Source organism: Rutidosis leptorrhynchoides, chromosome 4 (genome assembly GCF_046630445.1).
Source record: "Rutidosis leptorrhynchoides isolate AG116_Rl617_1_P2 chromosome 4, CSIRO_AGI_Rlap_v1, whole genome shotgun sequence".
Lineage (NCBI taxonomy): Eukaryota > Viridiplantae > Streptophyta > Magnoliopsida > Asterales > Asteraceae > Rutidosis > Rutidosis leptorrhynchoides.
In genome coordinates, this window is record NC_092336.1 from 589,714,157 (window position 1) to 589,786,245 (window position 72,089).

The window sequence follows — 72,089 nt, forward strand, 5'->3', positions numbered from 1 at the left end:
CTTCAATAAATCTTCGGTAGTAACCGGCGAGACCTAAAAATTGGCGGATATGAGTCGGGGTAGTGGGGGTTTCCCACTTGCTGATAGCTTCGATCTTTGTGGGATCAACTTTGATACCTTGATCACTCACAACGTGACCCAGAAATTGGACTTCCTTCAACAAAAATTCACACTTGGAGAATTTTGCATAAAGTTGCTCTTGTCTCAAGAGTTCCAACACTAGACGAAGATGTTGCTCATGTTCTTCTTCGCTTTTAGAGTAGATAAGGATATCATCTATGAAGACGATAACGAACTTATCCAGGTATAGCTTGCAGACACGATTCATGAGGTCCATAAATACAGCAGGTGCGTTGGTTAAACCGAATGGCATCACGAGAAACTCATAATGACCATAACGAGTTCTGAATGCAGTCTTCATCACGTCGCTCTCTTTCACCCTCAACTGGTGATAACCGGATCGCAAATCGATCTTAGAGTAAACGCTCGATCCTTGTAGTTGATCGAAAAGATCGTCAATTTAGGGAAGAGGATACCAATTCTTAATCGTCAATTTGTTGAGTTCACGGTAGTCGATACACATGCGGAATGATCTGTCCTTCTTCTTCACAAATAAAACAGGTGCACCCCAAGGCGAGAAACTTGGTTGAATAAATCCACGGTCTAGCAGTTCTTGTAATTGGCTCTGCAACTCTTGCATTTCAGAAGGTGCGAGTTGATAAGGTGCGCGAGCTACAGGTGCAGCTCCTGGCACTAAATCGATCTGAAACTCTACTGCTCGCGGTGGCGGTAATCCAGACAATTCTTTCGGAAAGACATCGAAAAATTCGTTCACAATTCGTACGTCATCCACACTCTTCACCTCGATTTCTAATGTTTTCACATGTACTATAACAGCAAGACGTCCTTTCTTCATGATCTTTTGCGCTTTCATGCAACTAATGAGATTCAGTTTCGAGCTACATCTCTCTCCGTAAATAATCAGTGGCTCACCATCTCCATGTGGTATACGAAGAGCTTTATCTCCACAGATAATGTCGGCCCTTATCTTGGTCAACCAGTCCATACCGACAATAACATCAAAGCTTTCCAACTTAATGGGTATCAAGTCAATCTCGAAATCCACACCAGCTATGTTGATAATAGCTCCTCTGCTAACTTCGTCAACTTTCTCAAGTTTTCCATTGGCTACCTCTACAAGCATACTCTCCTTTAAAGGAACTAACGACCAATTTATCTTAGAGCAAAAAGGTCTACATACATAACTTCTATCATCACCAGTATCAAACAGAACAGAAGCTAATAGATTGTTAATAGTGAATATACCTGTCACCAAGTCGGGTTTCTCACGGGCATCCCTTGTGTTTACGTTGAAAGCTCTGCCACGCGGTGGTCCGCCGTCCTTTCGCTTCCCATCTGTCCGCATTCATAACACTTTCTCGGTCCATTGGGGTTCGACTTCCCAGTCATGGTGGTGATCTTGCAGTCCTTTCCAATATGCCCGGTCATTTTGCACTTTTCACAAACAACGTTACAGTACCCGGTATGGTGCTTGTAGCACCTCTTGCACTGTGGCAGACTGCCCTTGTAGTTGGGGTTCGAGTTGGTGTTCGGATTGGGATTCCCACCGTTGTTGTGCCTCTTAGCAGGGGTTTGATCATAGGCTCTCCCCTTGTTGTTGTCCCACTTACGCTTATCACTACTACCCGCTTCGGATTTTGCCTTCTCCGGTTCATCGTTGATTATAGGCCTTGAGATCGTTTGCAACTGCTTTCAAAGTTCTTAGCTCTTGTTCGAGCCTTCGGGTTTCTTCACGAGGGAAATATTTGACGATCATCTTTTCCTTTAAGTCGGCCCAAGAGAGGGCGTGAGCTTCATCGGTACCCACCGATTGTACATAGGTGTTCCACCATGTGAGGGCTACACCGCGAAAGTGTGAGTGGAGTATTTGACCTTATCTTGGTCCCGACAATCGCTTATGCTAAAAACGGCTTCCGTTTATTCGAACCATCGAGTGAGAGTAACCGGTCCCCCGGTCCCATCAAAAGTATGAGGTTTGCACCCCATGAAGTTCTTGTAGGAGCACCCATCGCTTGAGTTACCGGCTCCTTGATTGTTGTTGTTGTGGTTGTTGTTATTGTTGTTGTTGGAGGAGTGACCAGCCATGGCCGCATCTACGGCGGTGGCTATCATTCGTTGTAGAGCTTGTTCGGGTGTTTCGTGACGTGGTACACGGCGATGAGGCATTGTTCCTTCAAAACACAAGAATACTGTTGATTAGTATTTTCGATAATACTAATCATGATATGAAATAAGGATAGAGAGAAAATTTTTCTTGACTCGCCTTAAATTCTTTATGTCATAATGTCGTAACGTTCATATGAGTCACCGTAATATAATCCCGGAAATTATATTACCCTAATTCATATGTGCATTCGACATTATTTCACTAAGTCAAGGTGGCGTGTCAATCAAATTAAACAGCGTGAGATTAAGATGAAATAAGAGTAGATATGAGTAGAAACGTTCGAGTATAAATGCACAAGTAGTCAAGTAATTCCTACTTCAAGTCTATATGCCAGTTATAGTCTAGACCCACTAATGTACCTGATAATGCTAAAAACGAACATATATTTCATAACATTATTCCTCAAGAAAGACAAGCTTTTAGTTGCAATTGTTCTATTTACAAGTGATATTCGTTTAAATAATAAAAGGTGAAGACAAAAGACAGATTCGACGATTTGAAGACGCAAACGACCAAAAAGCTCAAAAGAACAAAAGACAATCAAAGAGGTTCCAATTATTGATAAGAAACGTCTCGAAATTACAAAAGTACAAGATTCAAAACGCAAAGTACAAGATATTAAATTGTACGCGAGGACGTTCGAAAATCCGGAACCGGGACCAGAGTCAACTCTTAACGCTCGACGCAACGGACTAAAAATTACAAGTTAACTATGTATATAAATATAATATAATATATAATTAATTATATTAATTATATATATATTATATTTATATATAAAAAAACCGTCGGCAGAGAAACTCCAAGGGTGTGAGCTGTAAATACATTCTCCGCGACTCGCGGAGTTTGAAGGGGATTTTGCCGCGAGTCGCGGAGCCCCAAATTTCAACTCTGGCTATAAAGCAAACCGAATTCTGATCAAAATTTCATATTCTATTTTCTCTCTTCTCTATCTATACGATATATATATATATATAATTTATATTTTAATTTTAATTTTAATTATAATTCTAATAATAAGGGTATGTTAGCGAATGTTGTAAGGGTGTAAGTCGAAATTCTGTCCGTGTAACGCTACGCTATTTTTAATCATTGTAAGTTATGTTCAACCTTTTTATATTAATGTCTCGTAGCTAAGTTATTATTATGCTTATTTAAAACGAAGTAATCATGATGTTGGGCTAATTACTAAAATTGGGTAATTGGACTTTGTACCATAATTGGGGTTTGGACAAAAGAACGACACTTGTGGAAATTAGACTATGGGCTATTAATGGGCTTTATATTTGTTTAACTAAATGAAAATTTGTTAATGTTAATATAAAGATTTACAATTGGGCGTCCCTATAAATTACCATATACACTCGATCGGACACGATGGGCGGGGTATTTATATGTACGAATAATCGTTCATTTAACCGGACACGGGAATGGATTAATAGCCACTAGAATAATTAAAACAGGGGTGAAATTACATTCAAGGGTAATTGGTGTAATTGTTAACAAAGTAGTAAAACCTTGGTTTACACGCAGTCGATAACCTGGTGTATTCATTAAACAAAGTATTAAAACCTTGTTACAATTCGAATCCCCAATTAGTTGGAATATTTAACTTCGGGTATAAGAATAATTTGATGAGGACACTCGCACTTTATATTTATGACTGATGGACTGTTATGGACAAAAACCAGACGGACATATTGAATAATCCAGGACAAAGGACAATTAACCCATGGGCATAAAACTAAAATCAACACATCAAACATCATGATTACGGAAGTTTAAATAAGCATAATTCTTTTATTTCATATTTAATTTCCTTTATTTTATATTTAATTGCACTTCTAATTATCGCACTTTTATTTATTGTTATTTAATCGCACTTTTAATTATCGTACTTTTTAATTATCGCAAGTTTATTTTATCGCACTTTTATTATTTGCAATTTCATTACCGTTATTTACTTTACGCTTTAATTTAAGTCTTGTATTTATTTTATATTTTACATTAGGTTTTAACTGCGACTAAAGTCTTAAAATCGACAAACCGGTCATTAAACGGTAAAAACCCCCTTTATAATAATAATATTACTTATATATATATGTTTGTATTTTTATAAAAGTAAACTAATATAGCGTTGAGCTTTGTTTAAAGATTTCCCTGTGGAACGAACCGGACTTACTAAAAACTACACTACTTTACGATTAGGTACACTGCCTATAAGTGTTGTAGCAAGGTTTAAGTATATCCATTCTATAAATAAATAAATATCTTGTGTAAAATTGTATCGTATTTAATAGTTTTTTCTAGTAAAATATAAACTATTTTATATACACCTCGCATAACATCAAGTATTTTTGGCGCCGCTGCCGGGGACAACTCTTAAACGCCGGAAGCGCAACGCTAATATAAAAAAAAAAAAAGATTTTTTTTAAAATTCGTTTTTGTAGAAATACGTTTTAATTATTCAAAAATATAAAAAGAAAAAAACAAAAATATAAGATTTTGTTAAATATTTAAGTTTTATAAGTTTCTTTATTTTTATTTTAGTTTATAAAAATATAAGTTTTATTTTAAAATCTTTTATTTATTTAAAAACAGAAAACAGAAAAAAATAAAGAAAAACGCGTAAAAATTCAAACCTGTCAACTGAATTTCTGAACCCCGCGACTCGCGGGGTTTGATGCTTTAATTGCCGCGACTCGCGGAGGGTATCTGACAGGCGACAGGAAGCCCTAATTCAGCATTAATTACGAATTATTATTAATTATAATTATTATTTAAACCTAATTTTTATTATTATTATTATTAGTTGTATTTTTATTTTTACTTTTTATTTAATTTATGTATTTAGTATTAATTAGTTTTAATTAAATTGTAAAATTAGTAGTTTTATTAAATAAATAATATAAAAATAATATTTTTATAAAAATTGTACTTTTTACAACTTTTTGTATATTTTTATATTTTGTCCCTTTTTAATCATTGTAGCGTAATATTTGTATTTTTAGCTCATATTTTAAACTTAGTTTTTGCTATAGTTATTTTTACTCCTAGATTTTTAGGCTTTGCCGTAGAATTCCTTAAGTGCTTTTTCTTTAGACTAAGATTTAGGTGCTTTAGAATTTTGCGACGCCTTTTTAAGTTTTAGTTTCTTTTTAAGTTATTTCCATTTGGGATTTAGTTTTTCCTGTAAGCTTTAATATTTTTAGACCTTTTACTATGTATCAATTGTCATTCCAATTAGTAATTTCAATTTGCGATTATAATTTTAAGTTAGTTGTAGTAATAAGGTTAGGTTAGTTAAGTATTTTTAAGTTTTTATAAGTTTCTTTTATTTTTCCGTCACCTTTTATTTTTCAACCATTTTTTCTTTTTCGACCTTTTGCGACGAACTCTTTTTCTCTCTTATTTCTCGCTATTCTAGTTTTTAGGACTTAGAATTTTTTCTACTTCTTATCTAAATTTCTTAAAATTACGAAAATTTATTTTGAGTGGTTAAATTGATAGACATCAAAATTTTCTGGTTCGTAGTAATAGTTGGATTTGTACGTGGACCGGGTTATTGGAACCAAACAGTCCTCAATTATATTGAGACCAAACGAATCCTGCCCCTCTGCTGCATCTTTTGGCTATTCGAAACGTGGGCAAAATCAGAAAAGTCTATTGATTGGATAACTTATTATAATTTTTCTTTCCTTTTAAAAACTAATAGGATATTCAGTGAATGCACCGAGCAAGACGTTCATCACCTTTTGTACGTTCACCACCTGTAACTAGATCAAGACATTTAGCAAATATAACCGCCGTTGATTTTTCTTTAGAATCGTCATCCAGTCAACCAAGTACTTCAGTTCAAATTTCCGATAATCCATTTTTTGAACCCAACCTCACAATTGAGAATCCAGAGAATATTCAGGAACGGTTCATAGATCCTGAACCATTAAACTTTCCTCCGGAGCCACCAATCATTCAAACAGAGATTGTTGAGGAACGAACTATTAAATCAGAATCATCTAGTGATACCGATTCAACAAATTCAATTATGGAGAATCTGGAACCTTTAAGTATGGAAGACCGAATGAGAGCTAAACGCACTGGCCAAGGTCACGCAATTACTCATCCAGACATTAATGCGCCAGATTATGAAATCAAAGGACAAATTCTACACATGGTGACTAATCAATGCCAATTTAGTGGTGCGCCGAAGGAAGATCCAAATGAACATCTACGTACCTTTAATAGAATCTGCACACTATTTAAAATACGAGAAGTGGAGGATGAACAGATATATCTCATGTTATTTCCCTGGACTTTAAAGGGAGAAGCCAAAGATTGGTTGGAATCGTTACCTGAAGGGGCGATCGATACATGGGACGTTTTAATTGACAAATTTCTTAAACAATTCTTTCCTGCATCTAAAGCCGTAAGACTTCAAGCAGAAATTGTTACATTCACACAGAAGCCAAATGAAACTCTATATGAGGCGTGGACAAGATATGGAAAGTTGTTAAGAGGATGTCAGCAACATGGTTTAGACACCTGTCAAATAGTACAAATATTCTACCAAGGATGCGACATCACTACAAGGAAAGACATAGATATAGCAGCTGGTGGTTCTATTATGAAGAAAACCGAAACTGATGCTTACAAAATTATTGATAATACTGCTTCCCACTCACATGAGTGGCACCAAGAAAAAGATATCATTAGATCATCTAAAGCAGCTAGAGCCGATTCTAGTCATGACTTAGATTCCATTTCCGCAAAGATAGATGCTGTGGAGAGACGAATGGAAAAGATGACTAAGGATATTCACTCAATACGAATTAGTTGTGAGCAGTGTGGAGGACCACATTTGACAAAAGATTGTCTCAGTATTGAATTAACAATGGAACAAAGAGAGAATATTTCATACATAAACCAAAGGCCTGGAAATAATTATCAGAATAATTATCAACCGCCAAGACCGATTTACAATCAAAACCAGAATTATAACCGAAATATTCCATACAACAACCAACAAGGTCCTAGCAATCAACAAGTATCCAATAATACTTACAATCAGCAAAGACCGAATTTCCAAAACAAACCACCACAACAAACCGATGATAAAAAGCCAAATTTAGAAGATATGATGACGAAGCTAGTTGAAACTCAAACGCAGTTTTTCACATCTCAGAAACAAACCAATGAACAAAATGCTCAAGCATTTAGAAATCAACAAGCTTCTATTCAAAATCTGGAACAAGAAGTAAGTAACCTAGCAAGGTTAATAGGTGAAAGAAAACCGGGAAGTCTACCTAGTAATACAAATGCTAACCCCCGGAATGAAACAGCTAAAGCCATTACCACAAGAAGTGGTACAACACTTAAACCACCTGAAATACCTGTAACTTCTGATGAAACTATTCCTACTCCACAAGAACCACAACCTGATCAAGATAAGGAAAAAGAACCGATAGTTGAAAAGGTTAATGAAAATAACACAGTTAAGGATAAACCTTATGTTAAACCATACCAACCACCACTTCCTTACCCGAGTAAAATGAAGAAAGAGAAACTTGAAGCCGAGCAATCCAAATTCTTGGATATGTTTAAACAGATAAATGTAAATCTTCCTTTCATTGATGTGATTTCAGGAATGCCAAGATATGCTAAATTCTTGAAAGATCTAATCTCAAATAGAAAGAAAATGGAAGAACTCTCGGCTGTTACTATGAATGCTAATTGTTCAGCAGTGCTGTTGAATAAGATACCAGAAAAATTATCTGATCCAGGAAGTTTCACAATTCCATGTTTTCTGGGTAGTCTTAGTTCAATAGAAGCATTGGCAGACTTAGGTGCTAGTATAAATCTAATGCCGTATTCACTATACGCTAAACTAGACCTTGGAGAATTAAAACCAACCAGAATAAGCATACAACTAGCCGATAGATCAATAAAATATCCTAGAGGGATAATGGAGAATATGCTAGTTAAAGTTGGTACTTTAGTATTTCCAGTAGATTTTGTTGTTTTGGACATGGAAGAAGATTCTCAAGTTCCTATTAGGAAGACCATTCTTAAACACGGCTAAAGCAATGATAGACGTGTTCGGTAAGAAATTGACCCTAAGTATAGAGGATGAGAGTGTTACCTTTTCAGTTGATAGAGCAATGCAACAACCACAATCTGCAGATGATACATGTTATTATATTCAAACTATAGATGCACATGCAGAATTATTAGAAGAATTTCCAGAATTACAAGGAACAGGAGAATGTTCTTTAGGAGAAGGTAATGAACCAATTGATGAAGCTGAAATGTTAGCTACACTTATAGCTAATGGATATGAACCAACAACAGAAGAAATTCAAATGCTAAAAGAAGAAGACGGATATCGATATAAATCATCGATAGAAGAACCTCCGAAATTAGAGTTAAAGCCACTTCCAAACCATTTGGAATACGCTTATTTACATGGTGAATCTGAATTACCTGTAATAATATCGTCTTCTCTTACTGAAAATGAGAAATCACAACTCATTTCTGTGTTGAAAGCTCATAAACCAGCCATTGCATGGAAGATTCATGATATTAAAGGAATAAGTCCTTCGTATTGCACACATAAAATCCTTATGGAAGAAGGTCATAAAACGTATGTGCAACGCCAACGAAGACTAAATCCTAATATGCAAGATGTAGTTAAGAAAGAGATTATTAAACTGCTAGATGCAGGTTTAATTTATCCAATCTCTGATAGTCCATGGGTAAGCCCAGTTCAATGCGTACCTAAGAAGGGTGGCATGACTGTCATTACAAATGAGAAAAATGAGCTTATTCCTACTAGGACTGTAACAAGATGGCGTGTATGTATTGATTATAGAAAATTAAATGACGCCACCAGAAAAGATCACTTTCCCTTACCTTTCATAGATCAAATGTTGGAAAGATTAGCCGGAAATAGTTACTATTGTTTTCTAGATGGATTTTCCGGATATTTTCAAATTCCAATAGCACCCGAGGACCAAGAAAAAACCACATTCACGTGCCCTTATGGTACTTTTGCTTACAAACGCATGCCATTTGGACTTTGTAACGCCCCTGCAACCTTTCAAAGGTGTATGATGGCGATTTTTCACGACATGATAGAAGAATGCATGGAAGTTTTCATGGATGACTTTTCAGTCTTCGGTGATACATTTGAATCATGTCTAGTTAATCTGGAACGAATGCTAATTAGATGCGAAAAATCAAATCTAGTTCTTAATTGGGAGAAATGCCATTTCATGGTTAAAGAAGGCATCGTTCTTGGACATAAAATTTCAAAAGAAGGAATTGAAGTGGATAGAGCTAAAGTAGATGTAATTGCTAAACTTCCACATCCCACCAATGTTAGAGGAGTTAGGAGTTTTCTAGGGCATGCCGGTTTTTACCGACGTTTCATAAAAGATTTTTCTAAAATTGCCACTCCTATGAATAAACTCCTAGAAAAGGATGCGCCATTCATCTTTTCAGATGAGTGTATCAAATCTTTTAATATTCTTAAAGAAAAACTCACTAATGCGCCGATCATGATAACGCCAAATTGGAATCTACCATTTGAACTCATGTGCGATGCAAGTGATTTTGCAATGGGAGCCGTTTTAGGACAAAGGATTGAAAAACGATTTCAACCTATATATTATGCTAGTAAGACGTTACAAGGAGCACAAACGAACTATACAACTACTGAAAAAGAACTCCTTGCTATTGTCTTTGCTTTTGACAAATTTCGATCATATCTCGTTCTAGCAAAAACGGTGGTCTATACCGACCATTCTGCTCTTAGATACCTAATTTCAAAACAAGATGCTAAACCAAGATTAATCCGTTGGATCTTACTCTTACAAGAGTTTGATATTGAAATCCGAGATAAAAGAGGAGCAGAAAATCTCGCCGCTGATCATCTTTCTCGTCTTGAAAATCCCGAATTAGAAGTTCTAAATGAATCAGCCATACAAGACAACTTTCCTGATGAATATCTATTGAAGATAGATTATAAAGAAATCCCATGGTTTGCAGACTATGCAAACTACTTAGTTTGTGGATTCCTTGAAAAAGGATTATCGTACCAAAGACGAAAGAAATTCTTCAGTGATATAAAACACTATTTCTGGGAAGATCCACATCTGTTTAAAAGTTGTCCCGATGGAATAATACGCCGATGTGTATTTGGAGATGAAGCTAGTAAAATTTTAAACCATTGTCACACAGGACCAACAGGAGGGCATTATGGGCCTCAACTAACAGCAAGAAAAGTTTATGAAGTTGGATTCTATTGGCCTACAATTTACAAAGACGCACACCTTCTTTGCAAATCTTGTGATGCATGTCAAAGGGCCGGAAAAATAAGTCAACGTGATGAAATGCCACAAAATGTCATCCAAGTATGTGAAGTATTTGACATTTGGGGTATTGACTTTATGGGTCCATTTCCAAAATCTCATAATAATTTATATATACTCGTAGCCATTGATTATGTATCTAAATGGGCGGAAGCACAAGCTCTCCCAACTAACGATGCACGAGTTGTAGTCAACTTTTTAAAACGTCTTTTTGCAAGGTTTGGAACACCGAAAGCTTTAATAAGTGATCGGGGTACTCATTTCTGTAATAATCAACTTGAGAAAGTTCTTAAAAGATATGGAGTAACTCATAAAATCTCCACCGCATATCATCCACAAACAAGTGGACAAGTTGAAAATACCAACCGAGCTTTAAAACGTATTCTAGAGAAAACCGTAGGATCAAATCCGAAGGAATGGTCCATTAAATTGGAGGATGCACTCTGGGCTTTTAGAACAGCCTACAAAACTCCAATTGGAAGCCCACCTTTTAGACTTGTTTATGGAAAAGCATGTCATCTTCCAGTAGAAATTGAACACAAAGCATTTTGGGCTTTGAAAACATGTAATCTTGATTTACATGAAGCCGGACGTCTACGATTAAGTCAACTAAACGAATTAGAAGAATTAAGACATGAAGCATACGAAAATTCGTTAATCTATAAAGAAAGAACGAAGAAATGGCATGATAATAGAATCAGAAGTTCAAAAGAATTTAAAGAAGGAGACAGAGTTCTTCTTTTCAATTCACGATTCAAGCTATTTCCTGGAAAATTGAAATCAAGATGGTCTGGACCATTCATAGTCAAAAGAGTTTTCCCATACGGAACGATAGAATTAATAAATTCAAATGGGATGGAATTTAAAGTTAATGGTTACAGAGTTAAACATTACATACATGGTCCGATGGAAGTCGACAACGAAGTTAATCACAATTTCGACACCACAGCTAACTAAGTGTGGGGAGAATTAAGTCTTTAAAGGATAATATGTATTTCTGTTAGAGTTAGATTGTCTGTTTTCGTGTAGTTCTCGAAAATGGAACACGTATGGTCTTTCCCTAGCAGACCCTAAAGAACTAGTCTTCTCCCCCCATTCTGAATTTTTATTTTTTTTAGGTTTTTACGAAATGAAGACTGCATGTGAACTAAACCATGGTCTAATGCTACACGCTTTGATCACTAAACGTAATAATGACATACTACCGAGTGAAATAGTATCAGTAATCAGAGAAAGAATGGACGGAGTTAGAAAAGAATCCAGATGCGAAGATAATAAGTTACAATTTGGTAAAGGAAAATCAAAATCCGCAGCAAAAAGAAGAGCACGACACCTAGAACGATGTCACAAATGCAGAAAATGGTCACATGGAGGTAAATGTTCAAATAATCAAACCTATTCAAATACCGAATTTGTTACTTTATGCAGAGACGGACCGTTCATATGTTTAGAAGAAAAGACACTGAATGCTCGAGGTTACGCCTATGTAGCCATGGAAAACCAATTAAACCGACTATCTTATGAATGGGATAGATCATATAACTAAGAAATCTATTTCACAGGTATGTCTGTACAGTTTTTATTTTTTTTTTATTTTTAACCTTTTGATAATAAACGCTAATTTGTTCGCTAAAAAGTATTAAATTGGTATTGAATAAAATTAGGTTTGGCGACCGAAATTATTGATATCATTCAAAAATTTATTACATCACTGCGAAATTTAACGTTTATTCTTAAGGTATAAATATCTTTAATCAATCAACCCAAAATATTTCAAAAATTCGTCATGAGTTAAATTAGGTCTTGGAACCGAAATTACTTTACCGAAAAGAGGGGCGCATATTTTTGATAATATTTGATTGATTAAAGTGGGATAAAAAGACAAAAAGATTTTTAATTTTATTTTTACCATTTTTTTTAAAATTAATATTTAAATCTTAAATTAATATTGTAAACTTTGTAAAAACAATATATTTAAAATTGTAAATATTTGAAAAATTAATATAAGTTTGATATGAATTTATGAATTTTTAAATTAAGTTTGGTGTGAATTTTTAATTTTTAAAATATAAAATTTTAATTTTATGCATTTTAAATTTTGAGTTTGGTGTGAATTTTTAATATTAATTTTGAATTTTATATTTAAGTTGTGTGAATTTAAAAACAAAAATTTACTTTATCTCATTAAGTTAAGAATATGATTTTTAAAATTCGTCGTAAGTTGAAGACTAGGTCTTTGAACCGAAATTGCTTTACCCGAGGGAGGGACGAGAACTTTTATTATCATTATTTTTAATCTTATTGAATTAAAGTATGCCAAAAACATTGAAAAAACCCAAAAATCTTAGCTTTTAAAACAATCGCTACAAAAAGACAAATTTTAAAATTTTGTCGAGGGACGGACTAGGACATCGATCCGAAACGACCTCGTCCTAAATAACAAGGGAAACAAAATTTTAAAATTAAGTACTTAATTGTTTCAAAAGTTAATGATTATAAAAAAAAAGAAAAAAAAAATATACCAAACTCCGCGAGTCGCGGAGTTTGGAGGGTAAATCCCCGCGACTCGCGGAGGGACCGAAAATCAGAAAAAAAATAAAAAGAGCTGAACGATCAGTACACTCCACCACACAAAAACACAGCGAATTAAACTGCGAAAAAACCCCGAAAATACACCCAAAAACACCCCAAAAATCCCAATTTTTAACCGTTAATCACCAAATTTTTTGCTAAAATCATGTTGAGAAGGATGCTATCTAAGAATTACTCAAGAAAAACGGTAAATTTCTACACCTAAACACCATTTAATTCGAAATTTGGTGTTCTTGAGCTATTTTTTCCCCAATTTGATTTTGATGCTTTTTAGTGTAATTAAGCTTAAATTGTTTATGTATTATGCTTGTATAACCTAGATTGATGCTGTTTAACATGATTAGAAGCCTTAAACTTCAAATTTTGAGTAATCTAGGGTTTGTGTTCTTGAGCAATTTGGGGCTTTTTGATATAAACAGGTTATGGCCGATTTTTGTCATGAATTGTTGCTAAATTGAGTAGTGTAACATGTCTAGGTAGTTAAATGATCCAAACTTTGAGCCTAAACATGATTTTGAGAATTAAAGTGGACTTTTTCAAGTCTAAAATTCATGAACTTGATTTTTGAAAAATAATGCCATTTGAGACTTGTTTAATTGCTAGTAATGATTATTTTGACATGTTATTTGAGTTGAATGCTTATGAACTTGGCGAAAATTTTTGTATATGCTTATTGAAAAAGTGTAGATTTGATAAAAATGTGAAAATAAGCTTAAGTTTGATATAAATTGATAATGTCATTGTAATTATTTTGATTGATGATTTTGCTGACACTAATGCATATTTGGATGCACAAAATTTGTGTTTGATGTGTTTTGCAGAATGAAAGGGGTGAATCTTCATCCCAAGCCCGCAATGCTCCTGCTGAGAATTTGGAACAACAGGAGGTAGATAACTACTACAAGCAGGATGTACCTCATCCAGTCATGACTTTTTCCGATATGCACTTGAAAGAGTTGCACCCGAACCTGAGATTTGACAGACTTTGGATAGATTATCCAAAATATCAACGGGGTTTGCATACTCTTCACTCTAAGGTTGTTGAGGTACCGAGGGTCATAGAATGGGGACCCTTAGAAGCTGTAGAATTGGCCGGGCCAATTAGGGAATTACTTGTACAGAGGTATGGTAATTCTTCTTTTAATGACTGGATATGTTTATTCACCATACGTAGACCTGTATATAAAGTATGGTGTGAAGAATTGTTATGTAGTATAGAGTTGAATGATCGGGTAGCTAGTTTAACCGATCGTTCTTTTATTAGATTTTTGTTAGGCGGTTCGATGCGCCACATGTCTTTACTGGACATGGCTCAGGCTTTACGTATATATACGCCTGAGGAGTTAGCGTCTGCCGATTGTAGAGGATTGATACTAAACGGTAGAAAGATAGATGAAAATTTTGATACACACGGTGTGTGGAGTCAAATGACAAGCCATCACCGTTTCAAGGGGGAAATTACTCTTATTTGGATATAGATAGAGCCGAATTAAGAGTGATACATAGGTTTTTAGCTAATTCGATTACACAAAGGGGTAAGAACAAAGAAAAAGTAAATGAACAGGATTTGTTTTACCATATGTGTATTCGAGACCCACAAAGCGCTGTAAGTATACCATATTGTGTGGGTTATTATTTATCAGCTATGGTTCGGGGGATGCGACCACATAGCATAATAGGAGGTGGTATTTTTATTACTTTGATTGGTGAATATCTCGGTGTGGATATAAGTCGGGGGGGATTATTACTAGAAGAGCCGGAACCCCGCGATACTATAGGTTTAAATGTATACCATGGTGCGAAAGTTTTGAAGAGGCGGAATAACGCCGCAGTACGATACCATGGTAGACATCCACAGGTGGAGAGAAACCAACAACAAGGTAATGTAGGAGGGGGGAATGAGATGCAAGAAATGCATAGGTTTATAGCTTCTCAGGAATACGAAAATGCTAGACAGAGAGCATTTGAAGATTGGCAAGTTCATCAGAACCAGATCATAGCTCATTGCCAACATATAGGTAGAAACTATATTCCTACACCGAAACCCGTCTTCCCTCCTTGGTCGATAGAGATGCAGCCACCATATCCTACGTATGACCCTGCCGAAGCATTCTATAGCACTTATGGTTATGCCTGGAACCCCTATTGGTACCAATATCATCCTTAGTTTACTTATTTTTTTTATTATTTTGTAATTTGTAATTATTGATACGTTTAATACTTTTGTTAATATTGTAATCATTTTTATAATTATCTAACTTTTATTCTTAGATTTTAATAATTTTTGAATGTGGGGTAATATACCAAACTTCAAAAATATGTATATATGTTTGCAGTTTATCTTATGTACACAACAGGGTAAAACAACGCATTTTCAAAGACTGGCATTAAGTTCAGCAAAAGCAACTAATTTTGACGACAAGATGCAAAATATATGTGAAATAACAACAAGACGGAATGAACAAATGATGTGCACCATTTATCATTCAGCAAACAAACGCCAATATATTTGGAAACTTTGGTAAAAATTTAATCATTTTCACACAAATCACCCTCAATAATTTAAATTGTTACTGATTTCTTGCAAATGAGGGCATTGCAAGATCTTAAGTGTGGGAAGGGGTTAAATTCTTTCGGATTTTAAAATTTTTTACTTTATACACTTGGTTACCATTAAAAATACTAGTAAAGCAGTAGTTGTATTAGAATCTAGTGCTCTCTGATAAAAAAGAACAGCCCTAGTCTTATATACTGACTACCCAATTCTAGTAAAAATTTTCAATTAAATGAATTCAAATCATGTTTATACATATTTATGAACGATAAAACTAGGTTTTAACACCGAAATTATTGTTATCTCAGAAAGAACATAAATTAAGAAACAAACTAAAATGTTAAAATTCATTTAAAATGGAATAGAGGACGATAAAAAGGAAAATAAAAGCCAAGTGTGGGAAAATTTACCAAGTTATCTTAAACATATGTCACATATATCTGTAACAAATAACTGAAAATACTTTTGCTTTGGACTAAACTAAACTGTTTTACCCAATGAAAGAAAAGAAAAGATGGATCTACACGATGAATCAATTCCATCATTAAAAGGAAGTAAAGTCTTCCGAAAAAGAAACGCACTTCTTGATTTAGGTCATGAAGTTGTCGTTCAGACCAGCTGTAGGTTGACGAAAAATCTAGAAAAGTCATCACTAAAATCAGCAGGAAATCCACGGACCTCAGCATTAAACAGGGTCGCCATGTGGTCAGATTTATCCTAACCATGAGAAGGATTTATCTCGTATAATGGGGGGCACCATGCAAATTAGCTGGATAAGACTAATGAATCAGATCCCCAGAAAGGATAATCTCCTTAAAGATTAAAAATCAGCTTTTAAGACTGATATTACTCAATCCTAGAGATTGACCTTAAAGATTGAGAATTACAAACTCATGGAATTCGATGATATCTAAACTCGAGCTTAAACGAGAAAATATTTTGATCAAAATTATAAACCGATTTGTTTTCTGAAAACCCTATTTTCAATGCGTTCATTACCATTGAACGTAAAATCCTAGGAATTCACCTGGAATTCATTAGGTCACCTGAACTAAATCGGGTGTCAATCGTAAGAACGGTGGTTGCATAGCATGGTCACAGACAGGACCTTGTGCCAGACCGAAAAATTATAAGGATGAGCTTTACTATTGCTCCTACCAAGGATAGTAATTGCGTCCGACACGTTATAGACCATAATTAAAAGCATGTCACGGGACATTGCCTTAACAGTTGCTTGTTCAACGCTTTCCTTTACAACCGGACGGTAGTTTACCGAAAGGTAATATATGGGACAAGTAAACTGGATGTGTTGCTTTCCAAATACAAGGTTAGCAAGTGGGTGACACAAAACCGCAAGTTTTGAGCTAAAATTTTCAAATCTGAAACCCACCAAACCCACAAAAATATTTTGCAAACACCGGTAAAGGGTTATTCCGGAAAACTTATCTAGGGTAAAAACTAGATTTCAAAAGATCAAATGTTTTAATAAAGATCCAATTTCCTTAATGGATCTAAATTTTTATAGTCATGTGGGACTGTAAACCATATCGTTACTACCATTGTTTATACCGCCGTATAGAAATCACTAATGTACAAAGTGTGAAGAATAAAGAAGTGATTCTAGTATTTCAAGACAATATTGCTTGAGGACAAGCAACGCTCAAGTGTGGGAATATTTGATAATGCTAAAAACGAACATATATTTCATAACATTATTCCTCAAGAAAGACAAGCTTTTAGTTGCAATTGTTCTATTTACAAGTGATATTCGTTTAAATAATAAAAGGTGAAGACAAAAGACAGATTCGACGATTTGAAGACGCAAACGACCAAAAAGCTCAAAAGAACAAAAGACAATCAAAGAGGTTCCAATTATTGATAAGAAACGTCTCGAAATTACAAAAGTACAAGATTCAAAACGCAAAGTACAAGATATTAAATTGTACGCGAGGACGTTCGAAAATCCGGAACCGGGACCAGAGTCAACTCTTAACGCTCGACGCAACGGACTAAAAATTACAAGTTAACTATGTATATAAATATAATATAATATATAATTAATTATATTAATTATATATATATTATATTTATATATAAAAAAACCGTCGGCAGAGAAACTCCAAGGGTGTGAGCTGTAAATACATTCTCCGCGACTCGCGGAGTTTGAAGGGGATTTTGCCGCGAGTCGCGGAGCCCCAAATTTCAACTCTGGCTATAAAGCAAACCGAATTCTGATCAAAATTTCATATTCTATTTTCTCTCTTCTCTATCTATACGATATATATATATATATATATAATTTATATTTTAATTTTAATTTTAATTTTAATTATAATTCTAATAATAAGGGTATATTAGCGAATGTTGTAAGGGTGTAAGTCGAAATTCTGTCCGTGTAACGCTACGCTATTTTTAATCATTGTAAGTTATGTTCAACCTTTTTATATTAATGTCTCGTAGCTAAGTTATTATTATGCTTATTTAAAACGAAGTAATCATGATGTTGGACTAATTACTAAAATTGGGTAATTGGACTTTGTACCATAATTGGGGTTTGGACAAAAGAACGACACTTGTGGAAATTAGACTATGGGCTATTAATGGGCTTTATATTTGTTTAACTAAATGAAAATTTGTTAATGTTAATATAAAGATTTACAATTGGGCGTCCCTATAAATTACCATATACACTCGATCGGACACGATGGGCGGGGTATTTATATGTACGAATAATCGTTCATTTAACCGGACACGGGAATGGATTAATAGCCACTAGAATAATTAAAACAGGGGTGAAATTACATTCAAGGGTAATTGGTGTAATTGTTAACAAAGTAGTAAAACCTTGGTTTACACGCAGTCGATAACCTGGTGTATTCATTAAACAAAGTATTAAAACCTTGTTACAATTCGAATCCCCAATTAGTTGGAATATTTAACTTCGGGTATAAGAATAATTTGATGAGGACACTCGCACTTTATATTTATGACTGATGGACTGTTATGGACAAAAACCAGACGGACATATTGAATAATCCAGGACAAAGGACAATTAACCCATGGGCATAAAACTAAAATCAACACGTCAAACATCATGATTACGGAAGTTTAAATAAGCATAATTCTTTTATTTCATATTTAATTTCCTTTATTTTATATTTAATTGCACTTCTAATTATCGCACTTTTATTTATTGTTATTTAATCGCACTTTTAATTATCGTACTTTTTAATTATCGCAAGTTTATTTTATCGCACTTTTATTATTTGCAATTTCATTACCGTTATTTACTTTACGCTTTAATTTAAGTCTTGTATTTATTTTATATTTTACATTAGGTTTTAACTGCGACTAAAGTCTTAAAATCGACAAACCGGTCATTAGACGGTAAAAACCCCCTTTATAATAATAATATTACTTATATATATATGTTTGTATTTTTATAAAAGTAAACTAATATAGCGTTGAGCTTTGTTTAAAGATTTCCCTGTGGAACGAACCGGACTTACTAAAAACTACACTACTTTACGATTAGGTACACTGCCTATAAGTGTTGTAGCAAGGTTTAAGTATATCCATTCTATAAATAAATAAATATCTTGTGTAAAATTGTATCGTATTTAATAGTTTTTCCTAGTAAAATATAAACTATTTTATATACACCTCGCATAACATCAGTACCCTATGACTCAGGGTTGACACCAATGAACTCTAAATCCCTACAACCAACGCTCTGATACCATCTGTAGCAACCCGAAAAAAATCGTTATTGACGGCGCCGTCTACTTAGGTCCCGTTACATGGTCATAAGTCTTTAAAACAATGTTTGACCAAAATATGTCGCATCATTTCAATTATAAAGATGTTTTAAGGTTTACAAAGTAGGTTCGACGACCAAACATGTTACAATGTTTTAAATGCAATTGAAACCTATGCGACACAAATCAAGTTAGGTCAAAGACGCTCCACGTATGCATGTATACTCGACATCCAAGCAAGTATCAAAAGTAATGAGCGGAAGCATGTATCACAAAACGTTCAAGGACCTGAGAAAAACATAGAAATCTGTTAACGAAAATGTTGGTGAAATCATAGGTTTAAGTAAGTAAGTACAAATGAACCACAAGATTTATATCATTGAAATAATAGTAAACCGTTCTAAAATTTTTTATCACGAGCACCCAATTATCAAGGCTTAACTTTCCATCCATAGAACCCCATCACAATAGTGTTAGAACATACACTGTTTCTCGAAAATATATTTCATCCGAATAACGGTAGCGAACCGTCCAAATGAGGGTTTGTCAAACCCATATGGCCATACAACATAAGTTCTCGCTTACACCCGGCAAGTGTAACTAATGATAATCGAATTGAGGATTTTTGTTCTAACTCGTATGTAGAATGTTTGTTTTCGTACTTATGTTCACTTTGTAAAATGAAACGTTTATGTTTTCTCATCCCAAATATAAGTTTAAAAGAGTAAAAGTGGGACTATGATCTCACCTTGAGTGCACATATGAATAAGTACTTCACAAAGTAATGTGTGCAAGAAAGAATGCTAGTCTCGACCTAAACAAGTAGGTTGTATCAATAATGGGAACCACGATTGGTCAAAGATGTTCAATTAGTCCTATGGCTCGTTACGACTCGATTGTATAGCATGTGAATTACGTTGTTAAGTTTTATGCACCATATAAGTATGAAAGCATGTTAGAACGTTTGCACAAACATTTGGTTAATTTTGATTAAAAGTCAACTTTGGTCGGGTCAAAGTCAACGAAAAAGTCAACACGTTCGGGTCGGGTCCCGAGCTATTTTTCTGAGGTTTTTAATCATATATAAACATGTTATAACAGGTTACATGGTGATTGGAGGTGCGTAGCATAGTTAGAATTTTCATGAAATTGTAAAATTTGAACAGCCATATGTCCACGCTATAAGCCTCGCCGCGACAATATCACCCGCGCCGCGGGTTAAAGCAGGTTTTGAGGGTCGAGACTTTTGATGGTCCTGGACCATCTGGGTCTTTGTTAAGCCGCGCCGCGGCCTGAAGGCCCGCGCCGCGGTTGGTATCTAATCAAAATTCCTGGGCAGTTTTGAGTGTCAAAACGAGCAAATCTTCAAACAAACGCAACTTATGAACCATAAACACTTAAATTACGTGCCATACATCGTTGGAAAGGATATTTAACGAGGAAAACAATTAAACACATATCATCAATCAAAAACACCATTTAAAATAATCAAAACCAAGTTGAAAGCTCATTAAATGTCCACCATTAATACCTTCAAGTTCATAAATGCATTTTTATGATTCGCGAATTAAATGCATACGTATCATACGCCATTTCGTAGGTAATCAAGCATACAATCCAACTAACCACTTACCAACAACAATTCATGGCATTAAATACATCAAATTTTCACATTTAGGTCTATCAAACCCTAACCAACATCACCAAAATCAATAATCAAGTTTATGAAATTTTCTAAAGCAACCTACACATCAAATTGAAGATAGTGATACTAGTAACACAATTAAAACATGAACTTATAACATTTAACAACATTCAAGCAACCAAATCACCAAATCAAACACACCAAAATTCAAGTTCATGCTAGTTGCTTAAAATAACAAGATCGAGCATACAAATCACATAATCATGCTAAACCTGAGCCATTGACACTAATTAACACTTTTTATAAGTCAAAAACATCAAGAACACAAAATCTAGTGTTTTTAGAAAGTTACCCAAATGAGATGTAATCGGTATGGATTTGAAGAGGAAGATGCAAGGATTCCGAATATGTAATTTGTTTGGATTGATGCTTGCTCGATTTAAATAGATGATGATTCTTTGTTTTGGGTTTTGAGAGAAAAATGTGAAAGTATTAAAGAAAATGGAAATGAAATGGATAATGAAAGGAGGTGGGTGTTGACTAGTCCATCTAGTCACATCTTTGATCAACTGGCGAAACTAGTCCCTCGAGTTCGGTTGCGGGTGCGTGAATTACCTAAACGAGATAATTTAGAAACGCGTATTAACGGAAGGTGTTATGATTATATAACGGACTTTAGAATAATTAAACGGAAAAATGCGGGATGTTACACTACTGCAGGCATACTCAATGTGATTCCAACTATGAAGGTAGAAAAGACACCATATGAGTTATGGCATGGGAAGAATCCCAAGTTGTCTTATCTGAAAGTCTGGGGTTTTAAAGCGTACGTGAAGCATGACACTTCAAACAAATTAGAACCCAGAACTATCTAATGTTACTTTGTACGATACATAAAGGAAACAATGGGTTACTACTTTTACTACCAAGCTGAAGACAACGTGTTTTCTGCTCGGTCTGCTGAATTTCTGGAAAGAGATCTTCTCTACAAGAAGTCAGTGGGAGTAAAGTAAATCTTGAAAAAATTCAAGTACTTTAAAGTAACATACCTTCAGTAAGCACTAGCAATCCACATGTTGAAACTGAGTGCACTGTTGGTGAGCCAGAATGTGTTACACCTGTACTTTATAGATCTAGTAGAACTTATCGGCTTATGAGGTTTAATTATCTGATTAATTCAGATAAACCTCAACTAAGGGATTATGATGAACCCTCTAGCTGGTAAGGCCATATCAGATCCTGAATCTGAAAATGACTAGATTCTATGAATACATATATGTAGTCCATGAAGGATAATCAAGTATGAGACTTGATTAATCTTCTACCCAATTGTAAGACAATGAGGTAAAAATGGGTCTTCAAAGGAAGACTGATATGGACGGTAATGTAAACACTTTTAAAGCTCGATTGGTGACAAAAGGTTATGATGAAAGTTTTTCACCAGTCGCGAGCCTTAAAACAATTAGGATACTTATTGCCATGTTTACTTTTCATGATAATAAAATATGGCTAATGGATGTCAAAACCGCTTTTCTAAATGGCGACCTAAGCGAGGACGTATATATAGTTCAGCCGAAAGGGTTTATGAATCCTACGCATCCTAATAAAGTATGCAAGCTTCTAAAATCCATTTATGGATTAAATCAAGCATCCAGGAGCTAGAATCTTAAGTTTAATGAGAAAATCAAAGTGTTTAATTTTTCTCAAAATCAAGATAAGCCCTGAGTTTACATTAGAGCTAGTGGGAGCAAAGTAGTCTTCTTGATCTTATATGTTGATGACATATTACTTATTAGAAATAACATTCCAACTTGCAAGATGTCAAGTCTTGGCTTGAAAAATGTATTTCCATAAAGGATCTTGATGAAGCTACTTATATTATTGGAATGAGGATCTATACAATAGATCCAATTGGCTTATTGGTTTGAATCAAAGTACATACATTATCTTGCAGAGATTTAGCATGCAAAACTCCAAGCATGGAGCTTTGCCAATGCAAAAGGGCATAACCGTAAGAAAGTCTCAAAAGTCCTATCACAGCAGATGAGATGAGACAAGTGAAATGTATCACATATGCTTCGGCTATATGATCCATTATGTATGCCATGATATGTACTATACTCGATGTTTCATTAGTTTTAAGTTTGACGAATCATTGTCAACATAATCCAGGTGAAGTACATTGGATTGTTGTTAAGAATATTCTTTAGTATTTGCAGAGTACTAATGATATGTTCTTGGTTTACGGTGGTTTGGAAGAAGAGTTAAGTATTAAGTTTTATACTGATTCTAGTTTTCAAACTGATCAAGATGATTCTCGATCCAGTCACGTTGTTTCTTTGTCATGATGGGCAAGACAGTTGATTGGAAGAGCTCTAGGCAGAGCACTATTGAACAATCTACAACAAAAACAGAATACATTGTTGACTGAGAAGCTGCTCAGAAAGCTGTCAGGATAAGGAAGTTTGTTGTTATACTCATAGTAGTACACAACATTTAATCTTCTATAATATGTACTGTGATAGTTCGAGTGTTAATATACTTTTGAAAGAATCACATGTACATTAAAGTATCTGGCACATTCTTCAAAAGTTTTGACTATATTCATTAAGTCATTAAGAGGAATGATATTAGTATTCTTAAAGGTTCATACAAATGATAATGTGGCTGACCCGTTCATGAAGCCCATGATGCACAACAAGCATGATGATCATGCTAGTAGTATTGGATTTCGTTATGCTGCTGATCTTTTTCATTTGTAATTTAATATTTGGATATTTTTGGAACATTAAGCAGTTTTATATTAATGAATTGACATACTTGATATGGTTGTTTTCATTTATATCACTGTGTTCTATATTAGCATGTTTAATCCATGAATAATTGTTGATTATTCAAAATCTCCATAATCGGTCATGTTATGGGAATAACATGAATTAAGATTAATGTGAAATTTTGGTTATATTTATTGATGATGAATAGTTAACTTGTTGAGACCAAAATTCATATGTATTCATTGATGATGAATATTGGAATGACCCAACCATGAGATGTCACTACATGGATCGTAGTCAGTACTAAATCTTTTAGTGATTATGTTTTTGTGTCCTTAGACTTGAGATGCACGCCCGTCTTGATGAGTGTAGCATTGTATTTTCATATGGTTAAACGCTGTCCTGAATAAGGCTGTTATAAAGGCCATTATTGGGTATAATGTAAAGCTCGTGATAGACACGTGTATGCAATATAGGATTTGTTCCTCTAAAATGTTTGGAGTTAGATACTTTTTGAGCTCCTCGATGAATGAATAAGATATTTGTGTGGCCGCACCCAGATGTAATTAAGATGATACTTAATTAATTTGGTGATCTAATTCAGTTCTAAGATCGAGAAACAAAATTGTTAAACAAATGAGAATGACCGATAATCCATATCTCAAGTTTAACTAAAGTATCTGAAACAAAAAGACGAATGACATTTAACACTTACCATAAACAGTTTCGAGAAACTACCCTCACGTGAATTTGGGGACAATGACGTGTTGCTAGACGCTTACCATTGTTTGTATAGTTACTTAGTGTGGTGCCATGCACAAGTGGGAGTCTGTAGGATTAATGTGCAAGGTACAACATATAACTTTATGGTCAACTTCATTTGAGCCTTCGGGGTCACACACATATACACCGAGACATCAAATAAAATATATATATATATATATATATATATATATATATATATATATATATATATATATATATATATATATATATATATATATATATATATATATATATATATATTACTCAAGTAACAAAATAGTAAATCGAAATTAATTCATTTACTATTCATATGAATAGTAAATGAAATGAAATTAATTAATTTACTATTCACATGAAAGCGACATGATAGAAATTATTAATTATAAGTTACATAACATACCCCTAAAGTATTTGAGAAATACGACTTTTTAAAACCAAATCAAACGAGATATTACAGACAAAGAAATCGAAAACAATATATTCTTTTGATTTGCTTTTTTCTACCAAACAAACAGAGTATATCATATATTCATATATATATATATATATATATATATATATGATCGTTGGGTTATGAGATCAGTAAGAGAGAAGAGATGAAAAATAACATATTTGTTTTGTTTTCCTTTGATAAATCTCAACATACATGTGCAAGAGTATTATCGATTAATGTATTAATATAATTGGATTATATTAATACGATATTTGAGTTTGGACTAGCATACATTGACGGTCGTTTGAACTGTAGTGTGGACTATCCTAAGAGATTGTCATATTTTTGATCGTAGGTTTCTCTCCTTCAATCAGTTTCTTTAAGAAAGGTATATCGTTTACTCACTTTGTGAATTACATATTTTGACAATTATTAGTGGTGTAACTGGATATTTGGGATCGTTAATCATGTGCATGTTTTATTAAATTTAAATATATGAATATTTAATTTTGTAAATGGTTTATAAAATAATAACTGATTATTTTTAACTATTCGCTGTGTTAATCTGATTTAAAAGTACATACAGTATCTTCGTTTCTGTTATTTATTTATTTTATTGTTTCACTTATATACTTTACTAGTCAAATTATTACTCACATCCGAGTTTCCATTAACTAGCGCATGTAAACACCTGATGAAACCTTGTTTGTTTTGATGCTTGTAATTCTCACCTCACATTCATTCAAGAAGTTAGAATCCCTTAACTAGAACACGTAAGCACCTGTTTCTATCTTCTTGTGCTTTGAGGCTTGTACATGAATGTTTCTATCTTGACTCGATGTATATTCTCACTTGAAAAAACTGTTGATCATGTTACATCTTGACTTGTCAAACAGATAGTCGAGATGCTCTTTTGCTATCATCTTGACTGGAGAATTTTAAAAGCTTGGAGTTCTTGTTCTGAGGTAAAGATCATAAGAATCATCGATTTACATTTGTGTGCATTAAAGATGAATTTTAGGTAACTTTCAACTCTTAACCTGCTCCCATTTCAAGCAAATAGCGAGTATTTGACGTCCCCCTTTTGAAGTGAATACAACCCAAATCAACCCATCTGAAGGTAAGTGGATCAAAATTTCCACTTCTTGCTTTCAATATGTCCAAACAACTTATTTTTTTTTTTTTTTCCGAACTGCATGAAATTTGTCCAAACAACTTGACCCGTTGTTGTGATGGGGAAATTATACGGAAAATATATAGGTTTGATTGAGTGCTTCGGATTTTGATATATCGGATGTTTTTCTCTTGCATTCTTGATCCATGAATCAGCAAACCACATATTGGTAAGCTTATAAAATATATAAATATTATCATGAAACTTTTCTTTGGAACGCCAAATTTTTTTTATAACATAAATTTTCCGCCGTGTATAGAAAAAACCAACAATACCCAGAGATTTGGACATATACAATGGCATTCTAATTGTTCGAACTGTAATTTCACCGATTTATTTTGCCAACACAACCTATATAATCTCATACTTACAACTTTGGGGCGTTGCCTTTAAAAGATATTTGTCATCACATACACATTTGGATAGATCTTTTCTGATTTGGTGCCTCAATATCTATATTTTCGTGTCAAATTTACAGACTTTCTTTGAAGTTTCATGTCATGCTAAAATAAAGATTCATCTAATCTAATGTATTTTTAGCTGTTACTTATATTGACACCAGTGCAATTTAAGCTCTAAAAGAGTTGCATCAGGAATACAATTCAAGAGACATTCATGTATGCACATTGGCTCTCGACCCAACCCTACCCATTTGACACGTATAAAAAATTTGACCGGTTTGACCCATGACCCGTTTTAACCCAAACCCATAAGATCCCCGACTCAACCTGCCCCGTTGGTCAGGTCTACCCATGTATGTTTGACCTGGCTATAAATGTCACAGTTCTAAGACAATATCGAGTTCGGGCGATCGGTGGTGTATATTCTCATAATATGTATTTTGTAATTAAACAATAATTGTGATTATATATGTATTCATACATTTCTTTTGTTGTTTGTTTATTGGTTTCTTTGTTAGTGTCTAAGGTTGTAGATTGTGGTTTCTAGTTATATATATATATAAACAAAATTAAAGTTTACATTCAAAAATCATTTAAAATTACATCAATTGAAATTTAAAATGCATCAAATAAAAATTACATGAGTAACATAAATATTTAAAGTGCATTCAAAGTTCGAAAAATAGGAGGAAGTGCCCACATGTGCTCGACTAAACCATTTGTGAGTTGATCGTGAACCCGCTTATCTCGTACCCCTACTAACTGTTACTTGATCCCGACCTCTATCTCTAGCTCGTCGAGGTCGGTTATCTTGGTCACGAATAAGAGATCTTCCTCGGATGGAGTAAGTGTGAATCCATTGTCTTCTTTAATCATGTGTTATGAAGAATTAAACAACAATCATCACTATACTCATCTTGTTCACTTTCATAGTACGTGAAGGTATCTTCAAGATATGAAACCCACTTTGAAGAACACCAAACTCCCTCTCCACATCAGTACGTGCCACCACTTGAAATCTAGTAAATTTAGCCCTTTGTTCATCAGCAGGACACGACCACCTTTTGATAAGAGCCGCCCAATCAGGATATATACCGTCAGGTAGGTAATACCATTTGGTATATTGGTATATTAATGTATGATCCCTATATTATTTTTCTTCTAAGCACTCAACCAGATGCAATTAGGGTTCTCACAATCCCTCTGCTGAGATGTTCAACTGAGATGTAATTAAGGTTCACACAATTCCAGCATCCTCTAAATTAGGTTATATGATTTCGAGCTATACAATAGAAGTTATCTTTTAATCCATCATCAACCACAATCGACATGAGAGGTATAATTTTATCGTTTTTTTGAAAGACAAGTTGTTGACATCAAATACTCGCATTAACGAGAGTTAGTCAAATTTCAGTCAGTGCTCACATGTGTTTGGCAAGTTGAGACAACTCTTGACCTAGATTTATTGCACAATCAATTACATTGATTGATGCACTACCAACCAAATATTTCACAAATCGTGACAAACTTAATACAATAAACTTACAAACGAAACACGTATATTGAACAACATGCGCATAAAACTCACCAATCAACGCCCCCAATTTACCTACTATCACCAAAACCAACCACCACTGAAGATCAAAAAACAACGGCAAACTTACCGCAAACCAACTTCAAGAAACCGAATCGAGAGTCATCTAATTACACCAAATACACCGCCATGATAACATGAAACTTTTGAATGCCAAAACATCCTTGAAAACCCCTTAACCACCCCTTATAAAGAATTTCTAAAAGCCCATTTCTCGTTCGGCTTACTTCTAGTTTTGGGCTTTTTAACAGCATCACGTTTTTTGACCCAATTGCAGCATACATATATATATACCTTTCGTTCATTTGCTCGGTGGTAATGAAGAACACGCAATCGCGAGAAACCAGAAAACGAAAAACACAAAAAACATTCAATTGTCCATAAATCCCACTTTGTACTGGTAACACTTTCCTTCATCTTTATATTCTAAAGTCATTATCATTTTCTTCTTTCTATTGGAAATGATTCGATAATTAATTAGTTAATACTATTATTTTTTCTATCTGGTTTGATACAGAATCGTCAATCTTCGGAATAAGATGGCAACTAAGGCGTTATCAAATATGCTATTCAACAAATTTAGGTCAATTCAATCTGTTAGTGCATCCGCATCGGTATGTCTTATAAATATAAGGAGTATTTATTTAGATTTAGATATAAATAATATTGCAGCCTTATAATAATAATATATTGTTCCAATTCCAATTTAGGGCTAGAATTTGTAATTATATGTATAGGTATGAAATATACTTTGGTTTAGCATTTATAATAGGTATTTTGGCTTTGCAAATTACTCCGTAATTGATTGATTACTCATAGGATAAGTATCTTCGTTAGGGTTAATCCAATTTTAGAAGTTTCTAAAAGTGGAAATAGTACAATAGTATGATACTTTTGATGTGTAAGACACCTATTTATAATAATATAAAATATTGAAGCTTGACGCATGTCTGTTTTAATTTGCTAGGTCTCTGGAGCATTTTTGCAGCAGGGGATGCGGTTTTCGACAAGTGTGCCAAATGATCCTGATACTCATGATGATTTTAAGCCTACTAATAAGCTGGAGAATACTGATCTTACTCTGAAGGACATCGTTGAGCAGGTTAGTGGTTGTTGTTGAGTTTGTTATAAACGTCTTATTAGTATTAATAAGTTCTATGTCAATGTTATATTTACATTTGTCGAACTGCCTTCGTGGCCCAATGGGCATCCCCAATACCTTGAGTACTGGGCACGGTTGAGGTCAAAGGTTTCAATCCTGGCTCTGTAAAAAGTCCGTGAGGGAGGTTTTATCGATCCGTACGAAGGAATTCGGCTCGATCCACATGCCCGTATGGATTTGATGGAATGGGTCCCTATTATGCGGTTCGGGTTTCCGCCCGCGTCTGTGTGGAAAATGATTGGGTGGGTGTTTTTCGATCCCCGTCATTATTCCAAACCTAGCTTTCCAAAAAAATAAAAAAATTTACATTTGTTAGGTTGCATTGTGCAGGATGTGAAGGATAACAGTGTGATGATTTACATGAAAGGGGATCCAGAACAACCACGTTGTGGGTTCAGCTCGTTAGCAGTGAGAGTACTGAGTCAATATCGTAAGTGCTTTATTGATCATATATATTTACTTCCTCTTTGAATAATTAATTATATTATATCACTGAATAATTATATACGGAGTAATTAATTTAATTATGTCTTACATAAAGGTGTTATATTTCTCTAAAAATAGTTTCATTCTTTGAAGTCTACACTACCTTGTTTTAGTTTCCAATTTTGTAGATGGAAAGAAAAAAAATATTTCTTAAGATTAGGAAAGTAAGTGTTTTATGATCTGGTTCTAGGGATCAGTAGTTGACAATTTTCGTTTATTTTGTGAAAATTTTCGTTTTCTCCATCTTGATGATTTATGGATTCTTGGAGATGATGAGATATTTCTGGTCATGTAAATAAGTATTTTGAAAGACGGCATTATTTTTGTAATGTGAAGAATAAGTATGATGATGAACAATAAGAACACATCTGAATCAATATAACAATTGTATTATTGATTCTGTAATCGTACAATGAAATCCTAATGTCAATTGAATCCATACCGAAGTTGATCCACGGCTTTCCTTAACTAAAAAAATCAATATTGATTGATTTGATAGCCTCTACTAAATGCAAGTCTCTAACAATATGTTGTAGGAATTTCGTTCTTAACAATTTCCAAATATTAATACATTTTAAAATCAGCAATGCAATTCTATGTTTCTTGCCAATTGGACTTATTTTATCTTATTCATTACAAATTACAAATATTTCCTTTTGGGTGCCTTTTTGCAGGAGTTCCTATACATTCTAGAAACATATTGGAAGACCCTGAGCTTAAGAATGCCGTAAAAGCTTTCAGGTACAAGCACTTCACTTGCAATTAATTCACATAGCATACGGCAATTGCACTTTTTCTTGTCCTTTTCTTTATTGTAATCATTAATACATTGAATACGGGATCCAAAAATTAGCTAACGTCTGTACAAAATGCTCCCAACAGCTCCTTTACCCCCTAATGGGAACCCCACCCCCTCTCCATTTTCAAATTTTCGAACTTCATCTTCAACCAACATCCTGTGGCTGGCAATTTTGGTTTAGTGGTTGAATTCAAATCGTAGCCCTAAGCCACGAACGTAAATACACTTTCGTGACGTTTGAATCTAGTTCAGTCGCTGCTGCTGACGTGCTTTCTTTTGAATGGGTCTGCTCCTTTCGGTTACACGAATTTTGTGGGTTTGATCTCGATCTCCTTATGGTCCCAAATCTGAAACCTATTTTTGTGATTGTGAGGGCCAACTTAAACACCAACTTTGATCTTCTTGATAAGTTGAATCTCAGCGTCTTATTGGTCTGTTATTTGCTTTTCTCGAACGAGAAATTGGCGGCTTGTTTATCCCGAGTGGTGTCTCCGCTAACCATACACGCAAAGGGGTTCTTTCGGCTTTTTGGTTTTTGCAATGAAAGCGAGAGCTTGAAAAAGCTTACTTCTGAACTTCCCTTAACTGATGGGCTGCTATTGATTGAACCATTCGTCGTTCCGAAAATTTATTTCGACATGCTTGGATCTCCGTTTCCGGTATTCCGGCGAAATACTTTTCGTCTGAAAATATCTTGGAGATGATGAGACATCTTGGTAAAGTTGCTTTCTTTGCAAAAGCATTTTGCGAATTTATGAAACTCGGAGTTGCTTTCGTGTTCTTTTAATTGTCTAGTCCTTAGGTGTACGATGTAATTAAGGAGTTTAGAAACAATGGCAATTAGGATTTTTTTTTTTACACCGTTTCAATGAATTTTCCAATGGTGGTTCCGTTTTTTGGGCGCTTAACGACGCATTTCCTTCGGAGCTGCTCGCCATGTCCAACCGGTCGGTCTGGAATGGTGAAAAGCTTCCGCTAGAGGGGTCATCTTTTCCGTGTGATGGATCATCTGGGTGTGTTGTATGTGCCTTGTTTCCGGGGCATCGATCGGTCGGATGTGGTGTTTATGCCAACCATTACAAGGTAGTTGACCAAGCAATGAGATCAAATGTGTTAAAAGTGCCTTTTAGCATCGAGAATGTTACAATCGATGCTTCGATTGAGCAGGAATGCGTGGCTAAGGATTTGGTGACTAACCCTTTTGATTCGACCCGTTCTGCGACTTTGAAACCAACTGGTGGTGTTAAAATTTGCGGTGATAAAAATAGTGGTGATACTGATATGGATTGTTGTTATTTAAATTGTGAGTCTAGGTTGGATCCCCATTGTACCATAGCCTTGCAATCTCCTCGTGTATCGAATCAATCGGCTTCGTTTGTTTTGAATCAATCGGATTCACGGTCTACTTATTAAGATATGCTTATTGGGAGGTCCCTAGTTAGGTCTCGGATGATTTGAACCAATTGGTTGATGTTAATGTGGTTGTTTCGAATTCGGTTCCTTCCGTTGTTTGTGGTTCATCCGTGGATGTAGAAATTGGTACCTCGTTTTTCCTTTGGTTCCGATTGAGAATGAGTTTGTAGATTTTTTGTGGGGGATCAAATGGTTCGAAGGACTTTGCTTTCGTCGCTTCTAAATTTAACAAAGCTAACGGCAAAAAGCTTGTGATTGAAGACTCGAGTTCGACAATTCCTCCCCCCATATCGGAGTCTCCTTTTGAAAAATTTGACGAGATGATGGCACAAATGCGAGCCGTAAAAGTGGATGCGATCCTCATCAATTCAAGTGACCCGATTAAGAATCCGGTAAAACAAAAAAAAGACCCATAGACGTAGACCGGTCCATGGCAAGGAGTTGAAAAACTTCTCGGAAATTGGTGAAGGACATATAGATTTGGTCTTGTTTTTGTGTAGTTGTGCTGTTATGTGTTGCTTAGATGGTTCTTAATCTTTCGGTGTCTTCGTTTGATTGGGTTAGTTGTTTTCTTCGGTCCATGGTTTGATGTATCTCTTCTGAGTTGGTTTTTTGTCTTTTTGTTTGAGTTTTGTAAGCTCTAGTTGCTGTTATTGGGTTTTTAGGTTTGAGCTTATATGTTTTTCGCTTGTATGTTGCCCGGAGCTTCATCTTTTGGTTGAAGTATTTCCGTTTGTTATTAATTTAATGTTTTTTTGGCCAAAAAAAGCTATACATATTCACGATAAAAAGTGAACATTTCTATTAGGTATGAGGTCATACAGATTCATATACACTTTGGATGCTTTGGGCTTGTTTGACCATTTCTTCTTCACAATCTAAAAGGCCACCTCTAATCTGTTTACTCTTTTGTGCAGCACGTGGCCAACGTTTCCTCAGATATTCATCAATGGAGAATTTATAGGAGGATCGGACATTATCCTCAATATGCATCAGGTGAGTTTCTGCATCTTTTGTCAATCATGTTATATTGTATCTAACCTGTTTTACGGTGTGACAAACATGCTGCTTATAATTCTATTGGCTTTGTACAGAACGGGGAACTGAAGGAGAAGCTAAAGACAATATCCTCAGAGTAGAGTGGTCATTCTCGTTTTTGCTCATGTTCTGAACAATGTTGCCGTTATCATGTATTCATGTTTTTGAAGACGGTATCAATATTAATTTTGTGATTTCTAGAGTGTCATTCGTAGCATTTTTTAACCATGAGTGTAAAATAAGGTAATTTTACTGTTGACATTTTATTCTTTTGTGTTTCAGATATGTTACTTAGAAATGAATTTTACGTGAAAGCAAAACAACCCCTCATGGTTGCTGAAAACCCTTATTGTGCATGCCTTTGGAGACCAAAATTACTAGTTCAACTTGATATACGTAGTAGCATAATCATGTCCGACAGTCCGAGTGCCCCAATATTGATCTACTTGGCCAGATGCTAGGCAACAATTCAACACACACAAAAAGTTTTGTTGGCTACACTAAATTAACTATCTTTAAATCGAAATGGTTTCTTAGGACTTAGATTTGGAGATTTGACTTTTTATTAAAAATACAACTCAACGAGTGATAAAGACGCGTTGAATCTTAACACGTTCATTTAATAAAGACATGTTGAAGCTTTCAACGAGTGATTTTAGAATTCATCGAGTAACATTGCACTTTCATTGTATCGGCGTTTTAACTAATTTCAAATAGACCAAGACATCCTCATTTTAACCGTCCACCAAAACATCATACCCAGTTATGCACTCACTTTGCTACACACACACACATTGCAGCCTTTTTTTTTTTTTTTTCTTTCTGAAAGGCAGTATTAAGATCAGCGATGGAGGCAATAAGTCACCAATCCAGTCAGGAAATCGCAGATCATGCTCGCTTTTACACCCGCTAGAAAGAAACCTCGAGGGAACTTTACTAAATATGGGCAGAACCCACCATTTGCAAGAAACTCAAAAAGAACATAACCAATTGCAAAACAATTACATTATGAAATCTCTCTGTTGAGTCTAACCACTCAGCTAAATCAGCTAAACGGAGATGGTTACATCACAACCCTTTTGATTGAGTTGTCTAAGAGAAGAGACAATTCGATAGTCAATTTATTCCTGTTTTATTTGTCAAAAAGCTGAAAAAGTACCGAGTTAATTTGACTTCAGAACATTGTACAAGTAACACAACATCGTAGTACCTAAGACAGTTTTAACAGCAAGACTGCATAGGGATTCAAACACACGAACATTATGATGATGTAACATTAAAGAATCTCTAAAAAGCCTAAAACTTGCCAATAATTATTTTGAATGCATTTAAGCAATGGCGTCCACAATTGGAATATATGGCATGCCCAAATCCAAGAATTCACGGAGTAAAAAATTGTATGCATGATCAGATTCACAGCCAAAAAGCAACAGTAAACATATGAAACAAACAAAACGCAAGACCCTTAAGATCCTGATGCTGCATAACTTCATAGTCTTGTTATCTCACCAGATATTTATTCCGGTATACTAAAGGTGGAAATGCAATCAGTGATGATGTCCATGTTCGTCTTCATCAAGATGGTCTGGAAGTCCTCCGGGGCCCACTACTTCCAACTGTAGAACACAGAAGCATCGCTAATCAATAATTTGCAAATGTTGCAAATCTTGAGGCCCAAAAAAGTGTAAAATTTGAATTATACAAAGAACCCCCAAAATTTCTTTTAAGGTATATTATTGAAAACAAGACATCTTTGATACATGAATGGTGGTTATAAAGTTGACCAATTACAAGAATGTTGGGTTTGATTACTACTTTTCCTGGAAAAAAAAAAACACTCGTTTAACCCAAATGAAGAATTTTTTGATGTAGAAAGATATCAGGTTTAAAAGGTAGATTATCAGGAGTACTATATATGTTAGGAATGATATGAATTCAATATTGAAGCCGTAAGTTATGATTGCCTAAAGGGTTAAGCAGCACCAACCTTGAAATATTGTGAGCATACTGGGCATTCATGTGGCTCGCCTTTCTTTAGCCAAAACCAGACAACATCATGCTCATCCTCTTTATGTTGAAAAACAAAGAACTATCAGTAAAATATAACACACGCATAACGCTACTGAGCCTTAAGAAGTCAAATCATACAATCCACAGAGTTACAGAAAAAGAACTCACCACCTTCTGCCCCAGGGCAACCAACAATTCTTTGATCATAGTAAGATTTGACCACAGCAGGAGCTTCCTAGAGGCAACAAAACAGCAGACGAGACATAAGCTTCAGCAAGAGTTCATAGGTTAAAAATAGGTTAGATAAGTTCATATTTCGTTATTTTCTTAAATTTGGTAGATGTATTATCCAAGTGTTCTTAATTATTTAACCCACCAAGCTGGTGTATATAATGGATTGAAGACACTGTTAAATGTTATAATTCTGAAAAAACTTGTAATAACGAGATGATTTGGAACCTAAAGCCATGTATGGTGCATTAAATAGTCGATATTTGATTTCTTGATACAGTTAAAGACTTCAAGATCAACAAGAATACTTCTTGCTTTTTTCTCTACAAGTTTACAGCCTGAACAGATACAGAGTGACCCTATTGTAGGTGGCTAGAACCGAAAATATACTGCTTTAAATTAATCAAGAAACCCATATTTAAGTTTACTTCAGATTGCTTTATCATGTCTAACTTGTTGTTTCTGTTGATACGAATCAATAAGTTATTGTAAAGTTGACTAAAATTCTGAAGGCCTAATGAGGATAAAACTAGACGCTAAGGTCATAGATTTGCGGTGTCTGAAATAGGAGAAATAACATGAGAAAATATGGTAGAAATGCCAGATTTATTGTGGCAAAAGAATAAGTTAAGAGTGTTCACACACTCGTTTTTGAGAAACTGAAGTCGAGTCAGTTTGTTAACAAAGACTTATGAAAGTTTATCTACAACTAATATGTTTACCCTGAAACTTTTTATGGGGCCTGTGAAAATAAAGCAAAGCTACTTCATTGTTAGATAGTTTCTAATTCATAATTTCATATAGCTATACTGCAACCCTTGTTTTGCATATGAAAAACTGAATTGTAATGATCATGTGCCCTCTCTGAAGTCCACTGACCAGTAATGTACAACGTAATTCTTAGCGAGGGTACAATACTAGAGCAAAGATACACTTTCAACAAACATACAACATAACACTTTCAACAAACATACAACATAAATAACCATACAATTCATGGTTAACATATGACTACAGAAAAAGGACAGTTATATGGAAACATATCGTAATACTAACAATGTGATATGAGTTATAGTAATATTATAAAGTAATGTATCCCCAAGCAAGCAGTTAAATCACACATTTATATCCAAGTATCTGTCACAAAGTCTAACGTTTACTTCATGAATGCTTGAAATTTATATTTTTACTCACAAAATAAATGTAACTATACTGACTAGTAGAACATTAATAATATTTGTATTTACAATTTCACCTACTAGTTAATCCTCGTCTGCTATACAAAAATATTCTTCGCATACTAATTCTAGTTAACGTCGATTTGATGCTTCAGCAATTGCAAAGTACAATCATTCAAATCATCGACACATTTCATTAGATGTAACAAACATCCAAATAATAATCATCTTGACTAAATTACAATTACAATTGTACTTGCCTTGGTACCAAAAGGACCTTCAGGATGATTGATATCCAGAATATCTCGTCCCTAATTACCACATAACAATTAACAATCATTATTAACCTCAATTTATTAATATCAAAACAACAACAATTATATGCATACACCTAAATTCATTAATTAAACCATTAGATAAAAAATAATAATAACCTGAAGCTCAGCTTCAAGCTCTTCACGCTCATGACCAGTGGCAATAGGCATCACATCTTCAACTTTCTTAGAAACATTTCCTATCGTATACATACGATGCAAATATATATATTAAAAACGTAAAAACATAAATAAATACGAATTTATATCAGAAAATTAAGACGAATTTAAATCAGATCTGAGGTGAAATGAATAGATACCTGAAAAATGACGATATACGATAGTCGCGGACGGACGGAGAGTCGCCTGAGAAAGCGACGGAGTAAAGATACGATTTGGTCCGGCGGCAGATCGTAGAGCTAATAGTTTAGATGAGACTCGTCTCCACATGGTTTCACGTTCACCGGAACCCTAGGTTTTCGGATGCTTTTGATCTGAATGGGCGACCGGAACTTTAGTCTCTTTTTTTTTAACACGACGTGAAAGAATTTTTTTAAAGTGGAAAAAATGAAATATATAGAAATTAAAGCGAAATTAGGGGTTTGTGCGAGCAGTGTGGGTAATATGATCCTGTGTTCGAGGGTGCACGGAAACGGTAATTTAAGTCGTCTTCTTATATTCAGACCCAACCATGTAGAACTTGTAGTATATTGGGCTTTTGGGCTTTTTACAATATTTTTAAGTTGACCCAATATAGTTAGAGATGACCATGTAAAAAAGCCCAGGGTAGCCCATTAGATGCAACTAGCCTTTTTATTTTTCAGACCTTTTTACAATCACACACATTTTGACGGGTAATTGTTCAAAATACACTTTTTTTTAAGGCTTCAAACAAAATACATTTTTTTTTAAAAAATTGTCTTTTTACACCATTCGGTAGACGGATTTCCGTCTACCACCTTTATCTGTCGTCTACTACCATTTTTACAAAGTAGTCGACGGTGAGATAAAGGTGGTAGACGAATTCCCGTCTACTGGCAGGGTTGGTAGACAGCGAGAACAAAGCAGTAGACAGACATTTACAAAGTAGTCGACCGTCTACTGCCTTGTTGTTGCTGTCTACTACCTTGTTGTTGCTGTAGACAGACACTAACAAGGCAGTAGACAGCAACAACAAGGCAGTAGACAGTAACAACAAGGCAGTAGACATTAACAACAAGGCAGTAGACAGTCGACTACTTTGTAAATGTCTGTCTACTGCTTTGTTCTCGCTGTCTACTAACTCTGCCAGTAGACGGGAATTCGTCTACCACCTTTATCTCACCGTCGACTACTTTGTAAAAATGGTAGTAGACGACAGATAAAGGTGGTAGACGGAAGACACTAACAAGGCAGTAGACAGCAAGAACAAGGCAGTAGACAACAACAACAAGGCAGTAGACGGTCGACTACTTTGTAAATGTCTGTCTACTGCTTTGTTCTCGCTGTCTACTAACCCTGCCAGTAGACGGGAATTCGTCTACCACCTTTATCTCACCGTCGACTACTTTGTAAAAATGGTAGTAGACGACAGATAAAGGTGGTAGACGAAAATCCGTCTACCGAATGGTGTAAAAAGACAATTTTTTTTAAAAAAATGTATTTTGTTTGAAGCCTTAAAAAAAAGTGTGTTTTGAACAATTTCCCCATTTTGACAGTATCTTCCACTAAGGTTGAATCCACGAGTCCATATAATGATATAATCTCTAGATTTGTTGTAACTCACACGTCACTAGACTAAAATTATGAGATGAGATTATCCTTTGTAAGGCCCTTATATGTAGAGGCTAATTACTCTAGTTAAATTTGGATGCCCAATAGTTTCACTTTATCATGTCACAAAAGGGTGATAATTAATTCACTATTCAAATTTACTAAACCGAAAAAGAAAAAAAAATTAATAAAAAAGTGGTACAATACAATCAATTAATACATTTTGATGAACTAATTATGTTTGACGGTGACTAACAAGCTAATAGCTCGGTGATACCAATTACCAAATAAACTAGGGGCCCATATTTATAAGTTTTTGCTAAAATAGACACCTGTCCATCCCTTTGTATGTTACGTCCAGAATTTACTTCTCTGACTCGAGATTTAAGCTAACGACTTGCCACTTATTGAGTAATCGATGGAGGTGTTTCACATGCATCCGCCTCTTACGTGGTGCATTTATTAGGTTGCCAAAAACAACACGAGATTAACATGTCCTTGCCAATCTATATATTTTTACCAAAGTTTGATAATGTTGTTGTCGTTACATATGGTTCATTTTGGGATATTGTATGGATAATCCTTAGTGTTTGACACTTATGTTTCGAAAATAATTTTTAGTTTATATTGTAAAGTGGTAAACGTTATCATTTACCAATGTAAGAGCTAGATTAGTCATTAAATAACTGTCTCGATTTATCAATTCATGTAACATCCATAAAACACTTTAACAACATTATCATATCATATCATACTATAATAACAAAATATCGTTGCAAATAAACATAACCAGAAATGATCAGGCATCCTCATGACACACTTTTGAAGATATCACAAAAGAACTAATTAAAGCAAATTAACCATGTTTAGCATATCGGACACCGACCAATCTAACATCATCGATGATCGGACCACAAAGCGAACCGTCGACTTTAATTTGATAAAACGTACTCAAGAACCTGATTCGTGTACGTGTAGTTACCGCCCTGAACTTAAGAACGGCTTGTTTGAACCCACCCTTACCTTTCGACTCGTAAGGTACCTGAAGTGTACTTTTACCCGCAAACGCTTCAACAATCATGGACCCCACGCAACCGTTGTTAGCATCACCGACAAGAAAAGAAAGTGCATACACTTTGCCCGGGGTAGTCATGACTACTTGGGCAATCGCACTTTCTTTTCCTGCAATCAATTCTACGGCTCTTTTACCCTTTGGGATGGCATAATGTTCGGCATCTAAATACTTCACGGCTTTTAGTGACTCGATCATCCAACCGGGAAGTGGTGAATGGTCGTCCTCGATATTAGGAGGGATCAAAACACCACCATTGTCGGTTTTAGGTAGAACAAAAGGCCCCTCTTCGAAATCTCCATTCTTCAACATATTAACTGCATTTCACAATTTTACAATGACAATTAGATATCGTACTTTAACATTTCAGACTAAATACTAACAACAATAATACTCTATCCCAAAATGTTAAGTACATGGAAAGTGAGATGCAGACAATTATTACGCTACTTTACAAAAAATGGAAGTCGTTTCTCCACCTATTGATAGAGACTGTCCTGCTATATCCAAGGGCAGGGAGATTGTTTTATTATATGACTAAAATACCCTTTTTCTTACCATTAGTTCTTCTAGGAGGGAATAAGGCCTTCAACGCGATGGAATCAATGAGAGGACCGCAAGCCGGGTCTTTCTCATCCCCTATCGGGTGATGGATAACGATCTCTATATTATTGGCTTCGGCCAAAAATCCCCATGAGTAAGTGTCCCAACCGTTGCTACTATATATGGTTTGCATTGGCAAGATTCCCCAGTCTTTGGCTTCTGAATTCGGCAACACTGAAACGTTCAACTTCTCCTCTTGTGCACAAGTTCTAGCCACGTTAAATGTCATAGAATAAAACAACCCTTTTTTAACCTTAACTTTTGTCTTTACTGATGCATCTTGTCCTAGCCTAATCGCGAAAGCTCCATCGGGTACTACTAATAACATGTCTCCTTGTGTCTGGCCCGATTTAATGTACTCTACGAACCCGGTGAGTTCCCAGTTTGGTATTGCCTTTGGGTCAATCACTCTAGTACCCTTTAACTGGTGAGGTTTTGGGCCTTGTTCAAACGCTCCATTTGGCAATATTCCTAAAATTTTAAGATTAAAGACATGTTAAGCACGACATGTTTAAGGATTATATCCTTGTTAATCAAGTGAAGAAACAAACTGGTCGGTGTTACCGAACAATATGGTCTTTAATATGGGCTACTGCGCGCATATGCTTAGTAAATGATTTAGTGGACAAATTGCTTTTCGCCACTAATTTTTCAGTTATGGAAAAAACCTAAAGCAATTGCCAGCATGTCATCACGTGGATTGTTCTAAAGATCACGTGACGAATGGTACTAATGTTTTTGTCTTGTTTCTCGAATTTTTGAAAAAGAATGGAACATATTGGTTTGGTTTCATCGACGAACATGTTCATTAAAGAAGTGTTTACCAACAGAGCGATACCTTACCAATGCCATACCCAGATTCTAGTCAGTCTACAAATTGAATTCAATCATCAGGTACGTATATAAAGAATATATATAGAAATTCAACATTTTCACATGACGATAAAGTGTTTACCAGTAATATTAAATATTAGATTAGATATTACAATTATTATCCTCCGTATATATATTTTCATAGTTGATCGAGTCAATGCTACACATTATAAATAGATATATCCTGTTTATCGTTTCTAACTTTTTTGCTTCCCATTCGCAAAATATTTATACGATGATGTATAAATCTAAGGTATTTTGTGATAATATAACAAGGCTTCATAATTAGATCACAACTGTTATCTAGTAACTAATAAATTGATTTTCTTCTGTCCATATTAACTCTGCTGACCTATCTATTACAATAACATAAATTTGGATTAACTTGAATACATTGTATCTTTCTGGAAGTACTCCATTTAATTTAAGGATATGGATCCATATGTATTGATCGAATACATGTAGATTTTGTAAGGGACCAAATTCCAAAATATGCCATAATTTAGTGTTTGAGGATAAGATACATACCCCGTATTATATTTTCATTATTAAATTTGACAAAATATATTGACTTTGTGAAATTTGCGTACACATCACTCATAAATAAATATATTGAACAAATACTCCGTATTATATTTGATATAATACGGCCGTCAGCATTTAAATTTGTAACGATATGAATTCTATTTCGTATATCAAGGCATTATATCATTTTTAATTTACTTTGATTTTTACACTTATCACAATTTCATGTTAATAAACTGTCTTAACCATCAATTGTTAAAAAGATTGACTGTATTATTTAAATCATAAATGCATCCGAGATGTTTGTTACGTTACAGCCTAGTAGCTTTAATTTAGTTTTAATCATAATACGTACATAGATAGATATCTAGCTTAATATACTAAAGTCAACAAATAAATTTTCATTGAATTATATATTATATATATGGATGATATATGATTGATATACCAATACTTTTTGCGTATACTAGTTAGCAAAAATAATAATGTATCAATTACTTCTTAAACAATTTAGTACATGTTTTGATTATTAGTAATCTTTGAACGGAGAGATGATGATGTATTCCTGGTTCTCAATCTGTGAAAAGTGTCGAATTAACTTTCTTGTGAATCTTTTATAAAAATATATTGTAATGTGGTGGTGCGAACTTTGAAAAATCTCTACTGGACACTCAAGTTGAACTACACGAAGTATTGCCTTAAAAAGATGTAGTATCATTTTATATTTATGTAACATTATACTAAGAAACTATTGGTCATAAAGGAATAATAACATAAAAATATGACACCTATTATCTAGGAATACGTTTTAGTGTGTATTATTCATTTAATTTTGTAACAAAAATATTAAAGAGTGAAACATGTCATTATAATCTGTGGGGGTAATGTAGTAGAGCAAGTAAAATTATACGGAGTCACAAACATGTGCAAAGCTAACTATTGTGACTGCTTTATTTATATGTACGGCCCAGTAAGTCCAAAATGCATCACATATCTAAAGACCGCATAATTTTAAATCTACACAACTTTATCAACAAATACGTACATATGGGTTAAAAAGAAAAGAAAAGAATAACGTATATAATTTCATTTTCAAATTTATGCATCATTAAAACTCGTTAGTATTTAAACAGAAAACTTATAAAACTATGTAAAATTAATCAATAAACGAGCTTAGAAAAATATAATTTCATTTTCAAATTTATGGACCACTAAAACAAGCTTAAGAATCTTTTTAACGACAGCTTTTAACGTGCTTAATATGTAACCACTGTGTATAAGAATTTCAATCAATTATTTAACGACAACCCTTGAAACTTTAAGGGTTATCGTAATGTCGTGAGAAAAATTCTAAGCTTAAAATTTAACAAACTTCATAAGTTTTCTACTTATTAACATATAGTGTGTCACTAATGATTGTTTATGGCGTTAATAAGTCACTAGAAACGTGCCTTAAGTTTTCTACTTTATTGATCACATTGCACCCCACATAAATCAGTATAGTACTCGTATTAACAAAACCATGAAACAAAAGAAAGTGATATAATCGATCAATTACAGTAACATTTTCTCAAAGAATATTAGTATAGTAAATGATAAATGACGATTAATGTAATTTAATAAGAACTCACCGTCAGTGAAAGATAGAACAGCATTGGAGGTTGCACAGAGTAGCACCACCACTAAGAATGCAGAGAGGTTCTGCATTTTTAAATTTAGAAAGAGAGAAATGTGAATGATTCGAGTTTAGTGTGAATATGGATCACAGGGTATACACTGCTTTATATGTGTTTTTGTCCTTTAAGAAAAGCCATTAACATGGTCATAATTACAACAATTGCCACTCAAAACTTGTTAAAACTATAAATTAGTCATATATTTTCAATTTTATTATCAAGTAACCTATATACCACAGTATATACTAGGCTATAAACTCATTATTTATGTGTCATTAACATAAGTAAAAGTTTGACCTAATAGATTTTTGTTAAGCTTAAATGTCAATGACTTGACACATACATGATATCTTGATAGAATTTTGTTAGTCATGAGAAACTAAAAATAAGGTATTTATTAAATATACTATTTCTTAAATCTAATTATTAAAATTAGATAATTTTGGAGTAATTTTTCTATAAAATTAAAAAAAAAAAAGTTTAAATTTAACACTTACTACTAAGATGTCACGTATGTACAAAGTTATCGTCATGTAAGTCTGACTCATAAACAATAAGTATGTAACATACACTACTATTTTTATATAGTCTATATTAGAACAAAATCGAAAGTATATGATCAAGTTAATATAATTCAAAAAATTTACAAGTTTTACCGATCCAGCAGTTACTCGGTCACGTTTTGTTTACATTCACATACTTTATTAATTTATGAACTGTAATGATTATTTTTGTGGTTTATAGCCTACATCAGAATAAACCGAAAGTATATAATCGATTTATAGTTTTAACCCTTATGAATAGGTTTGTCAATGAAACGCCACTTCTCCGTTATATTTTAACGGTAATGTGCCATTTCTCATAGATTTTTTTGTTATTATTGCTACTCAGTTTGTTTTCATGTGCTATTTTGATATTTATGTCACGTAATGATAACTTAATCATTTTGTTTTTATATTGTTTAAACAAAGTTATATAGCTGTCAAGGAATTATTAAACCTAAATAAAGGTTAAGACCTTAATAATACATTAGGGTCAAGTTTCCAACATTACCTATTTGACAATTCAAATATGAAATACAAACCTATAATGTGTACAGCATATAGACCTAAACTAGTGCGACTTAACCCCTAATATACCTGATGCTAGTGCTTGGTACGAAGTTGCATTATGGCTCGACCCCATGTGCCCTTAATTTTTCTTGACATATTGACCAAAAAATAAGCAACAAAATACGTGTTAAATATTAAATATCAAATGTAATTAAAAAAATTAGATTAGACCTCAGAATTGAGTTGAGATCCTCTCATGTAAGTATGTAATTTGACCTCTCATATTATATTGTATGCCTAAAAGAAATAACCTTAAAATAAATGAATATAATAATTAATGGTTTTCTAATTTATTTACTTCTTCCGTCCAAAATCTATTGTCCCCAGATAAAAAAGACGTAGTTTTAGGAAATCCCACTAACTTCATTCTCCACCAATAATATATCTTCTCTATTCAGATTAATCTCTTTTGATTGGTTGAAAAAGAATCTGGACAATTAATTTGGGACGTCCCAAAATGGAATAATGGACAATAGATTTGTGACGGAGAGAATATTATATAGGGCAAATTACATAAAAAGGTAGCATATTTTCCCTGTTTTCCTATTCTAAATAATCTATTTCATTCGGATATAAAAAATGAGTATTTTTTTTTAAAGTTAATCAAAAGGATGGGTGTTGTTAACTTTTGTTAACTTTCTCAGTTAAGTGTCAATTTCGCATAACATGTCAAGTCCTTTAACGACCAACATTTTCAACTTGCAATTTCGACGCACGTTTTCGACGCATGATTCCTACATGTGTTGACACTTAACTGAGAAAGTGAACAAAAGTTAACGACACTCTTCTTTTTGATTAACTTTTTAAAAAAGACTTTTTTTTTTATATTCAAATAAAATAGATTATCTAAAAAACATGAAAAGGTTATCTTTTATGAAATATGGGTTGAGAGAATTAAAAATGTTTTTAATTTTTTTTCACTTAGAGTTTTTTCCCTCAAAAGTGAACAGTGTCAAAAGACAATGTTAAAGTCATGAAACGATCACACATTGATTGACAATTAATAGAAGACGACATTACCCTTGTAGATTGAAATAATGTCGTGAACAATAAAAATTTATGTTATATATATATACTAGACTTTAAGAGCCCGTGCGTTGCACGGTTGACTCTAATATCTTTATGTATTAATACATTAGGTAGTGATGATACTATATAAAGAACATTTAAAACAAAACATCATAGTAGATATTGATACCAAACATTGTTATTCAACAAAGCAAATGCAATAACATTTTTGTAAGATTTCCCTAAACATCAATATAGGTAGAAAGCGCGTTCGTCGAAATTGTAGGTGAATATCCAGTTTGTTCCATACTTTAAGCGATTTTCTTTTCTGAACTGATGAAAACCATATGTAACTGATAGGTTTGGCTTTGTCCTTGAATTTTCCTGTTTCAACCGCCATTTGTACCACCATCAAAATTTTCAATACTTACACATCCTATATCATCAACCAAGTCCATTAGCCACATTACCAAAAGAAAAAAAAGAATGAGAAGCCCCCAAAAAGTTGGCCGGTTGACTTTTAAAAAGTGAATATGTCAGCACAAGTCAACCCATCAGTATGCATAAAAAATTGACCATATAGAGCAGGCTTTGCAAAAGAATAATGATGAAACCAAATTCGAAAATTGTAGCCTTTAACACTCTGATCCAAACCGAAATAGTCCATATCCTCACCCTACTCCATGACCCGTTTTATCCTATACTAATTTTGACCCGTCTCGGCATGATCTAATTTTGACCCATTTCAACATGAACTAATTTTGAACCGTTATATACTAAAACACTATCACAAAAAGAAAAAAAAATGTAATCAGTTAAACCTGACATATCTCATTATGTTTCATGAGCTCCCCTGGGTTTTGTCTGAACATCATCAACCATTGATGCCTTTGCCATGGCTATTTCAGTAGTTCTCTCTGCATCCAAACGTGCAGCTTCTTTTGATTATCACGAACAAACTAAAAACAGTTTTATGGAATAATCAGGTGGATATAACCCATGTATATAACTCATTAATATGTCATAACCAAATAACATTAGAATCAACCTTAAATGAGAAATACGAATTCATGAATATATCGAAATAACATAAGAATAAGCCTTTAATGAGATATATAAATTGATTATTGACAGCGTTCAGTTTTTATTACGATATATGTACGGAACCTATAAAAAAGAAATTCAGTCAGGCCAGGTTTATACATATGCAATGTACCCACAAAACTGAATAGGTACATATGCATTGTATGTACACGGGCACATATATACATATGGATATAGTGTGACCCACTCAGATTACCACTTCTAAGTTCCATCTATATATCATTATTGCACATTTTGAGAGAATTCGGAGTACCTTGAAGATTTCATTCTCCAACCCATCTATAAAAGTTCTACCAGCACTCGATGCATGTAAATTGAAACGCTTTCTTGTAAGTTGACATGAAAGTTTATTTTAATCCAAGTGTGGTAAGACTTTCTTTGAGATTGATCAGAATAAAATTGGATGCCATACCTACCCTACAAAGGGCTTTATAAGCTTCAATTTTAACATTCACACTCATGTCCCACACAATCAAACAGAGCTTGAAAATCTCCATGTAAACATCTAATCAAACTATGAGTAAAAATACATCAAAAAAAATCAGAATAGAGTAGAACGACAATTTAAATAGGCAATAAAGTTTGACACCTTTGAATTAGAAATACAAATGTAATGTTAGCTAAATTTAAGATTAATACCTATAAATACAATGCATCATACCATCTCTTTACTTTCATCTCAACATTTGGCAGTTTCAATTTCCCTATTCACATACCCGCCATGTCACAACAATTATACCACACTACATATAAATATATTTATACTCCATAATTTACAATATTTACTAACATCCGGAAACTATTAAGCTCACAAATACAACATCAGTAATTTTTCACCGAGTTAAAGACCAAATTTAGTACATTCCTAATCACTTAACAACCACAAAAGTTAACTACCCTGCCACAACAGTTAACAACCACATAACCAGATTTGGTACATAACCCAACTTGTTGACCCATCCATTATGCTACCTCTTGATTGAAAATAATGCTAACTATTGTTTGTGCTCTCATTTGTTTACCATCCAACTGACTTCAATGAATTCATAATCACAACAACCCCAACACCATGAGTTGTTCCATCATGAACAGTTAGCTTCCACTTCCCTCATTCTCAACCAAATCACCAATGCAAATCAATTGTGCATCACCTTAGGAATCAACATATGGAAACTAATCTAATTTGAGAACTAATCTCATTTGAATTCGTAATCTTGATCATTTGAGTACTAATATAAAATAAATCATCGTGAATGTGAAGATCGCTAACTCACCTCGATTCTAAGCTAATGGGTCAAAAAATGAAAACTAAAAATGAATTATTCGAGTTCAACTGATCTATTACTATTCAAAGAAAAACAAAATCAAATAGAGGCAAATTAAGTAAAATATATCTAATGATCGGTACCAATTGACTTATGAAGATATGAGGAGAAAAGAGTTGTGAAAGTATTTTCAATGAATACTTACTGTGAAAGACTAAGCGTCATTTTAAAGTCGCCGTTGTTGCATCATATCGCAGATCCCGGGAACTTGTTATCGTAACATATAAGATTTTATCTTTTTAAGCTGCAATTAGCAAAGTATACCATCAACAAAAGACATACAGATTCGAACACCAACAACAATGAATTGAACATTAAACGTATATATTGAAACACAAGTATAATCAAACAAATAGAAGCAAGAGAAAGAACTCAACTAATTCGTATCAACGTTCAATCAATTTAAAAAAAAAAAAAAAAAATTAAGATTTTGACCCAAGTTGATTAAGTTACAACAAAAAGAAATTTGGTGATAATAATACACTCTAAATTAAAGGTTATATTCAAATATGGTGCCAACTGTCAAGTAAAGTTGACTCGGTTTATTAAAGTTACCTTACAATCATTTGTATTATTACTTTTTGACAAGTTTTCAAATGCAACTTGAAATTGAAGAACCTGGCATTGCAAACATTAAATAGATAGAAGAGTATGGAAAGGTACCATGAAGAAGCTTGCAAGGACCTGTGTTAGGCTGATAATTGGTGTCTTGCCATTGTTCCAACCCATTGAAACTGACCATTGAAATAAAAGACAAATCTAGATCATAGAAAGAAACGATAGTGTTTAATTTTGTACTATCGATTTACACCATACTGAATGATATCAATTTTAAAGGGTGAAAAAACAAAATCAAAAACCCTAACAAAAAATACCACGATCAACTATCACAAAAATCAATGTATATCGCCTCGAAATATAAATCCAACATTATAGAACTTTGAAACTTACAGATTTTTGAATGAGACGATAACATCAATCTCACTTTCGCGACGTCAGTTTTCTTCTATATTTATTAGTATTTGGAAGTTGTTACACGCGATTTTTATATATTCCATCGGTGAGTAATTGCAAGTGAATTGACAAATCGAAGAAGATGATTAATCGGGTGTTGTGAAGTAGTTGTGCTAGGGTTTTTTTTTTCCTCAAAGAGGAGATCTGTCGATGCAGTTAAAAAAAAATTATGTTTCAAAGGGCAAGAATGAGAGGCATGAATAGACACGTGTAGTTTTCATACTGCACATACAAATGACTCTGAATATATTATATTATATTATATTATATTATATTATATTATATTATATATCTATATTTTAGATATAGAGAACAAATGAATAGTCAACTTTATGTTTTTCCAACCTTTACCGCAAAGGTTTACCTTTTTACAAATTGACCACAATTTTTACCTTTCTCATCTTTATAGTTTTCACAAACTTACCACACACTTATCACTTTTTTTTATTTAACCACAAAACCTCTCATCCACTACAAATCCACCACATAATTTTAACTATCTACTAACTCCTTTATTGGTTGAGCATTTGAGTCTTTTCTCTCGACAAGAAGAAAACTAAAATAAAAAATGATGAATAATTACTTTCACACTTATTACAAATCAATCACATAACCATTTTGGGTTCTTCCTCGACAAAACGAAAAATAAAACAAAAAAATAATAAATAGTTACTTTATAAATAATTAGATACGTAATTAATGTTAATCAAAGGTGAAGAACCGGCGCAAACGCCAGGTCGCCCAACTAGTTTAAACCAAAAAAGAGAATGTAAATAGAAACGCACCACTCCCTGCATTTCTTCTTCATACTCCTGCATTCGACGGTTATATCTTCTCCAAGACTCATCTTGAGAAAAAGAAAACCATCAGCCATCTACCTCATATGTCCAACCTATCAATTAGTTTGAAAATAGCCCATCAGCTGAAATGTCCCGTTCTTATTGATTAAAAACGTTCCATATTAATTGATTTCGTTGCGAGGTTTTGACCTCTATATGAGACATTTTTCAAAGACTGCATTCATTTTTAAACAAACCATAACCTTTATTTCATCAATAAAGGTTTAAAAAGCTTTACGTAGATTATCAAATAATGATAATCTAAAATATCCTGTTTACACACGACCATTACATAATGGTTTACAATACAAATATGTTACAAAAAAATAAGTTTCTTGAATGCAGTTTTTACACAATATCATACAAGCATGGACTCCAAATCTTGTCCTTATTTAAGTATGCAACAGCGGAAGCTCTTAATAATCACCTGAGAATAAACATGCTTAAAACGTCAACAAAAATGTTGGTGAGTTATAGGTTTAACCTATATATATCAAATCATAATAATAGACCACAAGATTTCATATTTCAATACACATCCCATACATAGAGATAAAAATCATTCTTATGGTGAACACCTGGTAACCGACATTAACAAGATGCATATATAAGAATATCCCCATCATTCCGGGACACCCTTCGGATATGATATAAATTTCGAAGTACTAAAGCATCCGGTACTTTGGATGGGGTTTGTTAAGCCCAATAGATCTATCTTTAGGATTCGCGTCAATTAGGGTGTCTGTTCCCTAATTCTTAGATTACCAGACTTAATAACAAGGGGCATATTCGATTTCGATAATTCAACCATAGAATGTAGTTTCACGTACTTGTGTCTATTTTGTAAATCATTTATAAAACCTGCATGTATTCTCATCCCAAAAATATTAGATTTTAAAAGTGGGACTATAACTCACTTTCACAGATTTTTAATTCGTCGAGAAGTAAGACTTGGCCACTGTTGATTCACGAACCTATAACAATATATACATATATATTAAAGTATGTTCAAAATATATTTACAACACTTTTAATATATTTTGATGTTTTAAGTTTATTAAGTCAGCTGTCCTCGTTAGTAACCTACAACTAGTTGTCCACAGTTAGATGTACAGAAATAAATCAATAAATATTATCTTGAATCAATCCACGACCCAGTGTATACGTATCTCAGTATTGATCACAACTCAAACTATATATATTTTGGAATCAACCTCAACCCTGTATAGCTAACTCCAACATTCACATATAGAGTGTCTATGGTTGTTCCGAAATATATATAGATGTGTCGACATGATAGGTCGAAACATTGTATACGTGTCTATGGTATCTCAAGATTACATAATATACAATACAAGTTGATTAAGTTATGGTTGGAATAGATTTGTTACCAATTTTCACGTAGCTAAAATGAGAAAAATTATCCAATCTTGTTTTACCCATAACTTCTTCATTTTAAATCCGTTTTGAATGAATCAAATTGCTATGGTTTCATATTGAACTGTATTTTATGAATCTAAACAGAAAAAGTATAGGTTTATAGTCGGAAAAATAAGTTACAAGTCGTTTTTGTAAAGGTAGTCATTTCAGTCGAAAGAACGACGTCTAGATGACCATTTTAGAAAACATACTTCCACTTTGAGTTTAACCATAATTTTTGGATATAGTTTCATGTTCATAATAAAAATCATTTTCTCAGAATAACAACTTTTAAATCAAAGTTTATCATAGTTTTTAATTAACTAACCCAAAACAGCCCGCGGTGTTACTACGACGGCGTAAATCCGGTTTTACGGTGTTTTTCGTGTTTCCAGGTTTTAAATCATTAAGTTAGCATATCATATAGATATAGAACATGTGTTTAGTTAATTTTAAAAGTCAAGTTAGAAGGATTAACTTTTGTTTGCGAACAAGTTTAGAATTAACTAAACTATGTTCTAGTGATTACGAGTTTAAACCTTCGAATAAGATAGTTTTATATATATGAATCGAATGATGTTATGAACATCATTACTACCTCAAGTTTAGTAGGTAAACCTACTGGAAGTGACAAGAAATGATCTAGCTTCAAAGGATCTTGGATGGCTTGAAAGTTCTTGAAGTATGATCATGACACAAAAACAAGTTCAAGTAAGATTTTTGCTCGAATTAAGATAGTTTATAGTTATAGAAATTGAATCAAAGTTTGAATATGAATATTACCTTGAATAAGAAAGATAACCTACTGTATATAACAAAGGTTTCTTGATCTTAGATGATTACTTGGAATGGATTAGGAAGCTTGGAAGTAAATTAGTAAACTTGAAGGGATTTTTGAAGTATTCTTGAAGTGTTCTTCCTATGATGATTATAACTTGATTCTTGAAGTGATTTTTGATGAAGATGATGATTAACTACTGGAAAAATACGTTCATAATAGTGTGGGTGTGTTGAGAGAGAATTAGAAAGAGATTTGGAAGTGAAATGGAGTGAATGATGAGTGTTAATTGGTGAGTGGTGAGTGGGGTTAAAAGGAGTTCTAGTTAGTTGACTAGCTCATGGTAGAAGTTAAAATTGATTAGTCATACATGACATAATCAAGAGTGGAATCCCATGCTAGTTCCTATTGGTATATACCCATAGTAAGTACGTTTTGAAGCTGTGTATAATACGGGTAAGAATACGACTAGAATTCTTGATGAAAGAAAAGAATGGGAAAGTAACTGTAACCATTTTCGTTAAGTATGAGTGTTTTGATATATGTCTTGAAGTCTTCCAAAAGTATTTTAATACATATAAATACACTACATGTATATACATTTTAACGGAGTCGTTAAGTCACCGTTAGTCGTTACATGTAAGTGTTGTTTTGAAACCTTTAAGTTAACGATCTCAATTAATGTTGTTAACCCATTGTTTATTATATCTAATGAGATGTTAAATTATTATATTATCATGATATTATGATATATTAATATATCTTAATATGATATATATACATTTAAATGTCGTTACAACGATAATCGTTACATATATGTCTCGTTTCGAAATCCTTAAGTTAGTAGTCTTGTTTATATGTATATAACTCATTGTTAATATACTTATGGAGATACTTACTTATCATAATCTCATGTTAACCATATGTATATCCATATATATATCGTCAAGTCGTTTTTTACAAGTTTTAACGTTCGTGAATCGCCGGTCAACTTGGGTGGTCAATTGTCTATATGAAACATATTTCAATTAATCAAGTCTTAACAAGTTTTATTGCTTAACATGTTGGAAACATTTAATCATGTAAATATCAATCTCAATTAATATATATAAACATGGAAAAGTTCGGGTCACTACAGTACCTACCCGTTAAATAAATTTCGTCCCGAAATTTTAAGCTGTTGAAGGTGTTGATGAATCTTCTGGAAATAGATGCGGGTATTTCTTCTTCATCTGATCTTCACGCTCCCAGGTGAACTCGGGTCCTCTACGAGCATTCCATCGAACCTTAACAATTGGTATCTTGTTTTGCTTAAGTCTTTTAACCTCATGATCCATTATTTCGACGGGTTCTTCGATGAATTGAAGTTTTTCATTGATTTGGATTTCATCTAACAGAATAGTGAGATCTTCTTTAGCAAAACATTTCTTCAAATTCGAGACGTGGAAAGTGTTATGTACAGCCGCGAGTTGTTGAGGTAACTCAAGTCGGTAAGCTACTGGTCCGACACGATCAATAATCTTGAATGGTCCAATATACCTTGGATTTAATTTCCCTCGCTTACCAAATCGAACAACGCCTTTCCAAGGTGCAACTTTAAGCATGACCATCTCTCCAATTTCAAATTCTATATCTTTTCTTTTAATGTCAGCGTAGCTCTTTTGTCGACTTTGGGCGGTTTTCAACCGTTGTTGAATTTGGATGATCTTCTCGGTAGTTTCTTGTATAATCTCCGGACCCGTTGATGATGTAGCGTGAGGGTACGAAATAGTATTATTTTTAATACAAAATACTACAAAATATGACACAAGTTTTATTAATTTACGGATGGGATATACCTAAACGCTACAACACTATAGGCAGTGTACCTAATCGTAGAGTAGTGTAGTTTTTAGTAAGTCCGGTTCGTTCCACAGGGAGCTGGTGAAGTTAACGCTATATTATTAAGTTTATTTGTAAAAATATATATATAAATAAGTAGTAGTATTATTATAAAATGGGGGTTTTACCGTTTAATGACCGGTTTGTCGATTTTAAGCGTAAAAATAAATGACAAAAATTAAAGTGCGTAAAATAAATTGCGATAAATAAAATGACAGAAAATAAAATTGCGAGTAATAAAATGACAGTAAATAAAGATACGATGAGAAATATAATAAAAGAATTATGCTTATTTAAACTTCCGTAATCATGATGTTTGACGTGTTGATTTTAATTTATTACCATGGGTTAATTGTCCTTTGTCCTGGTTTATTTGATACATCTATCTGGTTTTTGTCCATAATAGTCCATCGGTCATAAATATAAAGTGCGAGTATCCTCGTCAAATTACCCTTATACCCGAAGTCAAATATTCCAACTGATTAAGGATTTAAACTGTGACGCAGTTATCACTTCTGTCAACAATTACACCAGTTATCACTGTATGTAATCCACCCCTGTTTTAATTAGTTTATGAATATTAATTCATCCACTTGATCAGAATGAATAATCAATTACCCAACCCAATTGATTAATTAAATGATTATAACAGATTCCATATGAACATCACTAAATAGGACAACCATAATCATTATTAATTATTAGGTTAATTAATTTGAAGATAGGTTCGACAGACTCCAATGAGTTGTCACTCAATTAGACAATACCCCCCATCTATTAATAGTCAATAGTTCAATTTCCACAAGTGTCGGTCTTTTGCCCAAACCTTAATTATGGTACAAAGCCCAATTACCCAATTTTAGTAATTAGCCCAACATCATGATTACTTCGTTTTAAATAAGCATAATAATAACTTAGCTACGAGACATTAATGTAAAAAGGTTGAACATAACTTACAATGATTAAAAATAGCGTAGCGTTACACGGACAGAATTTCGACTTACACACTCAAACGATCTCTATCATAAATCTTATTATTATCATAATTTAAAATTAAAATTAAGATTATTGTTATATCTTATTAAGTTAACATTATGATAGAGATATAGAATATAGATATTGATATTTGATATTAAGGGGAAAGATATAGAAATAGAAACATAGATTTAGGATCAAAAAAATGGGTGATCTTCAATCGATCGTTACATAGCTTTTTATAGGCTAAATTAGAAATTGAATTTTCATTTACGACCCCTGAACTATGCTCAATTAACAACTTTTTATTAATTAATATTATTCTTATTATGAATTATTTAAATATTATATTTTATTCTTGTGCATAGTTGACTTGTAATTTTTACACCGTTGCGTCGAGCGTTGAGAGTTGGTTCATGTCCCGGTTCCGGATTTTCGAACGTCCTTTCGTACAATTTTATATCGTGTACTTTGCGTTTTGTAACTTGTACTCTTGTCATTTTTAGACGTTCTTCATCAATAATTTGAACCTTTTTAATTGTATCTTGTACTTTTTAGCTTTTTGGACGTTTTGGTCTTTCAAATCTTCGTTTTTGTCTTTAAATCTTCATTTTCGAGCGATTTGCGTCTTTCGTCTTCGCACTTATTTATTTAACTATTACAACTAAAAAATAAGGAAATTACATTTAAAAACTTTACATATTGGAACGATATTGCTACTAAATATATGTTCATTTGGAGCACTATCAAATATCCCCACACTTGAGCGTTGCTTGTCCTCAAGCAATACAGAACTTGAAATAAAAACATACATGAATCACTTCTTTATTCTTCACACTTTGTACATCAGTGATTTTGATAAAGCGGTATAAACAATGATATTAACAATAGAACCATGGTTAAAGGTGGTTGTGCCATCCACAGTTACCTTGGGTTTAGGTCAACGACACTGGCAATCAAATAGCCGATTTACTTTCGGTTTCCAAAGCAAAGTGCACATTTGAAAGGCGGTTTACAGTCCCACATGACTATAAAAATTTAGATCCTTAAGGAAATTGGATCTTTATGAAAACATTTGATCTTTTGAAAATTCATTCTAGCTTTTACCCTAGACAAGTTTTCTGATTTGACCCACCATCGGTGTTGCAAAATATATTTGTGGATCAATATTTTGGCTAAAAACTTTTAGGTTCGTGTAATCCACTGCTATCCCGGTATAGGAAAGCACACATCCAGTTTACTTGTTCCGTATATTACCTTTCGGTAAACTACCGTCCGGTTGTAAAGGAAAGCGATGAACAAGAAACTGTTAAGGCAATGTCCCGTGACATGTAGATGATTATGGTCTTTTAACGTGTCGGATGCTAGAACTATCCTTGGTAGGAGCGATAGTAAAGATCATCCTATGATTTTTCGGTCTGGCACAAGGTCCTGTCTCCGACCATGCTATGCAACCACCGTTCTTACGGTTGACACCCGATTTGGTTCAGGTGACCTAATGAATTCCAGGTGAATTCCTAGGATTTAACGTTCAATGGTAATGAACGCATTGAAAATGGATTTTCAGAAAACAAATCGGTTTGTATTTTTGATCAAAATATTTTCTCGTTCAAGCTCGAGTTTAGATATCATTGAATTCCATGAGTTTGAATTCTCAATCTTTAAGGTCAATCTCAAGGATTGAGTAATATCAGTCTTAAAAGCTGATTTTTAATCTTTAAGGAGATTATCCTTTCTGGGGATCTGATTCATTAGTCTTATCAAGCTAATTTGCACGGTGCCCCCCCATTGTACGAGATAAATCCTTCTCATGGTTAGGATAAATCTGACCACTTGGCGACCCTGTTTGATGCTGAGGTCCGTGGATTTCCAGCCGATTTTAGTGATGACTTTTCTAGATTTTTCGTCAACCTACAGCTGGTCTGGACGACAACTTCATGACCTAAATCAAGAAGCGCGTGTCTTTTTCGGAAGACTTTACTTCCTTCAAATGATGGAATTGATTCATCGTGTAGATCCATCTCTTCTTTTCTTTCATCGGATAAAACAGTTGATTATCGTTCAAAACAAAAGTATTTTCAATTGTTTGTACAAAAATATGTGATATATGTTTTAAATTGAATAACTTGGTACATTCTTCCCACACTTAGTTTCTTTCTTTGCCTTTTTATTTTCTTTTATTTCATTTTAAATGAATTCAAGCGTTTTAGGGTGTTTCTCAATTTATGTCCTTTTCGAGGTAACGATAATTTCGGTATTATCACCTAGTTTTCACTGTTCATAAATATGTATAAACATGATTTTAAATTCATTTAGTTGAAAATTTTTCAAATTTTCACAAAATTTGGCAAATAAACTAAGTGCAAACCCGAGAGAATTTATAACCCTTCCCCACACTTGAGATCATGCAATGCCCTCATTTGCATGAAATCAGACTATAATTATAAATTCATGAGGGTGATTAGTGTAGAAAAGTGATTAAAAATACCCAGTTTGTAAGCATATTATTTTACATCACATTTGATATTTTGCTTCTTGTCGTCAAAATCAGTAGCTATTGCTGAACTTAATGTTAGTCTTTGAAAGTGCGTTGTTCTACCCTGTTTTGTACATAATATAAAATACAAACATATATATACATATTTTTGAAGTTGAGTATATTACCCCACGTTCAAAAATTTATAAAGTCTAATATCTTTTTGGCATACTTTAGATCAATAAAATTAAAAATAATGATAACAAAATTTGCCGTCCCACCCTCGGGTAAAGCAATTTCGGCTTAATGACCTAGTCTTCAACTCACGACGAATTCTAGAAATCATTTTTTCAACTTAATGAATTAAAGTAAATTTTGTTTTTAAATATCACACAAAACTTAAAAGCATATTAATTTCATATAAAACCTAAAAAAAAAATAAAAATTCAGAATGGGGGGAGAAAACTAGTTCTTTAGTGTCTGCTAGCGGAAAAGACCAATCGGATTTCATTCTCGGAACTACACGAGAACAGAACAACTAACTCTAGATAGCATTTTCTTTTTAGAACATTTGAATCTCCCCACACTTAGGTAGCCGTGGTGTCAAAATTGTGATTAAATTTATCGTCAATTTCTCTTGGTCCATAATCAACTTGCATATCCGTGACTTTTTCTTTAAGCCATTGGTCGGATTCCTGTGTAATATCCATAATTTCAACTAGTTTCTCCTTTTCTTTAGGTGATAGATTGGATACTAACCGGTTACATAACTTAAAGTTCCCCTTGGTTCTAGCATCGCGAATCCGTTTAATAAGTTTCTTCATTGAACTATTAATAATGGGATCATTTAATTTCGTATCAACAACGGGGTTCTTTGTTATCATGTCATCATTAGGTGTTACTTTATTTTCCCCACACTTAGGCGTTTCATTATTGCTAAGTATTACCGTTGGAGTTGGTAAAACCACATGGTTCTTACCAATTGTTTTTACTGGTTCAACGGTTTTGGCTGGTGGAGATTTAGACTTTCGAATCATAAAGGTGATCGATTTGTCACCACTTTTAAGTGTCATTCTTCCATTTCCTACATCAAATAACGCCTTGGTGGACGCTAAGAATGGCCGACCTAAAATTAGAGGAATGTTTGGGTCCTCTTCTATGTCAATGACAATAAATTCGACTAGAAAGGTTAAATTGCCTACTTGAACGGGTAGGTTGTCAGCAATTCCAACTGGGTGCTTAATGGTTTGATCAAAGAGTCGAACACTCATATCCGTTGGACTTAACTTACCTACACCTAATCTCTTATATAAGGAAAGAGGCATAACACTTACACTTGCACCTAAATCTGCTAGTGCATCATACATGACACAATCACTAAGTAGACAAGGAACAATAAATTCACCCGGATCACCTACCCTAGGTGGAGGTTTTGGTGGAACTGTCTTCACCGGGTTTATATTTACGGCTTTTGTTTCTTGCACTTTCTTATTCTTTTTCTTCTTCTTCTTTCCAGAGGTATCACAATCTTTATTACCTATCACTTGCTCATACTCAACTCCTTTTCTTGGAAACGGGATGGGTGGTTTGTATGGTGCCACCACTGGCTTTACATACTCGGGTGGTGGTGGTGTAACTTCTTCATTGTTACTCTCATCTAAAACCTTCCCATCTTCTGGTGTTGGTTTTTCAGAATTTGTTGATATCATGTTAACATTTTCATTCCGAGGATTTACTTCATTATTACTCGGTAGCTTTCCTTGTTCCCTTTCACTCATCAATCTAACAAGAGTACCTACTTGTTTTTCTAGATTCAAAATGGAAGCTTGTTGAGTTCTAAATGACTGCTCAAACCTCTCATTCGTTTGGGTTTGAGTTTCAATAAATTGTGTTTGAGATTCAACTAGCTTAAATACCACTTCTTCCAGATTTGACTTCTTCTCGTCGGTTTGTTGTGGTGGTTTATACAAGCCAGGTCTTTGTTGATTGAAAGTGTTGTTTTGAGTTGGTTGGTTATTCGAACCTTGTTTGTTATACGAGTTATTATCGGGTCCTTTTGGATTGTAAAGAATGTTTTGATTTCGATTGAAGTTTGGCCTTGGCGGTTGATAATTATTCTGATAACTATTTTCCAGCCTTTGGTTCATGTAGACAACATTCTCACGTTGTTCCATCGTTTGTTCAATGTGACAGTCTTTCATTAAGTGTGGTCCACCGCATTGCTCACAACTGATTCGTATTGCGTGAATATCTTTATTCATCTTTTCCATTCGTCTTTCGAAAGCATCTATTTTTGCGGAAACGGAATCAAAGTCATGGCTAGAATCGGCTCTAGCCGCTTTAGATGAACGAAAAATATCTTTTTCTTGATGCCACTCGTGAGAGTGGGAGGCTGTGTTATCAATAATTTTGTAAGCTTCAGTTGCGGTTTTCTTCATAATGGAACCACCAGCTGTTATGTCGATGTCTTTTCGTGTAGCAACGTTGACACCTTGGTAGAAGATTTGTACTATTTGAAAAGTATCTAATCCGTGTTGAGGACATCCTCTCAACATCCTTCCGAATCTTGTCCACGCCTCATATAATGTTTCATTTGGATTTTGCGCGAACGTAACAATTTCTCCTTGAAGTCTCACGGCTTTGGATGCCGGAAAGAATTGTTTAAGAAATTTTTCAATTAAAACATCCCATGTGTCAATCGCCCCTTCAGGTAACGATTCTAACCAATCTTTGGCTTCTCCCTTTAAAGTCCAGGGAAACAACATGAGATAGATCTGCTCATCTTCCACTTCTCGGATTTTGAATAGTGTACAAATTCTTTTAAACGTACGAAGGTGTTCGTTAGGATCTTCATTCGGTGCACCACTGAATTGGCATTGGTTAGTTACCATGTGTAGAATTTGTCCTTTGATTTCATAATCTGACGCATTAACTTCTGGCTTAATAATGGCGTGACCTTGGCCCGTGCGTGTGGCTCTCATTCGATCTTCCATACTTAGAGGTTCTAGATTTTCCATGATTGGAAGTGTTGTATCTGAATCACTAGAGGTTTCTGATTTAATGGTTTCTTCCTCAACAATCTCTGTTTGAATGATTGGTGGTTCCGGAGGAATAATTAATGGATCAGGGTCTCGGAATTGTCCCTGAGTATTCTCCGGATTCTCAATTGTGATATTGGTTTCAAAAACTGGATTATCGGAAATTTGAGTTGAAGTACTCGGTCGACTTGATGACGAGTCTAAAGAAAAATCAACGGCAGCTATATTTGTTAAACGATGTCTTGATCGAGTTACAGGTGGTGAACGTACAAAAGGTGGTGAACGTCTTGCTCGGTGCATTCACTGAATATCCTATTAGTTTTAAAAAGGAAAGAAAAATTATAATAAGTTATCCAACCAATAGACTTTTCTGATTTTGCCCACGTTTCGAATAGCCAAAAGATGCAGCAGAGGGGCAGGATTCGTTTGGTCTCAATATAATTGAGGACTGTTTGGCTCCAATAACCCGGTCCACGTACAAATCCAACTATTACTACGAACCAGAAAATTTTGATGTCTATCAATTTAACCACTTAAAATAAATTTTCGTAATTTTAAGAAATTTAGAGAAGAAGTAGAAAAAAATTCTAAGTCCTAAAAACTAGAATGGCGAGAAATAAGAAAGAAATAGATTGCGCGTCGAAAAATGTCGAAAAATAAAAGGTCGAAAAATAGGCGTCGAAAAATAAAAATAAGAAAGTAGTGCGAAATACGGCGTCGTAAAATTCTAAAGCACCTAAAACTTAGTCTAAGGAATAAGCACTTAAGGGATTTTACGGCAAAGCCTAAAAATTCTAGAAGTAAAAATAACTATGGCAAAACTAAACTTAATACTAAAAGTTGCGACTATAGTCTAAAAATCTAAAGGTAATAAAACTAAAAAAAAAAACATTTTTTTTTTATAGACAAAATTTTAAAAATATATATATTTTTTTTTAATAATTTTTTTTTTTTTTTTTTTTTTTTTACGTTTTTTTTTTTTTTTTTTTACGTTTTTGTTTTTTTTTTTTTTTTTTTTTTTGTTTTTTTTTTTTTCTTTTAATTTTTTTTTAAAAAAAAACGATTTTTTTTTACAAATTAATAATTTTTTTATAATTATAATTTTTTTTCAAAACTTTTTTTTTTTTAATTCATTTACTATTCATGAATAGTAAATGAAAATAAATTAATTAATTTACTATTCACATGAAAGCGATATGATAGCAATTATTAATTATAAGTTACATAATATACCCCTGAAGTATTTAATAAATACGACTTTTTTTTTAAAATTTACGTATATTTTTTATTCTTAAATATTATTATATTATTATATTCTATTTCAATATTATTATATTATTATATTCTATTTTAATATTATTATATTATTATATTTTATTTCAATATTATTATAATTAAAAATATAGCGTTTTAGCGCTCCCCGGTAGCGGCGCCAAAAACTTGATGATGTAGCGTGAGGGTACGAAATAGTATTATTTTTAATACAAAATACTACAAAATATGACACAAGTTTTATTAATTTACGGATGGGATATACCTAAACCTTGCTACAACACTATAGGCAGTGTACCTAATCGTAGAGTAGTGTAGTTTTTAGTAAGTCCGGTTCGTTCCACAGGGAGCTGGTGAAGTTAACGCTATATTATTAAGTTTATTTGTAAAAATATATATATAAATAAGTAGTAGTATTATTATAAAATGGGGGTTTTACCGTTTAATGACCGGTTTGTCGATTTTAAGCGTAAAAATAAATGACAAAAATTAAAGTGCGTAAAATAAATTGCGATAAATAAAATGACAGAAAATAAAATTGCGAGTAATAAAATGACAGTAAATAAAGATACGATGAGAAATATAATAAAAGAATTATGCTTATTTAAACTTCCGTAATCATGATGTTTGACGTGTTGATTTTAATTTATTACCATGGGTTAATTGTCCTTTGTCCTGGTTTATTTGATACATCTATCTGGTTTTTGTCCATAATAGTCCATCGGTCATAAATATAAAGTGCGAGTATCCTCGTCAAATTACCCTTATACCCGAAGTCAAATATTCCAACTGATTAAGGATTTAAACTGTGACGCAGTTATCACTTCTGTCAACAATTACACCAGTTATCACTGTATGTAATCCACCCCTGTTTTAATTAGTTTATGAATATTAATTCATCCACTTGATCAGAATGAATAATCAATTACCCAACCCAATTGATTAATTAAATGATTATAACAGATTCCATATGAACATCACTAAATAGGACAACCATAATCATTATTAATTATTAGGTTAATTAATTTGAAGATAGGTTCGACAGACTCCAATGAGTTGTCACTCAATTAGACAATACCCCCCATCTATTAATAGTCAATAGTTCAATTTCCACAAGTGTCGGTCTTTTGCCCAAACCTTAATTATGGTACAAAGCCCAATTACCCAATTTTAGTAATTAGCCCAACATCATGATTACTTCGTTTTAAATAAGCATAATAATAACTTAGCTACGAGACATTAATGTAAAAAGGTTGAACATAACTTACAATGATTAAAAATAGCGTAGCGTTACACGGACAGAATTTCGACTTACACACTCAAACGATCTCTATCATAAATCTTATTATTATCATAATTTAAAATTAAAATTAAGATTATTGTTATATCTTATTAAGTTAACATTATGATAGAGATATAGAATATAGATATTGATATTTGATATTAAGGGGAAAGATATAGAAATAGAAACATAGATTTAGGATCAAAAAAATGGGTGATCTTCAATCGATCGTTACATAGCTTTTTATAGGCTAAATTAGAAATTGAATTTTCATTTACGACCCCTGAACTATGCTCAATTAACAACTTTTTATTAATTAATATTATTCTTATTATGAATTATTTAAATATTATATTTTATTCTTGTGCATAGTTGACTTGTAATTTTTACACCGTTGCGTCGAGCGTTGAGAGTTGGTTCATGTCCCGGTTCCGGATTTTCGAACGTCCTTTCGTACAATTTTATATCGTGTACTTTGCGTTTTGTAACTTGTACTCTTGTCATTTTTAGACGTTCTTCATCAATAATTTGAACCTTTTTAATTGTATCTTGTACTTTTTAGCTTTTTGGACGTTTTGGTCTTTCAAATCTTCGTTTTTGTCTTTAAATCTTCATTTTCGAGCGATTTGCGTCTTTCGTCTTCGCACTTATTTATTTAACTATTACAACTAAAAAATAAGGAAATTACATTTAAAAACTTTACATATTGGAACGATATTGCTACTAAATATATGTTCATTTGGAGCACTATCACCCGTAATCTGTCTATCCCCCACTTCACTCCAACAAATCGGAGACCTGCACTTTCTACCATAAAGTGCTTCAAACGGCGCCATCTCAATGCTTGAATGGTAGCTGTTGTTGTAGGAAAATTCTGCTAACGGTAGATGTCGATCCCAACCGTTTCCGAAATCAATAACACATGCTCGTAGCATGTCTTCAAGCGTTTGTATCGTCCTTTCGCTCTGCCCATCAGTTTGTGGATGATAGGCAGTACTCATGTCTAGACGAGTTCCTAATGCTTGCTGTAATGTCTGCCCGAATCTTGAAATAAATCTGCCATCCCTATCAGAGATAATAGAGATTGGTATTCCATGTCTGGAGACGACTTCCTTCAAATACAGTCGTGCTAACTTCTCCATCTTGTCATCTTCTCTTATTGGTAGGAAGTGTGCTGATTTGGTGAGACGATCAACTATTACCCAAATAGTATCAAAACCACTTGCAGTCCTTGGCAATTTAGTGATGAAATCCATGGTAATGTTTTCCCATTTCCATTCCGGGATTTCGGGTTGTTGAAGTAGACCTGATGGTTTCTGATGCTCAGCTTTGACCTTAGAACACGTCAAACATTCTCCTACATATTTAGCAACATCGGCTTTCATACCCGGCCACCAAAAATGTTTCTTGAGATCCTTGTACATCTTCCCCGTTCCAGGATGTATTGAGTATCTGGTTTTATGAGCTTCTCTAAGTACCATTTCTCTCATATCTCCAAATCTTGGTACCCAAATCCTTTCAGCCCTATACCGGGTTCCGTCTTCCCGAATATTAAGATGCTTCTCCGATCCTTTGGGTATTTCATCCTTTAAATTTCCCTCTTTTAAAACTCCTTGTTGCGCCTCCTTTATTTGAGTAGTAATGTTATTATGAATCATTATATTCATAGATTTTACTCGAATGGGTTCTCTGTCCTTCCTGCTCAAGGCATCGGCTACCACATTTGCCTTCCCCGGGTGGTAACGAATCTCAAAGTCGTAATCATTCAACAATTCAATCCACCTACGCTGCCTCATATTCAGTTGTTTCTGATTAAATATGTGTTGAAGACTTTTGTGGTCGGTATATATAATACTTTTGACCCCATATAAGTAGTGCCTCCAAGTCTTTAATGCAAAAACAACCGCGCCTAATTCCAAATCATGCATCGTATAATTTTGTTCGTGAATCTTCAATTGTCTAGACGCATAAGCAATCACCTTCGTTCGTTGCATTAATACACAACCGAGACCTTGCTTTGATGCGTCACAATAAATCACAAAATCATCATTCCCTTCAGGCAATGACAATATAGGTGCCGTAGTTAGCTTTTTCTTCAATAACTGAAACGCTTTCTCTTGTTCATCATTCCATTCAAATTTCTTCCCTTTATGCGTTAATGCAGTCAAGGGTTTTGCTATTCTGGAAAAGTCTTGGATGAACCTTCTGTAGTAACCAGCTAGTCCTAAAAACTGGCGTATGTGTTTCGGAGTTTTCGGGGTTTCCCACTTTTCAACAGTTTCTATCTTTGCCGGATCCACCTTAATACCTTCTTTGTTCACTATGTGACCGAGGAATTGAACTTCTTCCAACCAAAATGCACACTTTGAAAACTTAGCGTACAATTCTTCCTTCCTCAATACTTCTAACACCTTTCTCAAATGTTCACCGTGTTCTTGGTCATTCTTTGAGTAAATAAGTATGTCATCAATGAAAACAATGACAAACTTGTCAAGGTATGGTCCACACACTCGGTTCATAAGGTCCATGAACACAGCTGGTGCATTAGTTAAACCAAACGGCATGACCATAAACTCGTAATGACCATAACGTGTTCTGAAAGCAGTCTTTGGAATATCATCTTCTTTCACCCGCATTTGATGATACCCGGAACGTAAGTCAATCTTTGAATAAACAGACGAGCCTTGTAGTTGATCAAATAAGTCGTCGATTCTCGGTAGTGGGTAGCGGTTCTTGATGGTAAGTTTGTTCAACTCTCGGTAGTCGATACACAACCTGAATGTACCATCTTTCTTCTTAACAAACAAAACAGGAGCTCCCCACGGTGATGTGCTTGGTCGAATGAAACCACGCTCTAAAAGTTCTTGTAATTGGCTTTGCAGTTCTTTCATCTCGCTGGGTGCGAGTCTGTAAGGAGCACGAGCTATTGGTGCAGCTCCTGGTACAAGATCTATTTGAAATTCAACGGATCGCTGTGGGGGTAATCCCGGTAATTCTTTCGGAAATACATCGGGAAATTCTTTTGCAATGGGAACATCATTGATGCTCTTTTCTTCAGTTTGTACTTTCTCGACGTGTGCTAGAACAGCATAGCAACCTTTTCTTATTAGTTTTTGTGCCTTCAAATTACTAATAAGATGTAGCTTCGTGTTGCCCTTTTCTCCGTACACCATTAAGGGTTTTCCTTTTTCTCGTATAATGCGAATTGCATTTTTGTAACAAACGATCTCTGCTTTCACTTCTTTCAACCAGTCCATACCGATTATCACATCAAAACTCCCTAACTCTACTGGTATCAAATCAATCTTAAATGTTTCGCTAACCAGTTTAATTTCTCGATTCCGACATATATTATCTGCTGAAATTAATTTACCATTTGCTAATTCGAGTAAAAATTTACTATCCAAAGGCGTCAATGGACAACTTAATTTAGCACAAAAATCTCTACTCATATAGCTTCTATCCGCACCCGAATCAAATAAAACGTAAGCAGATTTATTGTCAATAAGAAACGTACCCGTAACAAGCTCCGGGTCTTCCTGTGCCTCTGCCGCATTAATATTGAAAACTCTTCCGCGGCCTTGTCCATTCGTGTTCTCCTGGTTCGGGCAATTTCTAATAATGTGGCCCGGTTTTCCACATTTATAACAAACTACATTGGCATAGCTTGCTCCGACACTACTTGCTCCGCCATTACTCGTTCCGACACCATTTGTTCCTTTTGTTCTATTAACCCCTGGTCCGTAGACCTCACACTTCGCCGCGCTATGACCATTTCTTTTACACTTGTTGCAAAATTTGGTGCAGAACCCCGAGTGATACTTTTCACACCTTTGGCATAGCTGTTTTTGATTGTTGTTGTTGTTGCGGTTATTATTGTTGTTGGGATGATTGTAGTAGTTGCTGTTGCTGTTGTTGTTGTTGTTGTTGTTGTTATTGTTGTTGTTGAGCCGTTTGTTGTAGTTGCGATTGATGTTGCGATTGTTGTTGTTGTTGTATTGGTGATTCTTATCACCATTTTCCTCCCACTTTCTTTTGACTTGCTTCACATTGGCCTCTTCAGCAGTCTGTTCTTTAATTCTTTCTTCAATCTGGTTCACTAGTTTGTGAGCCATTCTACATGCCTGTTGTATGGAGGCGGGCTCGTGTAAACTTATATCTTCTTGGATTCTTTCTGGTAATCCTTTCACAAACGCGTCGATCTTCTCTTCCTCATCTTCGAATGCTCCCGGACACAATAGGCACAATTCTGTGAATCGTCTTTCATACGTGGTAATATCAAATCCTTGGGTTCGTAACCCTCTAAGTTCTGTCTTGAGCTTATTGACCTCGGTTCTGGGACGGTACTTCTCGTTCATCAAGTGCTTGAATGCTGACCACGGTAGTGCGTACGCATCATCTTGTCCCACTTGCTCTAGATAGGTATTCCACCATGTTAACGCAGAACCTGTAAAGGTATGCGTAGCGTACTTCACTTTGTCCTCTTCAGTACACTTACTTATGGCAAACACCGATTCGACCTTCTCGGTCCACCGTTTCAATCCGATCGGTCCTTCGGTTCCATCAAATTCCAAAGGTTTGCAGGCAGTGAATTCTTTGTAGGTGCATCCTACACGATTTCCTGTACTGCCAGATCCAAGGTTATTGTTGGTATATAGCGCAGCCTGTACTGCGGCTATGTTTGAAGCTAGAAAAGTACGGAATTCCTCTTCATTCATATTCACGGTGTGTCGAGTAGTCGGTGCCATTTCCTTCAAAATAGTTAAATGGAACAAGTTAATCATACAGAATATTAAGAGTAGTTAATAGTATTTCGTAGCATAATATGAACTCATTTATAAAAGCTTTTTCTTCATATTAGCGTTTTATAAGTTTAAATTAGGGTAGTACCTACCCGTTAAGTTCATACTTAGTAGCTAATATACAATTCAACTACTACAATTCTATATGAAAAACTGATTGTAATAATATTTCGCGTTCAAACTTTTACACAATATTTTACAAACTTACAATACCGCTTATTTTACATATAGCATGAAATATAGCACACAATAAATTTGATACAAGATGGTTGTGAAGATAATTCTAGCTAGTACACAAGTCGTTCAGCAAAGGCAATAAAGACACGTAATTCATACGTCCAGAAACAAGTCATGCATTCTGGTTTTACTAGGATTACTTCCCATCCTTGGTCTTGTGGAACATAACCGTTATGGCCGTTGATAAGACAGCGTGTTGTAACGTCGTCAAAGGGACGAGGGTTACGTAATGACCAACAGTCTCGTAATAACCTAAAAACCTCATTTCTTACCCCAATTACCGACTCCGTCACTTGAGGGAACGTTTTGTTTAATAGTTGTAGCCCGATGTTCTTGTTCTCACTTTGGTGAGAAGCGAACATTACTAACCCGTAAGCATAACATGCTTCTTTATGTTGCATGTTAGCCGCTTTTTCTAAATCACGAAGTCCTATATTTGGATATACTGAGTCAAAATAATTTCTTAACCCGTTGCGTAAAATAGCATTTGGGTTCCCCGCAATATATGCGTCAAAGTAAACACATCGTAACTTATGGATTTCCCAATGTGATATCCCCCATCTTCCGAACGAAAGCCTTTTATAAACCAAATCATTCTTGGAACGTTCTTCGAATGTCTTACAAACTGATCTCGCCTTAAATAGTTGTGCCGAGGAATTCTGACCGACTCTAGACAAGATTTCATCAATCATGTCTCCGGGTAGGTCTCTTAAAATATTGGGTTGTCTATCCATTTTGTGTTTTTATACTGTAAAATAGACAAGAGTTAGATTCATAAAAAAAATACTTATTAATACAAGCAATTTTTACATATATCATAAAGCATAAGCACACTATATTACATATATTACACCACACGAATACAACTATCTTATTCCGACTCGCTTGTTTCTTCTTCTTTGGTTTTGGTTCGTTTTCCCAAGTTTCTAGGGATATATGATGTTCCCCTAATACGAGCCGTTATTTTCCACATTGGTTTAGAAAAACCTGGTGGTTTAGAGGTTCCCGGGTCATTGTTACAACTTAAGGACTTCGGGGGTTGACGATACATATAAAGTTCATCGGGGTTGGAATTAGATTTCTCTATTTTTATGCCCTTTCCCTTATTATTTTCTTTTGCCTTTTTAAATTCAGTTGGGGTAATTTCTATAACATCATCGGAATTCTCGTCGGAATCCGATTCATCGGAGAATTGGTAATCCTCCCAATATTTTGCTTCCTTAGCGGAAACACCATTGACCATAATTAACCTTGGTCGGTTGGTTGAGGATTTTCTTTTACTTAACCGTTTTATTATTTCCCCCACCGGTTCTATTTCTTCATCCGGTTCCGATTCTTCTTCCGATTCCGATTCTTCTTCTGGTTCCGACTCTTCTTCCGGTTCCTCTTCGGGAACTTGTGAATCAGTCCACGAATCATTCCAATTTACATTTGACTCTTCATTATTATTAGGTGAGTCAATGAGACTTGTTCTAGAGGTAGACATCTATCACATAATATCAAACGCGTTAAGAGATTAATATATCACATAATATTCACATGTTAAAAATATATAGTTTCCAACAAAATTTGTTAAGCAATCATTTTTCAAGTAAACACGGTCGAAGTCCAGACTCACTAATGCATCCTAACAAACTAGATAAGACACACTAATGCAAAATTCTGGTTCTCTAAGACCATCGCTCTGATACCAACTGAAATGTCCCGTTCTTATTGATTAAAAACGTTCCATATTAATTGATTTCGTTGCGAGGTTTTGACCTCTATATGAGACATTTTTCAAAGACTGCATTCATTTTTAAACAAACCATAACCTTTATTTCATCAATAAAGGTTTAAAAAGCTTTACGTAGATTATCAAATAATGATAATCTAAAATATCCTGTTTACACACGACCATTACATAATGGTTTACAATACAAATATGTTACAAAAAAATAAGTTTCTTGAATGCAGTTTTTACACAATATCATACAAGCATGGACTCCAAATCTTGTCCTTATTTAAGTATGCAACAGCGGAAGCTCTTAATAATCACCTGAGAATAAACATGCTTAAAACGTCAACAAAAATGTTGGTGAGTTATAGGTTTAACCTATATATATCAAATCATAATAATAGACCACAAGATTTCATATTTCAATACACATCCCATACATAGAGATAAAAATCATTCTTATGGTGAACACCTGGTAACCGACATTAACAAGATGCATATATAAGAATATCCCCATCATTCCGGGACACCCTTCGGATATGATATAAATTTCGAAGTACTAAAGCATCCGGTACTTTGGATGGGGTTTGTTAAGCCCAATAGATCTATCTTTAGGATTCGCGTCAATTAGGGTGTCTGTTCCCTAATTCTTAGATTACCAGACTTAATAACAAGGGGCATATTCGATTTCGATAATTCAACCATAGAATGTAGTTTCACGTACTTGTGTCTATTTTGTAAATCATTTATAAAACCTGCATGTATTCTCATCCCAAAAATATTAGATTTTAAAAGTGGGACTATAACTCACTTTCACAGATTTTTACTTCGTCGAGAAGTAAGACTTGGCCACTGTTGATTCACGAACCTATAACAATATATACATATATATTAAAGTATGTTCAAAATATATTTACAACACTTTTAATATATTTTGATGTTTTAAGTTTATTAAGTCAGCTGTCCTCGTTAGTAACCTACAACTAGTTGTCCACAGTTAGATGTACAGAAATAAATCAATAAATATTATCTTGAATCAATCCACGACCCAGTGTATACGTATCTCAGTATTGATCACAACTCAAACTATATATATTTTGGAATCAACCTCAACCCTGTATAGCTAACTCCAACATTCACATATAGAGTGTCTATGGTTGTTCTGAAATATATATAGATGTGTCGACATGATAGGTCGAAACATTGTATACGTGTCTATGGTATCTCAAGATTACATAATATACAATACAAGTTGATTAAGTTATGGTTGGAATAGATTTGTTACCAATTTTCACGTAGCTAAAATGAGAAAAATTATCCAATCTTGTTTTACCCATAACTTCTTCATTTTAAATCCGTTTTGAATGAATCAAATTGCTATGGTTTCATATTGAACTGTATTTTATGAATCTAAACAGAAAAAGTATAGGTTTATAGTCGGAAAAATAAGTTACAAGTCGTTTTTGTAAAGGTAGTCATTTCAGTCGAAAGAACGACGTCTAGATGACCATTTTAGAAAACATACTTCCACTTTGAGTTTAACCATAATTTTTGGATATAGTTTCATGTTCATAATAAAAATCATTTTCTCAGAATAACAACTTTTAAATCAAAGTTTATCATAGTTTTTAATTAACTAACCCAAAACAGCCCGCGGTGTTACTACGACGGCGTAAATCCGGTTTTACGGTGTTTTTCGTGTTTCCAGGTTTTAAATCATTAAGTTAGCATATCATATAGATATAGAACATGTGTTTAGTTAATTTTAAAAGTCAAGTTAGAAGGATTAACTTTTGTTTGCGAACAAGTTTAGAATTAACTAAACTATGTTCTAGTGATTACGAGTTTAAACCTTCGAATAAGATAGTTTTATATATATGAATCGAATGATGTTATGAACATCATTACTACCTCAAGTTTAGTAGGTAAACCTACTGGAAGTGACAAGAAATGATCTAGCTTCAAAGGATCTTGGATGGCTTGAAAGTTCTTGAAGTAGGATCATGACACAAAAACAAGTTCAAGTAAGATTTTTGCTCGAATTAAGATAGTTTATAGTTATAGAAATTGAATCAAAGTTTGAATATGAATATTACCTTGAATAAGAAAGATAACCTACTGTATATAACAAAGGTTTCTTGATCTTAGATGATTACTTGGAATGGATTAGGAAGCTTGGAAGTAAATTAGTAAACTTGAAGGGATTTTTGAAGTATTCTTGAAGTGTTCTTCCTATGATGATTATAACTTGATTCTTGAAGTGATTTTTGATGAAGATGATGATTAACTACTGGAAAAATACGTTCATAATAGTGTGGGTGTGTTGAGAGAGAATTAGAAAGAGATTTGGAAGTGAAATGGAGTGAATGAT

The 72,089-nt window shown here is 33.9% G+C and overlaps 3 protein-coding genes and 1 long non-coding RNA gene across 15 annotated transcripts in view; 1 reads left to right on the forward strand and 3 right to left on the reverse strand.

The window, feature by feature from the left end:
• The first annotated feature begins 28,629 nt into the window (after positions 1–28,629).
• LOC139845591 (monothiol glutaredoxin-S15, mitochondrial-like) lies at positions 28,630–33,480 on the forward strand. Its single transcript, XM_071835852.1, has 7 exons — positions 28,630–28,707; positions 28,825–28,921; positions 29,275–29,409; positions 29,800–29,899; positions 30,630–30,696; positions 33,085–33,163; positions 33,262–33,480. Exons 2-7 carry the CDS (start codon positions 28,847–28,849, stop codon positions 33,304–33,306), a joined length of 501 nt encoding a protein of 166 aa, XP_071691953.1. The 5' UTR covers positions 28,630–28,707; positions 28,825–28,846; the 3' UTR covers positions 33,307–33,480.
• A 1,028-nt stretch (positions 33,481–34,508) lies between these two features.
• Positions 34,509–37,487, reverse strand: LOC139845592 (cytochrome c oxidase subunit 5b-1, mitochondrial-like). 2 transcript variants are annotated; one of them, XM_071835854.1, is made up of 5 exons: positions 37,259–37,487; positions 37,059–37,138; positions 36,885–36,935; positions 35,193–35,450; positions 34,509–34,821 (listed from the first exon to the last, which is right to left on the reverse strand). In XM_071835854.1, exons 1-4 carry the CDS (start codon positions 37,386–37,388, stop codon positions 35,343–35,345), a joined length of 369 nt encoding a protein of 122 aa, XP_071691955.1. In that variant the 5' UTR covers positions 37,389–37,487; the 3' UTR covers positions 34,509–34,821; positions 35,193–35,342. The 2 variants fall into 2 exon arrangements, with proteins under 2 accessions (XP_071691955.1, XP_071691954.1); XM_071835853.1 differs by having other exon boundaries at positions 35,193–35,446; positions 36,881–36,935.
• Positions 37,488–39,546: 2,059 nt separating this feature from the next.
• Positions 39,547–43,470, reverse strand: LOC139842908 (BIIDXI-like protein At5g11420). Its single transcript, XM_071833005.1, has 3 exons — positions 43,395–43,470; positions 40,321–40,836; positions 39,547–40,079 (listed from the first exon to the last, which is right to left on the reverse strand). The coding sequence occupies exons 1-3, from the start codon at positions 43,468–43,470 to the stop codon at positions 39,547–39,549; spliced, it is 1,125 nt and encodes a 374-aa protein (XP_071689106.1).
• A 2,126-nt stretch (positions 43,471–45,596) lies between these two features.
• LOC139839752 (uncharacterized) overlaps positions 45,597–72,089 on the reverse strand; it is a 30,035-nt gene continuing 3,542 nt past the window's right edge. For 4 of the 11 annotated variants that reach the window (XR_011757056.1, XR_011757057.1, XR_011757055.1 and 1 more), the window contains 3 exons: positions 49,788–49,894; positions 48,652–48,722; positions 45,597–48,232 (listed from right to left, as the gene is read on the reverse strand). This is a non-coding gene — a long non-coding RNA (uncharacterized lncRNA). The remainder of the gene's footprint in view (positions 48,233–48,651; positions 48,723–49,787; positions 49,895–72,089) is intronic. The other 7 variants (XR_011757064.1, XR_011757065.1, XR_011757060.1 and 4 more) reach the window with 7 other exon arrangements.

Coding starts and splice junctions, on each gene's coding strand:
- LOC139845591 (XM_071835852.1), top strand. CDS start 28,847: ATGGCAACTAAGGCGTTATCAAATATGCTATTCAACAAATTTAGGTCA. Junction 29,410..29,799: donor TGAAGGACATCGTTGAGCAG/GTTAGTGGTTGT, acceptor TGCATTGTGCAG/GATGTGAAGGATAACAGTGT. Junction 30,697..33,084: donor AATGCCGTAAAAGCTTTCAG/GTACAAGCACTT, acceptor TCTTTTGTGCAG/CACGTGGCCAACGTTTCCTC.
- LOC139845592 (XM_071835854.1), bottom strand. CDS start 37,388: ATGTGGAGACGAGTCTCATCTAAACTATTAGCTCTACGATCTGCCGCC. Junction 36,936..37,058: donor AGCTTGAAGCTGAGCTTCAG/GTTATTATTATT, acceptor TGTGGTAATTAG/GGACGAGATATTCTGGATAT. Junction 35,451..36,884: donor AAGGTCCTTTTGGTACCAAG/GCAAGTACAATT, acceptor TGTTGCCTCTAG/GAAGCTCCTGCTGTGGTCAA.
- LOC139842908 (XM_071833005.1), bottom strand. CDS start 43,470: ATGCAGAACCTCTCTGCATTCTTAGTGGTGGTGCTACTCTGTGCAACC. Junction 40,837..43,394: donor TGTTCTATCTTTCACTGACG/GTGAGTTCTTAT, acceptor TTAAAATTTTAG/GAATATTGCCAAATGGAGCG. Junction 40,080..40,320: donor CCCTCCTAGAAGAACTAATG/GTAAGAAAAAGG, acceptor TGTGAAATGCAG/TTAATATGTTGAAGAATGGA.